Below are 72,089 nucleotides of genomic sequence, written 5' to 3' on the forward strand. Positions count from 1 at the left end.
TTTTTTATGTAGTGTCTAATAAATGATCTGTAGTGCTTATATTATTGACTCGTGTGTATGATCTGAAAGCATTGTTTGATTTTGAGTACAGGTTAAATGGTTTTGAAGCGATTGTTTGAGTTTTGTGAGTTTAGTTTGAAAATTTGGATTTGTGTTTTATGTTGTGAGAAAATGATGTCTTAGCAATTGTGAAAAACTGTAATCAAGGCTTATGACAACTGAGACTGATCACTGTCGGTTTCTTTGAACATTTATTTCTTCCCCTGAGCTTCTCAGATTCATTATCGGTTTGTAAAGCTTTTGAAATGGTAAATACTCAAGATACACATGTACACTTTATTGCCAAAAGTTTGGGACGTCTGCCTTTACATGCACATGAACTTTAATGACATCCTGGGGTCCACCCTTTACAGCGATAACAGCTTCAACTCTTCTGGGAAGCCGTTCCACAAGGTTTAGGAGTGTGTTTATGGGGATTTGACCATTCTTCTAGAAGGGCATTAGTGAGGTCAGGCACTGATGTTGGATGAGAAGGCCTGGCTTGAGTATCCGCTCTAATTCATCCCAAAGCTGTTCTATGGGGTTGAGGTCAGGACTCTGTGCAGGCCTGTCCAGTTCCTCCACACCAAACTCCTCATCCATGTGTTTATGGACCTGCTTTGTGCACTGGTGCACAGTCATGCTGGAACAGGAACATCCACAAACTGTTCCCACAAAGTTGGGAGCATGAAATTGTCCAAAATGTCTTGGTATGCTGAAGCATTAAGGGTTCCTTTCACTGGAACTACGGGGCCAACCCCTGAAAAACTACCCCACACCATAACCCCCCCTCCACCCAAACTTCACACTTGGCACAATGCAGTCAGGCAAGTACCGTTCTCCTGGCAAACGCCAAACCCAGACTCGTCCATCGTATTGCCGGACAGAGAAGCGTTATCAGGCAAACGTGTCACAAATGAAGCACTTTTATGAGAACCCAGCAAAAGATTTCTGTATATTATACCATGTAGGGATGCACCGATATTAAAATGTTGGCCTATACTAATTCTTTATATTTGAAAGCCAATAACCAATATATTGGCTGATAAATCCAAATCTTTATAAAATTTGAGAACCTGATTACAAAAACAAAAGTCTCACCATTCAAATCCATGTCCCACGCACACAATTATAATGCTCTTATTAAAATAAATTTTATGTAGCCTAGGCTATACCTAAAGTTCACACCTTGGTACAAAGTATCATTGCCCTTAAACCTAAATAAGATACAGTGAAAGTAAAATCTTTTTAAAAAGACAGACGTTTTAATCACAGAAATTGAGCCAATATGACAACTGACATGCTGCCAAAGCAAAACTTTTTGCATCATACATCAAACATGTACTGCATGACTAGTGCACCTTCAGCAATTATCTAGAGCTTTTCCAAGTTCCTTTGAAATAAGTCAATTTTCTTACTGCTATCCCCTATTATTTTGATAATGTATCAAAACATTCAGACAGAAAAAGATTACAATTTATTAACATAAACCAGCCAAGATAGAAAATCTGTACAACCTTTGGCTGCTTCTGATGGTCTTTAACAAGCTAAAGAGTTTAACAAGTAGGGAACTTAAGTGCTATTCGTGAACATTAGGACAAAATTAAAACATCAATCTTCCACAGTCACTCTGACTAATCAAACGTTTTCTTTCATCCTGAGAGTTAGTCAAGCATGTAGTGCTCCACTAAAGCACGGCAGGCCAGCTGAGCATCAGAACACCTCCAGGTCGTTTGTGTTGTAGACCACAGGGCCGTCCTCCGTGCCCAGCGCTGGCTCCTCCAGCGACCCCAACGCCTCTTCAGTGTCACTCGCAAAGGTTTCCCGCGAGACGTCGTCATCTTCCTGTAGATTGAGCGTGTTGATGGCTTGCTTCATCTTCTTTGCAACAATTTGCTTCCGTCGCTTCTTAGCAGCCTTTTTGCTGTTGTATTCTTTCTGGTTCTCCTCATAAAAGATCTCCTGTGTGAAGGGAACATGCAAACAAAACATTTCTGAAATTTGCATGTAAAGAGAGAATTAAATGTGTACATAAATGCTAGTGTCAGATTCAGACAGCAGGCTTGCAGGTCGACACACACGACAGCGGCTTCAAGCAGTCTCAGACCGGACGTTCAGCCAGAGCTGCCGAACGCCTGACTACACACAGAACACGGGAAATAGTCTGGAAACACAAAGATCTCCCAGACTGGTTTTCTTGTTTCCATATTTTTCCCATCAGGGTAGGAACCCTGGCTGTAGCATCTCAGCAGTGTGAAGCACACATGAACTGATCATCTCTTCCTCTTTACAGCACCAAATAAACATGAACAACAGCAGTAATGTTGAAAGATCCAGGACAACTTACTGAAAATCCATATCATGTCTCATGTAATCGCTCAATCAGTTTCAGATTTCAACCGTGGAAAGAATTGTAAACAAGATGTCACATGACGTTACATTTACCTCAGAAAAGACATTCAATGTCCATAGCTCAATAGTCAGCTATAAAACCTGAATCACAGGGCTCCAGGAAGTTCTACACATGCTGGCGCCAGCGTCTGATTTTTGTAGAGCTGCATTTATTTTAATTTTTTAAGTGTTTGTTTGCCCTTAAGTGACCTTTGCAAAAATAAAATAAAAATATAGACTTTCGCGTGCACACGAACAATGTTTTACATGCTCACGTGTTAATTTCCTGTTTAGGTATACTAGCCTATAACCCATTTAATTTGTGCGTCACTGCCATTTTACTATGAAGTAAACGAGAGTATGGAATGGATGCTCATGAATTAATAAAGCACATCCTCTGTAGCAGCCGTGAAACTGCAACATGAATTTAGGCTGGTGCAATACAGCTGTGTGTATAAGGCCGATAAAAAGTGCTAAAATGTTGGATTTTGTTAGAGCAGTTCGTCTAGTTACTATAAGGCTGAATCCAGCTACTGATTCCTTTCTCAGTTTTTAAAGCATGAGCCTCGCTTTATACAATGTGACGCTTTAAAGTCCTTTACGTCTGTGGCTCTGCTTGAAATAAGCACTGTTAGATTTGAATGAAGAAAATCAGCATTTCTCTGCCACCTGTAAGGATGAATTAAATCTGACGAAGTGGTTTAACAAAGGGTGTTTTGATTTGTGTAATATGAATTTTTAGTATGTTTTACTGTACCAATATTTTTTTCATTGCCATTAAAGTTTTATATGGGACATTATTAATATACTGCCCAAACGAAAGCCGAAATTGAGCACTTTCTGCTGCATCAGACTTTGTGGACCCTTGAACGTGGCAAAGAGTAAAGTGCACACAGCAGCATTGCACCATCTGCCTGTTTGATGACTTGACTTCAGAATGGCTCTCTGCTCTGAAGGAAATTTTCCTGCTCCGCTCACATGCTCTGACAGCACTAAAGCTCAAGCTCTGCCTGTGGCTCTGAGACTGCAGGCCTGGTGCAGCTGAGGCCTCTGCGGCTCGAGGACAAGCGATTGTGGTTGTGTAATTTTATATTTTAGAGTTGATGAAAACACAGCTGCTTGATATTTGTCCACCCAAACACTTGAGTGATGACTAACCTTCACCTGCCCGTCAGAGATGCTGGGTGTGTTCTTCAGCAAGTTCAGATACACTCCACCAGGTGTCCGTCTCCTACTGCCATCCTACAGGAAATACAACAAAACACTGAGTAATATTCATCCAATATCATTTTGATTAAATTCAACAGGATCAACATGTTTGAATCTATAGTGGCAAGAAAAAGTACATGTACGCTTGATAAATGCCGCGGCTGAAAACGAGCGTCATTAGAATAACACGCCCCTATATATTCAAGTCTCCGCTCCCCCCACGCCCTCATTTTACGCCATGGACACACGGAAGACGGCAAAGAAGAGAAACTTCTTTGAGAAAGAGAAACCAGGGAAATGGAAAGAAACAAAATTGATTTCTAGATTTTTTTTTTTATTAATGACGCTTATTGTTATTTAGAAGAATGTCGTTATTATTATTTGTATTATTATTATTATTATTATTATTATTTAAAAGAAGAAGAATGTCATTTTTATTATTTTGTCAGTCTGAATTATTTTTTGGTCATTGAAAGCCTTTCATTACTGAACCCAGTCCGTGCGCTCCTGCTGGGCCTAACCCTGGCCTAACCATCGTTTTAAAGAATAGTACAACGGCGAGCGCATCGAGTATAAACGCCTCGTCCGTTTGGGGAGGTGCGCGCGCAGTCTGCGGAGACTTGCGCTGCGGAGCCAGGCGAAAGTATTTAACAAGGCTTGAAACGTCAGGTAAAGCGCACAGGCTCGCAACTGAAGGAATACATATGCCTATAAATCAAATGCTTTGGTAAAGTCCAATGTTGCACAAAAATAAACACTGAAGTTTATAATTACTATGTTGTTGTTTTTTTACAGTGGGTCATAATATATCATATCTTTTAGTTTGTCAGTGCGTTTTGTGGTGTTAGGAATTGTTTTTCTGCGCATTTCCGCACTAACTCAAAACGTGCGTACACCACCTCCTGAGCTGGCGTAGGATTTGAGCGTGCCGTACGCCAACGTCCATATTGATAAATCTCAAAGTCACCGTGGTTTTGGGTGTACGCCAGGTGTACGCTGGAAATTTGGTGTACGCACTTTTGATAAATGAGGGCCAATGTGCTTAAGCTGATAACACACAAACAATTCTAATTTCTTGTGATTTTATTGAACACACCCATTAAACATTCAGTGCTGGAGGAAAAAGTGAGTGAACCCTTGGAGTTGATGCTGCTGGGACCTCCTGTGGTAGCAGTGACCTCCTGTGGTAGCAGTGACCTCCTGTGGTAGCAGTGACCTCCTGTGGTAGCAGTGACCTCCTGTGGTAGCAGTGACCTCCTGTGGTAGCAGTGACCTCCTGTGGTAGCAGTGACCTCCTGTGGTAGCAGTGACTTCAGGTAGCTCTGGATCAGACTCTGGAATTTTTGACCATTCCTCTTTACTGCTTCAGCTCAGACACGTTTGTAGGATGTCAGGTGTAAACCTCTCTCTCGAGGTCGTTCCACAGCATCTCTGTGTGGTTAAGGTCTGGGCTCAGACTGGGCCACTCCAAAGGAGCATTTTCTTTTTCTGAAGCCAGTCTGTGGTGGATTTACTTCGATGTTTAGGGCCATTGTCCTGCTGCATCACCCCACTTCTACTAAGCTTCAGCTGGCGTACAGCCACCCTGAAATTATTCTCTAAGGATATTTTGGTAAACTTGGGAATTCATTTCCCCCTCGATGATGGCAAGTGGTCCAGGCGAAGCAAGCCCGAATCATGATGTTCCCTCCACCATACTTCACCGTTGGGATGATGTTTTGATGCTGGTAAGCTGTGCCCTTTTTGCGCCATATTGAGTGCCGAGTTTTCTTCCTAAACGATTAAACTTTTGTTTCATCAGTCCATTAAACATTTCCCAGTAGCATTGTGGTTTGCCACGGTGCTCTTTGGCAAACTTCAGGGGAGCAGCGGCTTACTCCGTGGTGTTCTGCCATGGACACCCTGCCTGTTCAAAGACGTTTGCGTCCGGCAGACTCACGAACATGGGGGTTTGCGTCAGGCAGACTCACGAACATGGGGGTTTGCGTCCGGCAGACTCACGAACATGGGGGTTTGCGTCCGGCAGACTCACGAACATGGGTGCTGGCGTCAGGCAGACTCACGAACATGGGTGTTTGCGTCCGGCAGACTCACGAACATGGGTGCTGGCGTCCGGCAGACTCACGTACATGGGTGCTGGCGTCCGGCAGACTCACGTACATGGGGGTTTGCGTCCGGCAGACTCACGAACATGGGTGCTGGCGTCCGGCAGACTCACGTACATGGGGGTTTGCGTCCGGCAGACTCACGAACATGGGTGCTGGCGTCAGGCAGACTCACGTACATGGGGGTTTGCGTCCGGCAGACTCACGAACATGGGTGCTGGCGTCAGGCAGACTCACGAACATGGGTGTTTGCGTCCGGCAGACTCACGAACATGGGTGCTGGCGTCCGGCAGACTCACGTACATGGGGGTTTGCGTCCGGCAGACTCACGAACATGGGTGCTGGCATCAGGCAGACTCACGAACATGGGGGTTTGCGTCCGGCAGACTCACGAACATGGGTGCTGGCGTCAGGCAGACTCACGAACATGGGTGCTTGCGTCAGGCAGACTCACGAACATGGGGGTTTGCGTCCGGCAGACTCACGTACATGGGGGTTTGCGTCCGGCAGACTCACGAACATGGGTGTTTGCGTCCGGCAGACTCACGAACATGGGTGCTGGCGTCAAGCAGACACACGAACATGGGTGCTTGCGTCAGGCAGACTCACGAACATGGGTGCTGGCGTCAGGCAGACTCACGAACATGGGTGTTTGCGTCCGGCAGACTCACGAACATGGGTGCTGGCGTCAAGCAGACTCACGAACATGGGTGCTTGCGTCAGGCAGACTCACGAACATGGGTGCTGGCGTCAAGCAGACTCACGAACATGTGTGTTTGCGTCCGGCAGACTCACGAACATGGGTGCTGGCGTCAGGCAGATTCACGAACATGGGTGCTTGCGTCAGGCAGACTCACGAACATGGGGGTTTGCATCCGGCAGACTCACGAACATGGGTGCTGGCGTCAGGCAGACTCACGAACATGGGGGTTCGCGTCAGGCAGACTCACGAACATGGGGGTTCGCGTCAGGCAGACTCACGAACATGGGTGCTGGCGTCAGGCAGATTCACGAACATGGGTGCTTGCGTCAGGCAGACTCACGAACATGGGGGTTTGCGTCCGGCAGACTCACGAACATGGGGGTTTGCGTCCGGCAGACTCACGTACATGGGGGTTTGCGTCCGGCAGACTCACGAACATGGGTGCTGGCGTCAGGCAGACTCACGTACATGGGGGTTTGCGTCCGGCAGACTCACGTACATGGGGGTTTGCGTCCGGCAGACTCACGAACATGGGTGCTGGCGTCAGGCAGACTCACGAACATGGGTGTTTGCGTCCGGCAGACTCACGAACATGGGTGCTGGCGTCCGGCAGACTCACGTACATGGGGGTTTGCGTCCGGCAGACTCACGTACATGGGGGTTTGCGTCCGGCAGACTCACGAACATGGGTGCTGGCGTCAGGCAGACTCACGAACATGGGGGTTTGCGTCCGGCAGACTCACGAACATGGGTGCTGGCGTCAAGCAGACTCACGAACATGGGTGCTTGCGTCAGGCAGACTCACGAACATGGGGGTTTGCGTCCGGCAGACTCACGTACATGGGGGTTTGCGTCCGGCAGACTCACGAACATGGGTGCTGGCGTCAGGCAGACTCACGAACATGGGTGTTTGCGTCCGGCAGACTCACGAACATGGGTGCTGGCGTCAAGCAGACTCACGAACATGTGTGTTTGCGTCCAGCAGACTCACGAACATGGGTGCTTGCGTCAGGCAGACTCACGAACATGGGTGCTTGCGTCAGGCAGACTCACGAACATGGGGGTTTGCGTCAGGCAGACTCACGAACATGTGTGTTTGCGTCCGGCAGACTCACGAACATGGGTGCTGGCGTCAGGCAGACTCACGAACATGGGTGCTGGCGTCAGGCAGACTCACGAACATGGGTGCTGGCGTCAGGCAGACTCACGAACATGGGTGCTTGCGTCAGGCAGACTCACGAACATGGGTGCTGGCGTCAGGCAGACTCACGAACATGGGTGCTTGCGTCAGGCAGACTCACGAACATGGGTGCTTGCGTCAGGCAGACTCACGAACATGTGTGTTTGCGTCCGGCAGACTCACGAACATGGGTGCTGGCGTCAGGCAGATTCACGAACATGGGTGCTTGCGTCAGGCAGACTCACGAACATGTGTGTTTGCGTCCGGCAGACTCACGAACATGGGTGCTGGCGTCAGGCAGACTCACGAACATGGGGGTTTGCGTCCGGCAGACTCACGAACATGGGTGCTTGCGTCAGGCAGACTCACGAACATGTGTGTTTGCGTCCGGCAGACTCACGAACATGGGTGCTTGCGTCCGGCAGACTCACGAACATGGGTGCTTGCGTCAGGCAGACTCACGAACATGTGTGTTTGCGTCCGGCAGACTCACGAACATGGGTGCTTGCGTCAGGCAGACTCACGAACATGTGTGTTTGCGTCCGGCAGACTCACGAACATGGGTGCTGGCGTCAGGCAGACTCACGAACATGGGTGCTTGCGTCAGGCAGACTCACGAACATGTGTGTTTGCGTCCGGCAGACTCACGAACATGGGTGCTGGCGTCAGGCAGATTCACGAACATGGGTGCTTGCGTCAGGCAGACTCACGAACATGGGGGTTTGCATCCGGCAGACTCACGAACATGGGTGCTGGCGTCAGGCAGACTCACGAACATGGGGGTTCGCGTCAGGCAGACTCACGAACATGGGGGTTCGCGTCAGGCAGACTCACGAACATGGGTGCTGGCGTCAGGCAGATTCACGAACATGGGTGCTTGCGTCAGGCAGACTCACGAACATGGGGGTTTGCGTCCGGCAGACTCACGAACATGGGGGTTCGCGTCAGGCAGACTCACGAACATGTGTGTTTGCGTCCGGCAGACTCACGAACATGGGTGCTGGCGTCAGGCAGATTCACGAACATGGGTGCTTGCGTCAGGCAGACTCACGAACATGGGGGTTTGCGTCCGGCAGACTCACGAACATGGGTGCTTGCGTCAGGCAGACTCACGAACATGTGTGTTTGCATCCGGCAGACTCACGAACATGGGTGCTGGCGTCAGGCAGACTCACGAACATGGGTGCTTGCGTCAGGCAGACTCACGAACATGGGTGCTTGCGTCAGGCAGACTCACGAACATGGGGGTTTGCGTCCGGCAGACTCACGAACATGGGTGCTTGCGTCCGGCAGACTCACGAACATGGGTGCTTGCGTCAGGCAGACTCACGAACATGTGTGTTTGCGTCCGGCAGACTCACGAACATGGGTGCTTGCGTCAGGCAGACTCACGAACATGTGTGTTTGCGTCCGGCAGACTCACGAACATGGGTGCTGGCGTCAGGCAGACTCACGAACATGGGTGCTTGCGTCAGGCAGACTCACGAACATGTGTGTTTGCGTCCGGCAGACTCACGAACATGGGTGCTGGCGTCAGGCAGATTCACGAACATGGGTGCTTGCGTCAGGCAGACTCACGAACATGGGGGTTTGCATCCGGCAGACTCACGAACATGGGTGCTGGCGTCAGGCAGACTCACGAACATGGGGGTTCGCGTCAGGCAGACTCACGAACATGGGGGTTCGCGTCAGGCAGACTCACGAACATGGGTGCTGGCGTCAGGCAGATTCACGAACATGGGTGCTTGCGTCAGGCAGACTCACGAACATGGGGGTTTGCGTCCGGCAGACTCACGAACATGGGGGTTCGCGTCAGGCAGACTCACGAACATGTGTGTTTGCGTCCGGCAGACTCACGAACATGGGTGCTGGCGTCAGGCAGATTCACGAACATGGGTGCTTGCGTCAGGCAGACTCACGAACATGGGGGTTTGCGTCCGGCAGACTCACGAACATGGGTGCTTGCGTCAGGCAGACTCACGAACATGTGTGTTTGCATCCGGCAGACTCACGAACATGGGTGCTGGCGTCAGGCAGACTCACGAACATGGGTGCTTGCGTCAGGCAGACTCACGAACATGGGTGCTTGCGTCAGGCAGACTCACGAACATGGGGGTTTGCGTCCGGCAGACTCACGAACATGGGTGCTTGCGTCAGGCAGACTCACGAACATGTGTGTTTGCGTCCGGCAGACTCACGAACATGGGTGCTGGCGTCAGGCAGACTCACGAACATGGGTGCTTGCGTCAGGCAGACTCACGAACATGTGTGTTTGCGTCCGGCAGACTCACGAACATGTGTGTTTGCGTCCGGCAGACTCACGAACATGGGTGCTGGCGTCAGGCAGATTCACGAACATGGGTGCTTGCGTCAGGCAGACTCACGAACATGGGGGTTTGCATCCGGCACTCACGAACATGGGTGCTGGCGTCAGGCAGACTCACGAACATGGGGGTTCGCGTCAGGCAGACTCACGAACATGGGGGTTCGCGTCAGGCAGACTCACGAACATGGGGGTTCGCGTCAGGCAGACTCACGAACATGGGTGCTGGCGTCAGGCAGATTCACGAACATGGGTGCTTGCGTCAGGCAGACTCACGAACATGGGGGTTTGCGTCCGGCAGACTCACGAACATGGGGGTTCGCGTCAGGCAGACTCACGAACATGTGTGTTTGCGTCCGGCAGACTCACGAACATGGGTGCTGGCGTCAGGCAGATTCACGAACATGGGTGCTTGCCAGTGTTGTTTTTGGCAGCCCTTTTAGTTTTAGTCTTAGTCTTAGTCTTTTGGACGAAAATGCTTTTTAGTTTTAGTCACATTTTAGTCACTTATAAACTTGTTAGTTTTAGTCAAGTTTTAGTCGACGAAAACACAAAAAGGTTTTAGTCAAGTTTTAGTCGACGAAAACTCAAAAAAGTTTTAGTCAATTTTAGTAAAAAAAAAAAAAAGTAAGTTAGTCTTCAACAAATTAATTTAGGTTAAAAAGTATTGGAAATGGGCTTAGGTTTGACAGGTTGTAGCAAGTGTTGCAATTAATTTTTTTTTTTTTTTAAATAACCCCTGAAATTATGACTTCTGGTGAATATTGTGGAAACTAATTGATACATTTAGATAAATATATTTCATACCTTATAGCATATTATAATACAACTTATTAGGCCTATATATTTATAGAATAGCAAAGTAGTCAATATACAAGACTAAATTCATATACAATAGCCTATACAATATACAAGCCTAATCAATATACAAGACTGAACCACATAGATGTGAAATATAAAGGCTATCATGATCATTTTGCCAACAATGAACCATGGATTTGTTTAGTTTATAATACGTTTTATTTTTAACTTAAACAAATACAACATATAACATTCAAAACTCACCGGCTTAGACTGCATTTGAAGAAAAATAAACAACAGTTTTCTGTAGCCTTGTGTGCGAACTTAACTTATTCAATAGAATTATTAGATTATCTCCTGATGCGTGCTGCTTAATAGCACACACTCCGCCGTGACAAACGAAAAAAAAAAAAACCGCGACGGCATATGGTACAATTGGCCTTATATTCATTGTCCCTCACGCATTCCAGCCACGGGTATTTTAATCCCATTCAATTTTACGTTTCTGTGCTCTTTTCTTTTTCGCCGGCTGCTTATATAGTCATTTTTACATTTCCCGCTGTTGTCACTTGTTGTCATCGTTGCTACGATACGTGACTCACAATGACTGAAACGACCAATTAAAAGGGCATTCTCTGATGATGTTCCAAGATGTTAAAAACGCTATGCTGATGATCATAGACAAACAGGGGGAGAAATTAGTATCTACCGCACCGTCGGGTTTTTTTCTCATAGCCTACAAATGTCTTCGTTCATAGTCTGACATAAATTAGAAGGCGGCTATGTGTCTGTCCTGGATTTGCACTGAATTGATTCTCAAAAATACGGAACTGAACAAGACTTGTGTCAAATACGGGACGATTCCGTATTATACGGAACGGTTGGCAACCGTCAGACTTGTAATAATATTCGTTCCTTCTCGTCTCGTCAACGAAAACTCGAAAACGTCTCGTGATGTTTTAGTCACCTTAGAGCAATTTTTAGCCAGTCATCGTCGCGTTATCGTCATAAAAAAAAGGTGCGTCAACGAAATCATTTCGTTATCGTCATCGTTGACGAAAACAACACTGGTGCTTGCGTCAGGCAGACTCACGAACATGGGGGTTTGCGTCCGGCAGACTCACGAACATGGGTGCTTGCGTCAGGCAGACTCACGAACATGGGTGCTGGCGTCAGGCAGACTCACGAACATGGGTGCTTGCGTCAGGCAGACTCACGAACATGTGTGTTTGCATCCGGCAGACTCACGAACATGGGTGCTGGCGTCAGGCAGACTCACGAACATGGGTGCTTGCGTCAGGCAGACTCACGTACATGGGGGTTTGCATCCGGCAGACTCACGAACATGGGTGCTGGCGTCCGGCAGACTCACGAACATGTGTGTTTGCGTCCGGCAGACTCACGAACATGGGTGCTGGCGTCAGGCAGATTCACGAACATGGGTGCTTGCGTCAGGCAGACTCACGAACATGGGGGTTTGCATCCGGCAGATTCACGTACATGGGTGCTGGCGTCAGGCAGACTCACGAACATGGGGGTTCGCGTCAGGCAGACTCACGAACATGGGTGCTTTTCTTCAGAAAAGGAGTACATATTTTTATGCCGTAGTATAAGCAGGCGAATTGAAACGCAGCAATACTTTTCCTCCAGCACTGTGAATATTTAAATTTGGATAGTTTTCTTCTAGAAAGACAAAAAGTTCAGGTGGAGAAAAAAAAAAAAAACTTTCTTTATCTTGACATGTTTCGACTGCAACCTGCAGTCTTCCTCAGAAGCCTGTTTTTTTCTCCACCTGAACTTTTTGTCTTTCTAGAAGAAAACTATCCAAATTTAATAATTAAGAAGACAATATGAAAATTTTTGAACTGTGAATATTTAACCGGTGTGTTCAATAGAGACATGAGAAATTAGAATTGTTGTGTGTTATCAGCTTAAGCACAGTGGGCCTCATTTATCAATCTAACATGCAGAAATCATCTTTCGACAGGGTTCACGTGTGATTCATGAAACAATCGTATGCTTCCAATCCTATCATACGAATGATCAGACGTTGATAAATGTGGCGTCTGAAAACAATCATCATTTGAGTATCACGCCCCTAAAAATTCACGTTTAGATCCTCGTCCCTAGAGTTTACGACACGGAGAAACGAAACCCGGCCAAGAACAGTACGTAATCTCACGAAAGAGGAAATGATTTTACTTTAATATAATTGCTTGCAATTACAGGTGTTTTTTAATGTATATTAAATACCGGTAAATAAAATGAAACCTTTACAAACATTATAAATAGGGATGCACTTACCACTTTTTCCAGAATGAATCCGATACTTTCATTTTTGGTAGATGCCGATACCGAGTACAGATACCTATGTTTTCACTGCATTTGTAATTTTTAAATGTATTGGTAGAGAAACCAAAACAATATGAATCATATTAGTTGGCTTAACTTGTTCAGCAAATACATATTTCCTTCAGTTATCTTCATGCTAAATTAAGCCTGCTAAAATGTATTTTACGAGTTTGTTACTTTTACTGCTCGTTCTATTGCTCTATCATATTTGAGCTTTTCTTCATCAGCACAGCACATGTTCAGAGCAGCTCCAGCAGAGCTCAGAGCTGAGGATTGGGTCAGAGGTACAAATAGATACTAGTCAAATAATCAATTCTGATACTACAGCAAACCTACTAGCCTAATTAATGTGAATTTAAAACATTAAGGACAAGTAAACAGTCAGTAATAAAATTAGAACAAATTAACAAATTGGAAACGATGGCAAAAATAAATACAATAGAATAAAGAGACAAATGAAATAAACATGGATTTAAATTTTTTTTAGTCTAACAGTATTTAGGCAAGAAATACTACAGAAATGAAAGTAATCAAATATGAAATAATGCTGGATAGTCTTCATTGTAAAAATTTAATCCAGATTAAGGCTTACAATTAAAGTTACAAAAGTTATTCAGTCAAGAGCAGTGAGTGATTTTCTCTTTTGTTCTTTGATTAACATGATAGACAAACACTTTAAGACGAGCTTTTGCGCAGATCATCCAATATACTAGCTATGTATGCGGGGGGGGGGGGGGGGGGGGGGATCCCTTACATCGCAAAAAAGTTTACATGCTCACTTGAGGTGGTTTTTGACTTGTGAAAAAAAGAGTTCATGCAAATAATGGGAGATGGAAATGCATTTGCCGAATAAATTGACGTAGCGAACATTGAACCTACATGACTAATTAGCTTTTTCTGATGAGTTCTATTTACTGTTGGTTCTGGGTTACCAACACCACCGTCATACGCTCGAACAACTCGATGGAAATGCACCAAATTCACTTTTGCTTGTGCAACTAGAGCTGCACAATTCTGGATAAATTAAGAATTTTATTTATTTTTTATTTTTTAAAATAGAGATCCCAATTCTCACACGATTCTTGAGTAGACAACTAAACTATTTACTAGCAGTTCTGACTAAATATTTAATTAAATTATTATTTTAAAAATAGGTTTGAATGAATGATTCAGTGACTAACTCCAAGACTTGTTTCATTCCTGGACGAATCACCGTTTTTGATCGATTCTCTTGAACAAATAATTCAATTAATAGTCACTTGTTCACCTACTGGTGTAACAACGTCAATGATACGGTCTTTATTTGTTTTACTCTATTGGATGCTACCGTAGTCACCAGTGTTTATATGAGATGTGAATTATTACACAGAAATAAAGATGTGATTGAAAAGGTTGTTTGTGAAGCGGTTTCATTCCTAAACTGCTCTCTCTGGATCAGCAGCAGTGCAAACACACATCTGAGTGTTCGCTGTGATCGCAGCTACTCGTCAAAGGTTTAAGAGACATAGCAGAATCATTGTCATTTAGGAATAAGATTGTGTGTGTTTGAAACGAGATCGATAAATCGCTTAAGTGTGCAGCTCGATTGACAATTTGATTTTTTTTCTAAGGCATATTTACTGTATAAAAGCTACTTAAATGCTCTAATTGAACTAAGGCCTAATCCTGGCTTAATCTAAGCCCTGCCTGTGAAACCGGGAGTTAGTCAACTAAAACTTGACTAAACAAAAAACAGGATAGTTTGATTAAATATGATAAAAACTAAAAAGAACATTTTGACACAGGACTAACACCAAATAAATAAATAAATAAAAAATAGCTGACAAAATTAACAATAGTTCCAAACTCCGATCTTATGTAGTGAACTGGATGAACTTTGCGTGACAGTTTTGCACATACCACAGTGTAGAGACCTCCATTTTGTTCAATTGTTGCCGTCTCTGACAGAAGCTCGATGGCTTTCTTTTTCCCGATAACTCTCACCACACGCTCTATTAGATCCTTCTTTGGCTCCATGAGTCTTTAACAGAGAGCAAACAAAAGCATGATTATTTAAAAGGTTTACAGTTAAGTTATATGAAGATAATGACCAGGGACATTTTTCATCCAACTATCTTAAAATCTTGTAAAAATTATTGGTTTTATTATTAAAGGTTTATACACATGCACAGTTCCTTTGTTGAATATACACTACCGGTCAAAAGTTTTAGATCGGTAAGATTTTTAATGCTTTTAAAAGAAGTCTCTCCTGCTCACCAAGGCTGCATTTATTTGATTAAAAATACAAACAAAAACAGTCATAAATGTTATTACAATTTAAAACAGCTGTTTTCTATGTGAATATCTAGTAAAGTATAATTTATTCCTGTGATCAAAGCTGAATTTTCAGCACAGTGTCACATGATCCTTCAGAAATCATTCTAATATGATGATTTGATGCTCAAGAAACATTTATGATTATTATCAATGTTGAAAACAGTTTTGTACATTTTTATTTGACGATGCTATGATGAATAGAAAGTTCAAAAGAACAGCATTTATCTGAAATAGAAAGCTTTTGTAACATTAAACACTACCCTTCAAAAGTTTGGGGTCAGTAAGAATTTTTTTTTCGGGGGAGAAATAAAATAAATCAATACTTTTATTCTTTAAGGATGAGTTAAACTGATCAAAACTTACAGTAAAGACATTTATAAATGTTAGAAAATATTCTATTTTAAATAAATGCTGTTCTTTTGAACTTTCTATTCATCGAAGAATTAAAAAAAAAAAAGTAAAAAACTGTTTTCAACATTGATAATAATAATGAATGTTTCTTCAGCATCAAATCATATTATATTGATTTCTGAAGGATCATGTGACACTGAAGACTGGAGTAATGATGCTGAAAATTCAGCTTTGATCACAGGAATAAATTACATTTTACTATATATTAAAATAGAAAACAGTCATTTTAAATTGTCATATTTCACAATATTACTTTTTTTATTATTGTTTTTTTTTTTTTATCAAATAAATGCAGCCTTGGTGAGCAGGAGAGACTTCTTTTAAAAACATTAAAAATCTTACCGATCTAAAACTTTTGACCAGTAGTGTAAATATACAATTCTTTTTTAGGCATCACTTGATTCACAAAATTTGTGAAACTGAATTGACACAAATGACTCCTGTTTGAGGGCTGGGGTATTCACACAAATTTCACGATTCAATCTCAATTCACAAGCTTGTGATTCGATTCATTTCCATTCGATATTGATTAATTGGAGCATGTATCCGTACATGGAAAAATCTCTCAAGAAAACAAACTAACACTGATAGACGCCTGCTTTCAAACGCTCCCATGTGCATTTCAGTGCCGACTTGGTACTGAAGTCGGTACCTATGACATCACTACATCTGACTACATGTGTTCTGACCTGTGTGCGATTTCATCAATCACTTTGTCGTCAGGGTCATCCTCCACGATCTCATATCGCCCCTTGACGTCCATCTCAGCCCGTGGGCCCAGCCTCTCCTTGGCCGAACGCTTTCTCTTCAGACACTCCTCTCTCGGGGCTCCTCCTCTCTGCATGTACCCCTCCAGCTCCTCATCCAGCATGCTCTTCAATCCCTCCTCCTGCTCTCCACGCTCCTTCTCCATCATCTTGCGGGCCAGGATGTAGTTATAGGTCTCGCTCTGGCGACTGCTCATGCTGACGCCCGCCTCCATGCCCAGGATGCCCAGCTCCGCTGCGACCGCCTCCTGGCTCTGCTCCTGCACCACCGAGCCCCAGATGTTGTTGACCCTGCGAGCGGCGCTGGCCTGGACCGGAGCCGGGACACTCGAACACTTGAGCCGCTTCTGCCTCCAGCGCACGGCCTCGTCCTCAGAGTCGGAGCCGCTGTCGCTGGAGTCGGTGTTCTTGCAGTTGCGGTATCCCGTGACGGAGGTGGCGCTCCAAGACGGTCCTCTGCTCTGAAAAGAAGAGACCTGCAAATATAGTCAACATCAAAAAGAGCATGGAAAATGTATTGAATGGTGTCAGAAGGTTAGCTGATTGCATAATGAGAGGCTGCATGACATTAGCTTACACTGGATTCAGAAGCAAAGCAAGTTTGATAATAAAGACTAACATTTTCCTTTAGAACAACATGCACTGAGTAACCGATCACAATGAGACTAGGAACATGCATTACGGATGTGACTGGAGTCCATTTTGAATGGGTTATCATCTTATATAACACCGGCTCATAGCCATGTTCAACCCTTGAATAAGCAGCAGTTTACATCTGAAAGGAGTTTAGGATTAGATATATATATATAAAACATTGATATTGAGTGATCACCCGGATTTAGACTTATATTGTATTTATATAAAGCATTCACAGGAAAATGTGCTTCATTTTCCCCGGCATTGAAATCAGGTACGTATATAAATGGTCAGGAAACACGATTCCTGGCTGCATGTCAACATCCATGGATCACTGGAATCTTTGGTAAGTTGTAAGGAACACTGTATTAAGTCCAACCTTCAGTTGAACTTATAATCGTTTGTTTTACTCGTGTTTTCGCAGTTTCCACTATTAACTCCAGTCACGCAGCAGCTCTTCTGCCACTCAGTCCGGCTGAGGAGTGTTACTGCGGAAAAGTGTCAGTGCATTCCCTCTAAAGTTTTAGATGCAATGATTTTTCAGTATGAATCATACAGTCAATTTTTCAGTATGAAAAATCAATGCAAGAGAAAGCATGAAATAAGAACCAGCATTTAAAATGAACCTGGGTTAACATTTTCAAGCGTCAAGGTCCATTCAAGAAGCCTCCACACTAGCAGTCTATCACAGGGGTTACCAAACACATCCCTGGAGCCCAAAACACACATTCTGCAGGTCTCCTCAGCCAAACACACTGATTCAGAGCAGCAGCTCATTAGTAGAGACTCGAAGATCTGAAATGGGTGTCAAACTGTGCAGTGTTGGCTCCAGGAACGTGGTTGGAAAACCCTGGTCTAGCAAACTATTGAAGTAAAAATGCTTCGAACGTGAAATATCATGTCCAAAGCTGGAAAAGGGTGAGGGGAGAACAGAACTACCTACAACTGGCCTAGACAGCTTCATTTGACTGCACAACAGTGTTAATGATACGTTAGCGGACACTGGGAGCTGATGTTTAAACGGCTACAGATACATCACTGATTGGCACATAAATCTCAACATACAGTCAATCAGTCAGTCGATATGAACACAACAAGAGTGTGTTGTACAGAATGAACAGGCTTCACCTGCACTCGCTCCTCAGCAGCATCCCGCATATCAGACTCGTGATCAGACTCTAGCTCTCCATCCTCGAGATCCGCCATTCCGGCTCTGTCACCCGCCATTTCTCTCGGGGAAGTACCGAGCCCGTATTTACTGTAAGCGTCATCGACGCCGCGCGCTCTCATTGGCGAATTTTCCTGTGGGACGTTCTTCTGGTGATATTTTGGCGGTCGGCATTATAGAAGGTGCATTTCCGCCACCTACTGGACCAGAGTGTGAAACACACAGCGCTGTTTTTTACAATCATTTCTCAATTCTTAGGTTCATTTTTCAAAACTCTTCACACACGGAGCACGACAGCAGTCTATGTGGGCTAAACTGTGGATCATTTATCATTGTTTTGGCACAAAATGACTACATCTTTCAAATTACATAAATTATTTTCTCACTTCGACACAGCAACCGCCAAAACTCAATGAACCTACAGGCCAATTTGCGCATGCTTACATAGTAGGCTTTTTTATACTGTTTAAAAAACTGTTAAACTTAAATCCAAAACAATAACACAATACAAGACTGAATAAGACTTGCTACGTTTCTACAGTAATAGTGTAAAGAAATGTATTCTGAATACAAAAAATCAAATACGATCAAAGCAAGTTAGATGAAACTGAACACTGAAGTCTTTCAATTTCATTACCATCCATTCAAAAGGGGAAACTTACGAATACTTGTGTGCTGTAATGTAAACATGGACCATGTAATATACTGCAGTGAATTATAAACAGTAGAGAGTGTCATTCTTGTTTTGTAAAGAAATTTTACAAAATAAAACATTGTTTATTGCTAACTGATGTTAGTGTTTTTTAGGTCTGTAATATTTTCCTGAACAACCCCCCAATATATATAGTTTGATTATTATGGACATAGAAGTGAAAAAATACCTATTTTAATATAGAAGTTGAATAAATAAAAAGGTTTGGAATGTTTTAAGCGCTTTTTATACATTTTGCCTAGGCAGCTCTCTCTCTTTAATTGCATTAATAACTGCCTTAATAACTGCATTAGTCTCCGTTAACTCTAAAATTACGTTTTGATTAGATGTGTGAGAAAGTAGTCCTACACACAAGAGCGTTTTAAGGTCAAAAACCTGACAAATGTTTTGAGGTGTGGTAACCGTAGTAGCCTATAAGCGGAATAATTGACTCCGGCCGCTTCAATTATTATAAAAAATAATACACACCTGAGGTGTAACAGCCACTCTGCTTCACTTCCGCATTACCACCTCAGGTGGGCATTATTTTTCTAATAATTCAATGGCCTGTCTTCAATTATTTCTTAGATAATTCGTTAGAAAAAACGAAAGTCACTAAAACTGAACAATGAAATACAGCTTATTGTGATTTTCTTTTAAAGTTATGAACAAAGAAACATTTTACAACTGTCACTGTCTTATATGAGAGAAAGAGTTTAATTAGCTTTATGCACAATGTTCGAATTAATTTTTAATTTGACTAAAATGCATTGTTCAATGCAAGGTCTGCGACTGTCTTGACCGGTGACATGATCAGGGATCAGTTGGGCACATTCAGAAAAATAAATGGATGTTTATGGTCCTCTGCTGGATGTATGTGGTTATAGGATTTGTTTTCTAAAGCTGTAATTCCTACATGTTTTTGTCTGACCAACAGATGGCAGCAGGACCTAAAACTAACTTTTTCAGGTCCAGAAATTGAATAAAGTTATGTAAAATAACACTGCCTAGTCTTCGCTGTATAAATTATCAGGTATATTAGGCTGCTGTCACTTTAAGACCAAATCCACGGTCCAATATGCTGATTAATTCTGTACACATGCATTTTCTTTCACAACTCTTTACATTCATTTAAGACAACTGACTATGTTTACTACGATACTCGCTGAGACAGGCATCTTTTTCCATAATTTTCAAGTGCAAGAAGATGTGAAAGAGCTCACTTTAGTATTTGCGCTGTCTGAGGCTTTCTGGGCGCACACTTCTTGGGATGTTTAAACTTCCCACACAGAACACGAGTAATGAATTGAGTTCCCTTTCGCATCTTCTTGCGCTTGAATATTTAAATTGTCAGTGCTTAAACTTTCGTGATGATGCAGTACTGGCCCGTCAACTGTCCCGAGCATTTCTCATCTTCATGTTCTCACACAGTCATGGCACGAAAATACCATTAAAACTTAATTTTATTACATTACTGGCAATTTAGTGTTAGTGATTAATTTACAGCAAAACAAAAGATAAAATCTATGATTTCATGTCCGAAAACATTATTTTGGTCTTACATTATATAATAAACTCAGATGAGCTCAGCACTGATTCGTTGTCCAACTTGTCCCTCGGTTTATTTTTGTGAATTGGAATGTGTGCAAAGGATTGTAGGTGATTTAAGGCAGCGAAGGATACATGTGTTACGTTTGTGTAAGAAAAATATTCATATTTAACACGTTACAAAGTAAAATTTTAGCCTCCGGCCGGCCAAATGGCCATACGTAGTCTCTACTTATGCCTGAAGCGCAACTTATGCAACTTGTGATGTCAAAAGTAGCAAAGCGCATCATGGCGTAGCATAAATATCAGCAGTAGCCTACGTCGCACTACTCGCATAAGTGACTTAAGTCGAATCCGTATGTTTGTTTGGCCGGAAGCTAGTTATTTTACTTTATAAAGTTTTAAATATGGGTATTTTTCTAACACAAACTCATCGCTTTACTTTCAAAAGGCCTTTATTAACCCCCTGGAGTCGTATGGATTACTTTTATGTTGGATAGATGCACCTTTATGGACTTCAGAACAGAAACAGCCATTCTAAAGCTTGGAAAAGCCAGGACATTTTTTATTATATCTCTGATTGAATTCGTCTGGAAGAAGTAGGCCTATGTCATAAACACCTAGGATGACTTGAGGGTGAGTAAATCATAGGGTAATTTTCATTTTAAAGTGAACTATCCCTTTAACCAGATGAAGTGGGTGAGTCGCGACTGACCAATCAGAAGTGCCGAACACACGTGATCGCGGGTGCGCATGAGCGTTGGTTCCGCTGCCGCTCGCCGTCAGTAGTTAATGATGCAGCGCGTGCTGACGTTGAGACTCGCGCCGCTCCGCGTCCTGAGGAGGAAACCGTCGCTGAGTGTCAGACCCGCGGCCAGCATGTCCAGCATGCTCATCACACAGCCCCAGTACAGCTGGCTGAAGGAGCTGGGCCTCGACGAGGACAACGCCGGCGTGTATAACGGCGCGTGGGGGGGACAGGGAGAGGTAAGAGGAGCTCGCGAGCGTCACGCGCTCTAAATATAGTAAAGCCGAAGCGGTCTCATTCTTTCATGCTGGAATGTAATGTACTATAACATTCACTTGAGATTATTGTGTGATGTTTGAATGATCTGCTCTGGTCAAGTTTGTGAACCTGCTTCCTCATGAATGAGTTTTGTACAGTTAAGCGACTCTAAGGTTCAGAAGTGAAAAGAGTCAATCTGTTATTTGTAACTGAAATTAAACATCAACTCATCTGGCAAAACATTTACAGTCTTTGGGGAATAAAGGCTGATGGTTGAATTATGTGTGACATAACGTTAATTGTCACACATCTGTTCACATTTTTACTGTAGTTCTTTCCCTCTACTTTCCTACACAATTGACTAATTGTTTAAGAAATGGATAAAAGTGGCAAGTGCATATCAGTAGTCTTCATGACTGTATGACGCAAGCGTAGAGGTTGACTAAATGCCACATATAAAATTGCAAAACAAAGTATTACAAAAGAAAATAAAGTATTGATATATATAGATAGATAGATATAGATATAGATGTTTACTTTATTTTCTTTTGTATAATATTTATATATATATATATATATATATATATGAAGACTTCAGATGCAAAAGCCTCTAAGTGCCATCTGAAATTTTCATCTAAAATGAGCATTTTTATCAAGCTCGTATGTTTAGGTTCAATAATTTAACTTTAATGTCAATGAATAGGTCATTTTCATTGCCATTAAAGTGAAATAACTGAACATAAACATACAAGCTTGATAAAAATGATCATTTTAGAAGAAAATTTCAGATGGCACTTAGAGGCTTTTGCATCTGAAGTCTTCATATATATATATATATATATATATATATATATATATATATATATATATATATATATATATATATATATATATTTATTTATTAATCCCCCCATATAAAACTGTTATTTAAAATAACACTGTAGTTAAAGGAGAACTCCGGTCAATTTTAACATTGAGCTCATTTTTTATACATTTGGAGTGCTGTCAGTACAGAGAACAACGACAAAAATCGGTGCTGCCTACACTTGTTATCCTCGTTTTAAAATTTGCACCCTGTTGACTTCAATGGGGCAAGTTTTAAACCTGCTTTTAGCCTCTTAACATCCTTGATGTGTCATTACAAGTGCACAGGTCATGTGAGTGATTCCTTCTGAGTGAACGCGGGTGAATCTGAAGTCATAAATTTTACATTTAAATAAAGGTCTGGTCCTAGAGCATAAACCCAAAGTGGAACGAACTTTCTATCTCATACACACACACACACAAACACACACACGTATGTCACTGCAACAGAGAGCATTTTTATAGAAATTGGCAAATAAATCAACTAAACTGGCATAAATCTGAAAAATGTCACATATGCAACATGGAACAAGCTTGCCCCACACCACACACACACACACACACACACACACACACACACACACACACACATTACAGTCATGTCATAGTGGTGACTTGTAATGTTACTGCAAATGTATGTATAATAATTTGCAAAAGCAAGATAATTCAAAATATATCAGAAAACAACAACAAATTATAACTCTGACAAAACTACATATTTCTTATGTATTTCAAAATGTTTAAATAAATATTCACAAAATATATATCATAAAGTTGTGAGGAGAAGTTTAAGTATCAAGAAAAATGAAGTGAAAATGAATGAGTCTCTATGGCCCTCTATTGGATATATGTGGTCATTGCAATTTCTTTCTTTAATTATAATTTCTAAAGTTTTTCCACAAACCAGCAGATGTCAGTATTCTATCCCTAACACATAGAGCAATGTCCAAAAACTATTTAGATTTAATTAAGATCATCATTTAAGTGATTTTTTTTCTTTAAAAAATCTTTTTTCATGAGCCAATTTATGGCCTAGTTATGTAATTGTGCAATAAATAGGTAAAAAAAACTTCAAAATTTCCACAAAAACACAGCATGAATGTATAGTTGAGAAGTAAATAAAAAAAAATGAAAAAAGTAAATCCATTTAAAAAATGTATATTTCCTTATGCAATCGCTCTTTAAAAGTTTGGGGTCAAAATGACCTTTTTTAACAGCGATTAAGGGTTAAAAGCGAGGTGGAAAAGAGGGGAAAGCTCCCGACGTCCCCCCAGTGATACCGGCATCATTGGTGTTGTCCTACGTCGATTAAAGTCACATCCCTAGTCTTTGGGATTCTGCTGGGTTAGTTTGAGCGAGTCATTGCTGTCTGATTCGCTTTCAGTTCCTACAAGTCATGCTTGCATTTGACTGTTTTTCTTAGCCTACCCAGTTGAACTCACTAAATGCGGCGCTGCTGCGTTGTTAATTCAAAGCATTGCAGAAATAAAGATCAATGCGGAGACGATGTTGGTTACGTTATCCTTTGTCAGTTGTTGCATTTTACTGTAAGAAGCGTTATTTTGATGTTCTTTGTACAGGATGCTGTTTAATGAGCTATGTTTCATACAGGTGATCACTTCATACTGTCCAGCCAACAATCAGCCCATTGCCAGAGTGCGTCAGGTAACGTCAACAGCTTTTTTTTTTCATAAAACAATGCATTCTGCTGAATAAACGCATATTAAGAAGCATGATTCGTTCCCTGAATGAATTTTGTCTTTATACAGGCAACCGTAGCAGAATATGAGGAAACTGTACGGAAAGCACAAGACGCGTGGAAAGTGTGGGCAGATGTAAGCTTTCGTATTATCAAGTATTGAGTAAGGCTGGGTAATACAAGCTAGGTGATGATATGGTAAACATCATAATGCGCACAATTGACATATGCCAGTAACTTCATTACAGGATTTCCATATATAATGTGTAACTTTCCCAAACCAGTGTCTACAAACATTTAACTTCTGTTGGGGAAATAGTAGAGCAAAGCCTAACCCTCTGATGCTCCTCATTTAGGCTCACACTCACACTCCTTGCGTAAAAACACCTGGGCCCGTATTCATAAAGATTCTAAGAATCCTCTAAGAAAACTCTTAATTTAGCTTAAAAACTTTTACGTAGGAGTCTTAGCTTAAAAGCGATTCGGGACCGATCTGAGAGCAACTCTGAGTAAGGAAAAGACAAAAACTTTCATCTTAGTGTACCTTTTTTTTTCTTTAGATTTTCTTTTTTTTCTTTTTTTTACTTTACTGTACTATATTTCTTTACTGAAGAAATCTCCACCGCCTCTAAGACGCAAAAGTGATGCCGATTTGTGAACGAACTGATTCTTTCCAATGAACCGGTTAAATTGGTTCACAAAGCGCAATGGCCTCTACGATCAACTTAGCTCAGTGCTTGGTTTGTGTATACATGAGTTGTTTAATTCTTGATAAAAGTGGTCCACAGATATATATTAAACAGGTATAAACCACTGAACCCTTGTCCACACGTGTCATTCAGGTTCCTGCTCCAAAGAGAGGTGAAATCGTTCGACAGATTGGAGACGCTTTAAGAAGGAAGATCAAAGCTCTCGGCAGCTTGGTAAGATTGCACTGAAATGACTGTAAAGATCCTCATAGATGAGTGACTGAGCGCTGTGACCTGAGTGTTGTGTGTGTGCAGGTGTCTCTGGAGATGGGCAAGATCTATGTGGAGGGTGTTGGTGAGGTGCAGGAGTATGTGGATGTGTGTGACTATGCTGTAGGACTGTCCCGCATGATCGGCGGACCCATTTTACCCTCTGAAAGTGAGTTCGCTTCACTTCATACATGCATATAAACAGGGCTGTGGTTGTATTTAAATAAATTGAGACACTGAGTGTTTTTTCACTTGTGTTTTGAGGGCCGGGCCACGCACTGATCGAGCAGTGGAATCCTGTTGGCTTGGTAGGAATCATCACTGCCTTTAACTTTCCTGTGGCCGTGTATGGCTGGAACAACGCCATCGCTCTCATCTGTGGAAATGTCTGTCTTTGGTAAGACTCGCTTTCCTCCTCGGGTGTCAGCTGGATGCAGGATGATGAGTAATAGCAGTTAATGACTTATAATTCTTTTCACAGGAAAGGAGCTCCGACGACACCCCTCACAAGTGTTGCCGTTACCAAGTACGTCATTTACATGTATTTGTCTCTCTCCCACCCCCATTCTTATTTCACATTTATTTCCGAGTGAAATGGCTTATCAAGTAAGAAAAAAGGCAGGACTTGATTTGATGTATTGGTAAGGATTGACTGTGAGAAGGGTTTCCTTCTGAAGTGAAGGCGGATCTGGCTGAACTGCAGCCTTGCAGACGTCAGCATATCACATGAAGAGCAAGCTGAGGCATTTTGAATATAGATTGCAAGGTCAAAAATGTTTTGAATTGTTCGTAATAAAAACAATTAAGTGCATTGACCATAACTAGTAAATTTTGCTTTCTTGCTGCCCCTCAAAGAGAAGCTGTTTAATCAGTGCGCTTAAAGATGATGTAAGATTTTTTTTTTTTTTAAATCTCTTAACCTTGATTGTTCATTGACTGCTATTAGTATGCCGTTTATGGGTTTAAAAACTCACGGTTCGGATCATATTACGGTGTTTGAGTTTTCAATTAAAAAAAAACTTTTCTTTCCATTTATTACTTAAAGAACACTTTAAGTACTTTTTCGATACCACACAAAAAACACTTGCCTAACTACTAAGCTGCTGTCACTTTTACTGCACAAATCCAAAATAATGATACACGTCAAATTTCTTTCTCAACTGTTTACGTTCACTTAAGACATAACTGACTGTTTACGAGAATACTTGCCGAAAGGGGGTATTTTGAGATTATTTTGTGTAGGTGTCCGTTCAAAACTCTTTGTATGCACGCTCTGAGTGTGTGCGCACAGAAAACAGTGCGCGAGTACAGAATCGAGTTCTTTCACCTCTTCTTGCACTTGAATGGTTTAAAATCGCTTGAATCTTTAATTTGGCAAGACTTAGAAACACATGCAAATGATAAACTTTCACTCTATGATGGTTAAACTTTGCAGCTAGTCTGGGCAAAACATCATTGCTTGGTCAGTTTGATAAAGTTTTTACCATGCTGTAGAGAAATGACACAGTTATAACATCACATCTAAAATGTAAGAGGTCTTAAATAAAAAGTTACTACTGTGAAACGTAAAGTTGTGCTTGTGAAGGTGGTTCAGGTCGATCAGCATGTTCTTCTTGACTGTTATTGCCGGTCTTGGGCTTGAAATATGGCGGAGTTGATATCATAGATAGTTAGCATAGTTTCAGTAGTATTTAAAGCGCCTCAGACCCACCCCAGATTTAAAGACCCACCAGTCATTGTAAGGGCTTCTACATCTCCGAAACACGCTCTTAAGTTGTAGACCAATCATAGCAGACTGATTCCAGCTGACCAATCAGAGCAAACTTGGCTTTTCGGAAGGCGGGTTCCGAAAAGAAACCGAAACTAAAAAAGAGCATTCAGAAAGAGGGTAAAAAACAGGTGCTGCAACAATCTAAATGATTAGAAAAATTAGTTAATTATCTATGTAAACCATTAAATTATGTACAAATATTTTAGTTGACCCCCTAATCAAAATTATGAACCTGTCTCATATAGCCCTCATATAGCTCTGAGCATTATAGGGGCACTTCAAAATAGGCAGAAACTGCTATAAATTCAATATTGTATGGTACATTTAAAAAAACACTGATATCAGAGAATGTTTCGTGTATCTCTGATGTTGATAAGTTACGGTTTCGAGTTTCAGTTCTTGAGTTTGTAGTGTTTTTTTTTATTTTTTTTTTTTTTTTTTTTTTTTTTTTATATCTGGACCCTGATTTTGATTTTCTTTCTTTTTTTCACGTTCTTGTGTAGGATTGTAGCTGAGGTGTTGGAGCACAATCATCTTCCTGGTGCGATCTGCTCTATGACGTGCGGTGGAGCTGACATCGGGTATGTGACACATACATGAAATTGAAATCAAGCACATTTATACTCTTATTAGTTTAGCCCTTCAGTCACATAAGATCACTGGATATATCATGAACATTTTGACTGTTATTCTGATACCATACTCTTACTGTACAGAGAAAAAGCATTTAGTTGTGTGTGTGGGTTGGTGGAAGACCCAACTTTATGCATGTTTTGTAAGATTCCCCTTTCTGTTAAACATATTTTATTAGATTGTCCTGGACTTAATAAAAGTAGTATGCTCTTTTATGAAGTTACCTCACTTAAGGACTTAGTTAGTAAGATTATGCCTGAAAAGGTTTTGGATTTTTGTTTTATCATATGTTAATTTAAAAAATCTTGTATCTTGACTTGCTGTTTTTGTTTGTTTGGTTTTTATTGTATTTATATGATATTTGTATTTTTGTAATATAATTTCTGCCAAGAAAATAGCTTTGAATGCTGACATGGCACTAAATAAAACAATCTGAATGTGTGTGTGTGTGTGTGTGTACACAGCACGGCCATGGCAAAAGATGAGCGAGTGGGTCTACTGTCCTTCACTGGCAGCACTCATGTGGGCAAACAGGTGGCCATGATGGTACAAGAGCGGTTCGGTGGGTTTTATTCTTTATATCACATATCAAATCATACAACATTATACACTCACATGGAACAGGACCGGCAAAGAACCTCTGGTCGCCTGAAGCACAGCTGCACCATATGCTATTGCTCCAAGACATGCATTTAGCTTTAATTACTGTAATAAAGGATTACGTTTTGTGCTGACAAACAAACAATGTTCTGTGCTGCTAATTTGGAGTGATGATCATTGCGGGGCATCTGTTAGAAAGCACGAATCTGTTGTTCTTAGGGGTGTAACGATTCATCAACTACATCGATGTATCGATTTATATTCCTACGATCCAACTACATCGATCTGTGCTCGGCAAGTTGGTCTTCCGGACGACATATATCGATCTAACATCGTTTTAAAAGGTAATGAATCGATTGTATCGATACTAGGAAATAACGCATTGGATTTAAGCACGTCAGACTTTATATGGATGTTTTTTCTTAGCACTTTTAATGATAAAGGCATTAAACGTTACTCGATTCAGTCTGCCTATCTGTGACGTCGTCGCCAATCGCCATGCGTGACGCGACAGCAGCATCGCAAAGACAACAAGCAGCGCAAAGTCTCTCACCTCAGAAAAACGGACTTTCCTGTCCTCTCAGCCGCTTTACTGCAGTAGCGCGCACTCTTCAATTGCACGCGCAAATGCGGCAGAGCGCGCTGTATCACTTCACTAAAGTGCAAAAGACATACAAGAATGCAACGTCGTAAATTAGTAAGTTAAGAAATAAAAGTAAAATACCAATAAATGACGTTATTGGTTAACCTCGAAGTGCCTACTGTTTATCAGTATTTGTCATATTTTTACAAAAACATTTTTTGTATGTTAAGTAAAGGGGGACAGAACTTGTGTGTCAACAATTTTTGTGTAAACAAATGTATTATAATAGGCCTATATAATTCCTAAAAAGGTGGGTCGCGGCTTGATGACCATGGGGAAATGTGGGTCCCATGGCCAAACTATTCAGAACATCATTCAGTGTTGTGATAATCGTAATTAATAATCACAATTACAATTTCAAGGGAATAATCGACAATTATAATTTTTGTCATAATCGTTCAGTCCTACTTTATTCAAATAAAATGTGAATGCATTTGACATTAATTGTTGTTTACTTGTTTGTTTATATCCATAATTAATTGATACCTGGTTCCCTTACAAGAATTTTTGGCTAAAAAATCACTGAATCGATTTCAGGTCACTGAATCGTTTCGGATCGTATCGTTCTAAATGAACCAATATCGTCTTTGAATCGTATCGACAACCACGAATCGCGATACGAATCGAAGCGTTGTTAAAACGAATCGTTACACCCTTAGTTGTTCTCCATCTACATTCTCTTTTATTCCAACTGGCTATGGCAAGCCGTTTTAACTTTTATTCATTTCCGGGATATGAATCCTTGATATCAACAATTAAATTTTCACTAGTTAAAATGATAGTTATTGATATCAGGGATTAGATTTCTACTAGTAACAGTGGCTATTTTTTATATCAGAAATTACATTTCCACTAGTAACAATGCTACTTCTTGATATCCACAATTAAATTTTCACTAGTTAAAATGCTAATTCTTGATATCAACAATTTAATTTTAACTAGTAAAAACTATAATTCTTGATATTAACAATTTATATCCTGGGAATGGCAATAGGCAAGCCGTTTTGACTTTTAATCATTCGCAGGATATGAATTCTTGATATCAACAACTACATTTTCACTAGTTAAAATGATAGTTACTGATATCAGGAATTAGATTTCTACTAGTAACAATGGCAATTTTTGATATCAGGAATTACATTTCCACTAGTAACAATGCTAATTCTTGATATCCGCATTTACATTTTCGCTAGTTAAAATGATAATTCTTGATATCAACAATTGAATTTCAACTAGTAAAAACTATAATTCTTGATATATGTAATTGTATTTTCACTAGTGAAATGTCACCATAGGCTGCCATTCAAAATCCATTGTTGATATCAAGAATTGATTTCTTACTAGTTGAAATTCCAGTTTCACATAACAGAAATACAATTCTTACTAGTAAAAACCTTTATTTTTGATGTCAAGAATTCAGTTGTCACTAGTTGAAATGTCTATTCTTGATATCAAAAACTGAATTGCTACTAGTAACAATGTTAATTTTTGATATCAATAATTCCATTTTCACTAGTGACAATGTTCATTTCTGATATCATGAATGTGATTGTTACTAGTAAGAAAGACATTTTAGATATCTGAAATTATATTGATATCAGAAATACATTTTCAGATATCAAAATTGAAAAATGTTACTGGTAGCAATTAAATTGTTGATATCTAGAATAGACATTTCAACTAGTGACAAATGAATTATTGATATCAGTAATTTGCATTTTTACTAGTAACAATGTAATTATTGATATCAAAAATTATATTTCTACTCTAAAAAATCTCACCTAATGCTGTAAACATACAGAGCCATGTCAGCTGGTATTATTATTATTAAAGGTTAAAAATAACATCTCAAAATAAATGCATTTTTTTATAATAACAACGTTATAATATTTTAATGATATAGGTAAAAATATAATAAATATGTAGTATAGCTTGAACTCTGTCAGATCTGTCACGTCACAATTACAAGCTCCAAAACGGTGTTTATTGTTTGAATTTCGTAATTAAATTGACAGAATCTGAGAGCTGAGAATTTGTTTCATATCAATAGTAACCTTCTGTGTCTAGTCTGTCGGTGTCAGTGTCCTCTTTGCTTTGCGATTTTTCTCTGCGTAAGGAAATGAATGTGTGGTGTGAGAGCGTGTGAAAAGTGACAATTGCGTGAGTCTCACGGTGAATGAGTGAGAGTTGGCGGCCCTGCGGATTCAGTGTGTAAATATTTCAGCGGGTGTGCTTGTGCTGCCGCGGTCTTGTTCATGTTGCTTGTGTATCTCAATGGCAAATGCTGAGCCCGTTCGGAACTACGGGAGCCCAGAGGGCAGCGCCGGCGGATGTTAAAGAGAAAACCGATATTCAAACAAGTTGACGTAAACCGCACATTCGAGTTAATCGATAAAATCGATTTATCGCCCAGCCCTACGTCAGTGAGCATGCAGCATGATTGGCTGTGGTGAGGCATCAAGGAAAAACACTGGTTTACACCGGTTACGCCCAGAGATGAGACAATATTGAAGTTGTAAAATAAACAAGTGTTTAGTAGCATGTTAGTTTTTTGCTGTGTTACTGGTGTTGAAAACTTTTTCTTCGTCGAAGCAAGAAACCAGGAGACGTTGGGGATCACGTTCAAACAAAGTTATTCTTTATTGAGGACTTTGCGTTGACGCGGCTGCAGTTCTTCCCAAATCAGTCTGGCTAACATACTTTACATGGTTTCTTTATAGGCCTTTCAGTGGGCTGTCCTTAAAGGTGCTAAACATACACACAGCCTTAGAGGTAACCACTAAATCTAATCATCTAAAGACAATAGAGGCAATTGCCCCCAATTGAGACAATGGTACCCCCCCCCCCCCCCCCCCCCCCCAAATGGTATACACAACAAATGGTCACGAGAACTAAGACTAGGTAACATTCACACACAGTTCAACTCTTAGGCAACTTGTCATTGAATAATTCAAGAGATTTGTTCATAAATGCTGATTCCATCCAGTTATGCAACAAGTGAAGTATTTATGAATCATTAATTTAAACTATTTTTAAAAATCATTCAAATTAAACATTTAAAACAGACTGCAGCAATTAGGTTTTTGTCAGAACTTCTAGTACTTCTATTGAACTGGCGGCCCGCCCATCACCTCCTTCTGGCCCGACGGCACCACCCTCCTCCTCCTCTTCTCCTGGCGGTGCGGCTAGTCTAGTGTGATGCACGCTCCGACTGACCTGAGAAACGTTTTACGTGCGGATATTTCAGCAGTTATTATGTGTGTCCCGTATTTCTGTCAACTGAACCAGCGATACCAATCATTTGGGAATTAATAATTATTTTGGTTCGACTCTTTCTAAACGCGCTTGCATAACTATTCGGGTTCACTCTGTCAGTATCATCTGAAGCGGTTTCTCGCTTAACAAATCGCGCTGTTTTCAGTTGTTTCACTAGTTGTTTCAGCACGGAGTTGAGTTTTCCCGGTCCCGGTCCCGGTCAGTAATATTAAACAGCGTTGCGACAACCAGTGGGAAGCGCTTCAATTCGACAGACACCTCTCTGCTACAAACCACAAATCACTCTGATTTAACTAGTATTAAATCGGCTCAAACAGCCTCAACACCCTTACAAACGTTTACCATGAATGTACTGTAGTAATTTACCATGGTTTGAGCAGAAATATGTCATATTATATTGAATACTATGTTATAGTCATTTATATAGCATTAGGTGCGTATAGTTTTTGACCTGTGTTTAGGCATTTGTAATGCAGTGGGAGTGAGTAGCCTGTGGTTATCAAGTCTCACTATCAGATTATTTTCTTTTAAGCATAATTATAAATAAAGTAATTCTTATTTCTTACCAATAGCTCTGAGCTTGTGTAATTTATTTATTTGTTCCAAGGAAAATAGTTGTACACAGCTGTAAATTATCAAGTTTTTCTTTATTATGGTCTTATAAATCTGCAAACTGTTGGGTACCACATTTCCAAGTAAATACAATACTTTTTTTAGGTTTACTTTAGCTTATTTATTGAAACTGTTATGTTTCAATAACAGTTTCAATAAATTGTTCAACTTTTCGATTTGATAATCCGGCCCTCGAGTGTAGCTAGTTGAATAGCCCTGTTCTAGAAAGTTGCATGTTATTTTGTTTAGTTGGTTGTTCAGAATTGTGTGAGAATCGTGATATATATCTGAAACCAAACAAAAAAATGTAACCAAAAAAATTTATCCAGAATCGTGCAGCTCTGGGAAAACCCTAAGACATTGGTTTGGTTCCTGACTTGACTCATGGTTTTAAGAGTATATATATATATAAAAAATTTTTTTTTTTTTTACAGGTCGTCAGCTACTGGAGCTGGGAGGAAATAACGCTATCATAGGTTTGTTGCATTTAATTAATTGAAAAGGGTCTTTTTGTTGGAATAAGTTGTATAAAGGTCCTTTCACACCAACGACGATAACTATAACGATAATGATAAAGTTCTAAAAAAAAAATCATAAATATAAAGAAATAGCAGTTCACACACCACAGCTGTAAGGATATCGTTTGAATCACTTTCAGAAACATGTTTTCCAACTGATGAACAATAAAAAAAATATCGACAGCCAATCAGAATCTATTCCGCTTTAAAGAGCTTGAGCATTTAAAACGGCAGACGACAAAACTGCAGTGCACACTTATAATAAACAGTGTTATCATTTGTTGGTGTGGACGCTAATACAGTTATAGTTATGGTTATCTTTATAATTATTGCTCTTGGTGTGAACGGGCCTTTAGTCTTTTGAGTAGTTATAACTGAATAAACTGTAGGGCTGCAACAACTAGTCGATATAATCGATAATGAAAATAATTGACAACAAATTTTATTAGTCACAGCGGAACCCTGTCAGTGATGTGACTTTACAGTAATGAACAACGCCTTTCTATTAAAAGAACATGCTTGAAAAACTCTGAAGGTCACAGAGTAAACGAGCTGCTGCAGAGCTGCATGACCCATGTCCAAAGCAGGACAGAAAACATGATTAAACTCTTTAAAGATGCTTGTGAGCCGTTTTAGTTCTTATTGTTGGATATTAAATTTAGCTTGTAAATTGACAATTACTTGAAATCTTACTGATATAGCAAGTAATGATACATGAGAACAGTAACTGTAATGGGGAAGTGTGAATATTCAGAAGTGAATGAGTGTTCAATCTACCTCTTACGGCAAACCATTTGTTTGTACTTTATCATTGATAATTTATTGATTTATATTGTCCTGCTGCTTTAAAACTTTGGAAGCTTTTTAAACCATTTGCCGTGTTTCATAGCCTACATTCATACATTTGAATCCGTTTTCAAAGGCTCCACCTCCAGTTTGCACATTGTTTGGAGGATAAGCATTGGACTGGACTTGTAATTTGAAAGTAATTTATTTCTGAAAGAAATAATTGGCACATTTATCAGCTATCAAAAATGATCGTTAGTTGCAGCCCTAATAAAATGGCCTGTAGGTAGTTACTCTAAGGTAGGGTGACCACCGTGTTCTGCAAGATGTAAGCAATGTCCCACCATCCCACAATAAAAAATACAGTAGTCAACATTTGAAGTGGATCAAACCCTTTCATCAAAGTTTTACATACATTTTTAACAATACCCATTCTTGTTTTAGGACAACTTTTTTTTTATTTATTTTTTTTTTTATCCACTTTAAAAAACTGTGATTGCCATTTAAAAATACATTTGTGCAGTTGACGTGTTCTAGCTGGAAAATGAACTGCAATAATGAACTTCAATGAAATGCATCTGTTAGAGAGGGTTATTTCCACTGATGACGACTGTGTGGATGAAGTCCAGGAACCAGTGTGGACCTCATCAACAGTGAACTTAATACAGCTACACTAGCCAGGACTTCCACACTGTAAAAAAAAGTCATAATGTACTGTATAAATATGAAGGAATTTTCCATATTGTTTATTTTTTTCATTTCATTTCATTGTATTTATTTATATAGCACAAATAAACACAACAGAATTTGACCACTGTGCTTTACAAGGTAAAAGTCCAGGAAACAAAATAAACCATTAACACATAATGTAATAGAACCATAATTGAGATTTAGTGAAATGCCCGGTCAAAAAGATAAAACTTTAGCTTAAATTTAAACTCATGTAAAGAGGACAGGGATCCCAAGGATAAGGGGAGGCAATTCCACAGCCTAGGGCGGACCACTGCGAAAGCACGATCCCCTCTCGACTTTAATCGTGAATGTGTCTGGGACAGATTATAACTGCTTGTGGACCGTAGACGCCTACCAGGCACGTTCAAAGTTCAAGAGAGGTAAGAGGGTGCAAGACCATTTAAGGATTTGAAAACAAAAAATTTAAATCAACTCTATGACGCACCGGCAACCAGTTAAGAGACATTAAAATAGGAGTGATATGTTATGTAAAAGACTTTACTCTAGATAAAAGCTTCAGGTGAAAAAAGAATCGAGTTAACTACTGTGTTTATGTGTTTATCCAACTCAAGGGAGGAATCCAAAGGAACTCCCAGACTTTTAACTATGGGTTTGATGTAGGAGTACAGGTTTGCAACATTAAGTGTTTTTTCCATTTCCTACAGAGGGCCCGAACACAATATTCTCAGTTTTGCTCGCATTTAAATGTAAAAAATTTGAGGACATCCAGGATTTTATGTTGTTTAAGCAAGCAAATAGGGTTTCTAGGCCTTTTGTGTCTGTCCGCTTGAAAGGCAGATAGATTTGAGTATCATCTGCATACAAGTGAAAAGACACTCCGTGCCTCCTAAAAATGGATCCTAGCGGTAACATGTGTAGTGAAAACAGAGTAGGGGCCAAAATGGAGCCTTGTGGAAGGCCACAGGTAAGAGGAGCTACGGACGAGGCAGAGCCTCCAGTGCCAACTGAAAAGGTTCTGTTTGTAAGATAAGACTTAAACCAGCTGAGAGCACTTCCTCAGATGCCCACAAACTTTTCAAGGTGTGACAACAGTGTCAAACGCTGCACTCAGATCTAAAAGCATTAAAATTACAGAGTCCCTGGAATCGAAAGATAACAAAATACCATTCAAAACTCTTAATAAAGCAGATAAAGTACTGTGGTTAATCCTAAAACCAGACTGGAATTTTTCAAGGAAACTCCATTTGGCTCCATGGAAACTCCTTTTTACAGGTGTTTTACCTGTATTTTGAATTATGTATTGCATTGTGTTCTGTTTTACGATTAACGGAAATTTACGTAAAATTACTGGATAATGTCCTGGAAGAAAATTACCAGTACGTTTTCCGATTTAAATCTGTTTACAGTGTAGACAGTGGATAAAAGCGTTTTAGTGGATAAGCTGCTAGATCAAACAAATTCAAGAAATTTATTTTATTATAAAATGTGATTTTTACTTCCTAGTCTGTTATTCAGTTTATTGTATTTAGCAGGCTGAATAAGTCCTGTGAGGTAAATTACATCGCATCACTCGAACCTGAGCAAATGGAGCGCCAGTCATAGAGCTGATCGGTTAACAAAGCTTATTAGCTGTATAAAGCATATTATCATCCAACGTCAGTTATGTCACATCAAACTTTCCAAATAATATAAATGAATGTTTACATATTCTAACAGTGGAGAATCAATCTCTCTCTCCCCGTACCCCGCAGTGCCCCACAAACAGGTGGTCACCCTAGTCTGAATCACATCACACTTATTCATTCAAGGAAGTCCATAAAGTCATTGCATAGTGTTTTTGTTGCAGTGTTTGAGGACGCTGATCTTAATCTGGTTGTGCCATCTGCTGTCTTTGCCTCTGTGGGAACGGCTGGCCAGCGGTGCACTACTACCAGAAGACTGGTTGGTATAGTGTACTAAAGAGAAGCACTAGTTTAACCATGGTTTCTCTCTTCTTTTTTATTAACTAGTTTCTAATTTTTTTCCAACCCTTCGTCTGATTGTTTTTCGATCTGCTGTCCTGCTGAATTAGATGCTGCATGAAAGTGTACATGACGAGGTTGTGGCGAGAATCGCTAAAGCCTACAAGCAGATCCGCATCGGTGACCCCTGGGACCGTAAGTTCAGCAGAGAATAATGGGCCTCATTCACAAGGATTGTGTGGATTATTCTTAGTTCACAGGAGAACTTTTCACCCAAAATGTCCACCTAATTTACATGTGCGTACATGCAGGAATTTGTTCTTAACCTCGTTCTGATTTTAATAAATCTATAATAAATAATTTGGAGTATTCTAAATGAGTGACTCCATGCTCTGGGTTAGTTCTTTGCATAAAACTACCTCCACATAAGGCCTTTCTGCACAACCTTTCCTTTACAGCCTTTCACACACACATTTGTCCTGAGCGCATGTGCAGCAAGATCCTCCAACGACAAATGTGCAATCCTCATTTTCAGTATTCAAATACAGTTTTATTGAAAAATGCCCCTACCTAGTGTGCACGTGTAGTATAGTGCATGAGACCCAGTGTGTTACATGTCTGTTTGAAACACAAACATGCATTGATTCTTCTTTATTTGGTAACAGCAAACACTCTTTACGGACCTCTGCACACCAAACAGGCTGTTCAACAGTATCTGGCGGCCATAGAGCAGGCGAAGCAGCAGGGCGGCGCTCTGGTGTGCGGGGGAAAGGTAACGGTTCATTCAGTGCCAACAGTAGCAGTATGATTGTCATTATTACAGCAGAAACAGGGTGTCTTCTGACAGTTACTGTTAATGTTGATATGATGATTCCTTCTAGGTCAGTATTTCTCAATCAGGATGCCCTTTTTAGCCCTTTAAGTCAAACGCCATTTACAACAAAAAAAGGTAAAACAATGATTTTGAAGTTGGAGGAGTAATTGAGATTTTTCGCCCTACCCTGCATTTCTGAACTGAACACGCTTGACCTTTCAACCTGATTACACAGTGTGCATTTGAGGTTAAAAAGTATACAAATAAATAAAACAAAAATACAATTATACATAAATTAGGAAATAAAAATATGAATACTCTTATTTATTTCACATTTACATTTCTTTGTATATTTATTTATTTATTATGTCAGCTTGGAATTCCGTAGTCTAGCTGCTGCGTTTTGAGCCAACTGGAGCGTACTTTTAGAGCCACGGGACATTCCCCCAGTAGCACAATACAAAAGACTGGAGGTGATGAGCATATGAATTAGTTTTTAAGCATCAGAAACAGACAGCTTGTGTTAGCAGTGTTTCTAAGGTGAAAATGCAATGTGACGATCAAAAGATGGGTAACATCCATAAGCACTGTTCTAGCATGATCTACCGCTCACCAATGGGATACTCATCTGTTTCATGTTGCTGCTTTGAAAATTGTACATTTTGTCTCTTGTATTTAAAGCATGTTTGTGACGTTAAAGCTTTTGCACCTTTTAACTTCATGACCTGGATGATGCATTGAACTTGAGCACTGAAATCTGATTGGCAGATTATGGATCGCCCAGGTAACTATGTGGAACCCACTATTATCACCGGACTGCGACACGACGCTCCCATAGTTCACACAGAGACCTTCGTGCCTATCCTTTACGTGCTTAAATTCAAGGTGGGATATTTATTTTATTCTATTTTGCATACTTTATAATATTATATGAATAATATTTTTCTTGTAACATATTTTACTCTGGTTTTAGACAGAGGACGAGGCATTTGCCTGGAATAATGAAGTGAAACAAGGGCTCTCTAGCAGTATCTTCACTAAAGACATGGGCAGAGTGTTCCGCTGGTTAGGGTATGTGTGCAATGTAGCTTTTTGTTTACAAGTTCCTTGACAAAAGCTGCTTTTCCACTGTGCGGGCCAGTGTGAGCCAGGGCTAACAAACTTGCCGAGCCGCAACACTCCTCCATAGAGCAATGTCACACGACCACACCATTTCACCAGCTGACTGAAAACTAGCTAGATCGCAAAATGAGCATGACAGAAGCAGACGTTTGTTTTTACTTAAGACTCCAGCATAGTAGGGAAATCCCTATGAAAAAATTCTCTATGAATTTTTTTTTTTTCACAAATTGTGTTGTGTATTTTCTGGTTATCAATTGAAGACATAAAACACATTTTTCTTTTAATCATATGAAATTCAACTTTTTTTTGTCAAAATGATGATAGTTTTTCTTATATGAAACAGTAAAATGCTCAGAGTGGCTCTGGAGATGAAGTTCATGCGTTTATGTTCTCATATAGTGAGACGGCAAAGGCTGAAAACACTGAGTGCCGTGTGTGTGTGTTTTAAACGAAACCTCTGCGCCATTCATTCACTCAGAGAACATGCAGGACTCTTATCGAAATAGTCTTTTTGTGGTTTAATATTAACAGACACTAGTCTATATCTCGATTTAAGTGTACTGACCTGCTTTTATTTATTCATAAAAAATGACAAATTCCATTATGACTGGATTCTGTGATTCCGTCCACTTTTTCTGCTTTGCGTAAATCATACAGCCCTAGCACAGATAAACTGAATATTATGGAAGTGTCTTTATATTGTAAGTTGATGAATGTGTAAGAGTTGTTTGTCTAACTCTATAGGCCCAAAGGCTCTGACTGTGGCATTGTGAACGTCAACATTCCAACCAGCGGCGCTGAGATCGGAGGAGCGTTTGGTGCGTATCAGTACATCAGTACCACACCATTCTGTGCATCGCAGCATGAACATTGACCATGGGATCGGGATGCAATAAGGGATCAGCCTTACTGCACTCGGCCATGCTGAAAGTACCGTAGACGTTTGGAAACTCCACCACCAATTGAAGAAATGCAAAATGTGATAAATATTTGTATCAATAGTTTGCATGAAAATAACATTAAGCTCAAGTCATTACTTTTTCTTTTCTTATTCCTTCCCCAACGATAACCCATTGGTCAGAGTCAGGCAAATCCTACAAATTTGACACTTGACAGAACCAGGAATGATGAAGCCAGTGTGTGATCTTATTGTGGTGTGTGTGTGTGTGTGCAGGAGGTGAGAAACACACGGGAGGTGGGCGTGAGTCGGGCAGTGACTCCTGGAAGCAGTACATGAGGAGATCCACATGGTGAGTGTCAGTCTTCAACACAACCTCAGGAAGTTTGCCAGCATGCTTGAAATTAAATCTAGCGTTTATCATGTAAATTGGATTCAATAACTTTTCCTGCTGACATTTCAAATTGGTCCCTGAGACTGTCCTCCTCCTCTTGCAGCACTATCAACTACAGCAAGGACCTGCCACTGGCCCAGGGGATCAAGTTTGAGTGAACCGTGATGTTGCCTAGTTAGCAGTGGGAAATAGCATTTATGGTAGTTTTATGTATATCTGTTTGTACTGCCACATAAAATAATCCAAAACAGCTCATCAGTCACTGACGTGCATTTTGTAGCGCTTATCCATGCTGCCCTTAAAGACTGAACACTGTTTATTACCAATAAACCATGAGTCTATAAAACCTAAACTCTCTTAAAGTGCTTTTGGGAAATGCTGCCCTGGACATGTTGAAAACTTTTAAGAAGTGGTATTGAGGACTGGAAAGGATGATTATTGGCCATTCAAATAACAAAAACCTCACGATGCTAAGATTGTAAAATGTCTTTTATGCGAAGAACCATCGAGGAAAGGGTGAGATTTCATCCGGTCTGCATGAGAATTAGAGCAGCGTTGTGTGCGTGACGAGGAAAACTAATGCCATGCTTCCTAAGAATATCAGCCAAAGAAATCCAATGCAAGCTAGTTTGAAAATTTTAGTGATGAAAGTCATTCCACACGCTTTTGTCGTCATATGTGCTTCATTTGTCTTTTCTCTCACCAACTTTTAGCTTTAACTAAGAGCAATGTGTGAGGGACGGAAACAATCTGACAGAAGCTGGTGGAGCCCAGAGGACATCTTTACCCATGACCAAGAATAGAGGTTCCTGGACATTTAGAAAAAGGAAAGACTCTCACAGTTTGTTCTCTTTGCAAACTATACGATAGTGTGTTTCATCTGTGCATGGAACCTGTTGTCGTCATCATTTCTTGTCTACCTTTTTCTTAAAGAAAAAAACACTTGAGTGGTTCTGAACTGCCATGAATGGAGGGAGTAAAAAGATCTTTTGAATTGCAATGAAAAAATTAATGTCCAGTGTTTTTATAATAATTATAATAATAATTCGTTACATTTATATAGCGCTTTTTCTGAGACCTCAAAGCGCTTTACATAGATGGGGGAATCTCCTCAACCACCACCAATGTGCAGCATCCACTTGGATGATGCGACGGCAGCCATATTGCGCCAGAACGCTCACCACACACCAGCTTACTGGTGGAGAGGAGACAGTGATGAAGCCAATCAGTGTATGGGGATGATTAGGAGGCCATGATGGACAGAGGCCAAGGGGCAAATTTGGCCAGGATGCCGGGGTGTAACCCCTACTCTTTTTCGAAGGACATCCTGGGATTTTTAATGACCACAGAGAGTCAGGACCTCGGTTTAACGTCTCATCCGAAGGACGGGATTCATTATTAAGAGGTCCATTAGAGGCTTCTGGTCAATGTGAAAAAAGTAAGTTACACATTTTTGAACTATTGGATACTGGCCAAATACATAGGCTAATATTTCTAGAAATAGTTTATAAAACTGTTTGTTTTTGTTTTTTAAATATATTCCATACTGCTATAGCTAATAATAAATGGGGTTTTTGTTTCTTCTGATATTTTTTTGAAGGGGCGAGTGAAAGAATTTTACGTGCCTGACTGCACAAGTTGCCTGATTAAAACAGGTATCACTAGAAGAATTACTCTGATTTTATTACATCTGATGTGATGGTGATTTAGATTGATGGTGGATAATCATACATAATGTAGTGATGGTAGTAACCATAGATATATACAGGGTAGTAACAAGGTTGAGTTGTTGAGATTCGCATAGTCTCTCGTGGAGAAATCGAAACAAATGAGAGCAGCACACAAATAAACTGTTAAGTCACTGGGTAAACCTTCGAAATATTTTTAACATATTTAAGTTAAGCAATACGACATGAATACCATCGCGATTGAAAATGTGACACTGATTTCATACAGTTCAATAAACAGTTGCAATTAAGTCACTTTCATTCTAGACGCAATGTTGACTGTTTTTGTTCCGTTTCAGCAGCGAAAATGGTTCAAAATAAAGATCGCAGTAGAAGCGCAGCGCATCTCACAGGAACGAGATAGGTATGACTGCAGAACCGCAGAACCATATGTCATAGCAGTGTGAGGACGACAGCGCCAGCCTGATGCCGGAATCGCATACCATACATATCCACCTTACCCGTTTACCTACCCATCTCCACCCCCTACCCCCTAACCCCTGATCCCTAAACCCACCCATCTCCACCCCCTACCCCCTACCCCCTGATCCCTAAACCCACCCATCTCCACCCCCTACCCCCTACCCCCTGATCCCTAAACCCACCCATCTCCACCCCCTACCCCCTAACCCCTGATCCCTAAACCCACCCATCTCCACCCCCTACCCCCTAACCCCTGATCCCTAAACCCACCCATCTCCACCCCCTACCCCCTAACCCCTGATCCCTAAACCCACCCATCTCCACCCCCTACCCCCTAACCCCTGATCCCTAAACCCACCCATCTCCACCCCCTACCCCCTGATCCCTGATCCCTAAACCCACCCATCTCCACCCCCTACCCCCTAACCCCTGATCCCTAAACCCACCCATCTCCACCCCCTACCCCCTGATCCCTAAACCCACCCATCTCCACCCCTTAAATGCTTTTACCCCGCCCACTTCCGGCATCAGACTAGGTTTGTTTGAGATGCGCCCTTTTTTTTTTTTTACAGTCTATGGATGCGCCTTGCCTCGCCTGAAATGTATGCGAGAGTAGGCGGCTGCAGTGAGGGGAGGAGTGAAAAAAGCGCAGGCAAGACGGACAGTTCTCTCTTCTCACCTGTGAGATCAAAGATGGATATCGCGGGATTCACGGGATTCACGCTCGTGCACAGTGTTGCTAATAACTGGATGTAATTTAAGTTCTGTTGCTTTTATATGAAAATAATTATAATGAACAAGACACCCATTTAATTACATACCAAATATGTGTTTATAAGTCATTTTTACTTTAATTAAAGACATGTTTTATATACACTGCTCAAAAAAATAAAGGGAACACTTTTTAATCAGAGAATAGCATCAAGTCAGTTAAACTCCCGGGATATTGATCTAGTCAGTTAAGTGACAGAGAGGGTTGGTAATAAATTTCAGCTGCTTTAGTGTTAATGAAATTAACAGCAGGTGCACTAGATGGGCAACAGTGAGACAACCCCCAAAACAGGAATGGTTTTACAGGTGGAGGCCACTGACATTTTTTCCCTACTCATCTTTTCGGACTGTTTTTCACCAGTTTTGCATTTGGCTAGGGTCAGTGTCACTACTGGTTGCATGAGGCGATACCTGGACCCTACAGAGGTTGAGCAGGCAGTCCAGCTCCTTCAGGATGGCTCATCAATACGTGCCATTGCCAGAAGGTTTGCTGTGTCTCCCAGCACAGTCTCAAGAGCATGGAGGAGATTCCAGGAAGACAGACAGCTACTCTAGGAGAGCTGGACAGGGCCGTAGAAGGTCCTTAACCCATCAGCAGGACCGGTATCTGCTCCTTTGGGCGAGGAGGAACATGATGAGCACTGCCAGAGCCCTACAAAATGACCTCCAGCAGGCCACTGGTGTGAATGTCTCTGACCAAACAATCAGAAACAGACTTCATGAGGGTGGCCTGAGGGCCCGACGTCCTCTAGTGGGCCCTGTGCTCACTGCCCAGCACCAGGGAGCTCGATTGGCATTTCCCATTGAACACCAGAATTGGCAGGTCCGCCACTGGTGCCCTGTTGGTTTATCATCTAAATGAGGAAAATAATCCCTTCAATGTTGTTTACAGAAGACAATAAGGAACATAATATGCATATCTTTTTATTTTATTTTATAATATGCATTTCTGCCTAGACTATCTGCACTTACATGAAGAAAGAACTACAAACAAGTCTGGGGAAACGTTATAGAGTATTTCAAACTGACAATGGAATGTCTTGAAAGAAGCATGTGTGCACACAGAAGTGACATGAGACCAGCGGTGGACAGTTGAGTATCTTTATTTAAGAGTAAAAATAATCTCACACACACACTCTCACACTCACGCACACACACACACTTTCTCTGTCTCTCTCACACACTCTCACTCTCTAACCAAATGTATATGGGTGACTGTGCACCCCAACTCCAGCATTTACTCTCAGGTTGAGGGTGTCTTTGCAAATAATCATGAAGGTTTCCATGTCCTGGATGTTTTCAAAAATGAACGTGAAAGGCTCCATGGCATCGCTCCACTTAATCGACTCCATCAGTACCCTCAGCGCTTTCATTTGGTCATCATGATCCATCAACATGTATGATGGTTCTTGCACCTGGCCAGTGAAAAGCCCAAGACTGTTTCTCACGATGTATTCTGCCTGGTACATATGTTTCAGTGTGAGGGGCAGCTCCTCCACTTCTACCTGTTCCTCCTATGATAAAGTAAAATACCGTAAATTAAGACTACACTACAACATAAGATGTTTTGGGTCTTTCAAAAGGGGCCTAAAGACATCTTTTCAGCATAAATTAAATAGTTATTATGAGTTATGGTTTGTATATTATTGTATTTTCATTAGGCTATTAATTGCGAACCTTTGTATTGTTTTTATTTGTAAGCCACTTTGGACAAAAGCATCTGCTAACTCATATAAACCATAACATGCACAAAGTAAATGCAGGTAGGTCTCACAAAATTAGAATATTGTGGAAGTTTGTCAATTGCAATAATTCAAATGTAAAACGTGAAACTCATACATTTTATAGATTCATTAGACACTATGCAAAATATTTCTATAATGTGTGTTAATTTTGATTACTACGGCTTATATCTAAAGAAAACCCAAAATTCAGTATCAAACAGTGGACAGTATATGAGTTCATCATTTGTGCTCTACATTGTGTGAATAATCAGAAAATAAAAACTGCATGTAGGAGTGAAGAGGTTTGCTCCAGTCATGTAAACATCTTACTGCAATTATTTATTTATTTATTTATTTATTTATTTATTTGACAGGGACAGTGTACATTAATTAGCATTGCTGCAAATGCACCAGAATTAGCCAAAAGGCTATTTTTCATCCGTTGTCCCTGTACAGATCTTAAAATTGTCTACCTAAAAAAAACACAATAAAAAGATTACAGTGAACAATACAAATATAAAAAGCAGTAAAATAGATATAACTCCTCACATCCTGTTGATAAATACAAGTTTACCAAAATACAGACTTTATGTTAATAAAAAAAAAAGAATTAATATTATACACATTAACACCACAGAGACACAAGTGGCAACAGGTTGGGTTGAGTGAAGATACATATTCTTATTAGTGCTGACATGTCTGATGTGATATGAGCCAGTTTTTTAGATGTTTTTTAAACAGAGTGTATGTGGTGAATTCTCTGATGTTCTGAGGGACAGAGTTACACTCCTGTGCTGCTGTGACTGAAAAGGCACTCTGACTAAAAGCACTTTTCCGTAGAGGAACAACAGTCTCCTCGGGCCGACCCTCGTGTTACTCTCTGTGTGGTGTTTCTGATGTTTACAAACTGACTGAGTGGAGGAGATGACAGACCATGGATGATTTTGTAAAACAGACAGAGGTTTGAATACTTAATGACATTTTCCCAACTTAAGAACTTATGCTTTTGTAAAATGGCACAATGATGATACCTAAATGGTTTTTTATCCACAATTTTGATTGTCTGTTTATAAAGTGACTCTAAAAAATGTTGTGTTGTTTTATTTGCCTGTGACCAGGTTGTAAGACAGTAAGTGATATGAGACAGTACCATACTGTACATGAACATTTAGCTCATTAACTCCTTACTCTGATCATTGGAAATAATCGCATTATTGGTGTACATGTAAACGGCTGTGAATACTTTCCGGATGCACTGTAATAATGTTTGTGCGCTATTTTTTTACCCTGTGTGCACTAAATGTATCCTGTCCCAAATGTTTTCTTATATACCTTAAAATGTACACCACTTGACCCATGGTGAAACTCTGTTTTGTCTCACTATACACAGTGTACTGTATAAGGTTGAAATGACAATAAACCCACTTGACTTAAACTGTTTGTTACGATCTTCTATTTTTGAATAGATCATGTGACGTAATATGTTGTATAAATCTATATAATGTATCAGTTTCAAGTTTTACATTTAATTCAGTAATTCAGACACTTTTCCACAATATTAAAAACTTTTGAGACCTACATGTATAGAATGCATACGTGAAAATGGTTGTCTGGTTAGTTTGGCCATACCTTGACTATTTGGGGTCGAGAAATCCTCTAAATAGGTGGTAGGGTGCCTGCCATCAGCTGTTCTGCCTCCTCTGTCCAGAAGGCAAAGCGCTGCCCGAAGTTCTGCCCATGCCTATTCAAAAGTATGGTACTTTTAATGTAGCATAATTGTAAAGACCAATGTTTCACTGCTTGAAATGTGTCCTACCTTGCGATCGAGAATTTCTCCAGAATCTGGAGACACCACCACTTCCGAATAGATGGTATGTCAGTCTGTAATACACATGTAATATTGGAGTCTTGCATTGTTTGTTTTTTAACATTCTTGGATACATAAATTCCATGACATCCAAAAAGTGATCCATGGCACCAGTACAGATGCAGAGGGCATACTGATAAAGAGAAAAATAATGATTACGGAGATTTGGGACAAACAGGAAAAATTGAGTAGAAATTGTATAAGTTTACCATAAGCATGAATATCCCACAGCTCTGTCCATCTGACTGAACTGGAAATGGCTGAAAAGTAATATACAGTTACTCAGATGTGATGTTGACAACCATATATAGTGTCCGCTGAGCAAAATGAAATGGCAAAATTACATAGTTAGCAAAGTTACATTAAAATCTTTGCCTGAAGCCAGAGAACAAGGCTTTTACTCAATCCTAAAGCCAGAGAACAAGGCTTTTACTCAAACCTGAAGCCAGAGAACAAGGCTTTTACTCAATCCTAAAGCCAGAGAACAAGGCTTTTACTCAATCCTAAAGCCAGAGAACAAGGCTTTTACTCAATCCTAAAGCCATAGAACAAGGTTTTTTACTCAATCCTAAAGCCAGAGAACAAGGCTTTTACTCAATCCTAAAGCCAGAGAACAAGGCTTTTACTCAAACCTGAAGCCAGAGAACAAGGCTTTTACTCAATCCTAAAGCCAGAGAACAAGGCTTTTACTCAAACCTGAAGCCAGAGAACAAGGCTTTTACTCAATCCTAAAGCCAGAGAACAAGGCTTTTACTCAATCCTAAAGCCAGAGAACAAGGCTTTTACTCAAACCTGAAGCCAGAGAACAAGGCTTTTACGCAATCCTAAAGCCAGAGAACAAGGCTTTTACTCAAACCTGAAGCCAGAGAACAAGGCTTTTACTCAATCCTAAAGCCAGAGAACAAGGCTTTTACTCAAACCTGAAGCCAGAGAACAAGGCTTTTACTCAATCCTAAAGCCAGAGAACAAGGCTTTTACTCAATCCTAAAGCCAGAGAACAAGGCTTTTACTCAATCCTAAAGCCAGAGAACAAGGCTTTTACTCAATCCTAAAGCCATAGAACAAGGTTTTTTCCTCAATCCTAAAGCCAGAGAACAAGGCTTTTACTCAATCCTAAAGCCAGAGAACAAGGCTTTTACTCAAACCTGAAGCCAGAGAACAAGGCTTTTACTCAATCCTAAAGCCAGAGAACAAGGCTTTTACTCAAACCTGAAGCCAGAGAACAAGGCTTTTACTCAATCCTAAAGCCAGAGAACAAGGCTTTTACTCAATCCTAAAGCCAGAGAACAAGGCTTTTACTCAATCCTAAAGCCAGAGAACAAGGCTTTTACTCAAACCTGAAGCCAGAGAACAAGGCTTTTACTCAATCCTAAAGCCAGAGAACAAGGCTTTTACTCAAACCTGAAGCCAGAGAACAAGGCTTTTACTCAATCCTAAAGCCAGAGAACAAGGCTTTTACTCAAACCTGAAGCCAGAGAACAAGGCTTTTACTCAATCCTAAAGCCAGAGAACAAGGCTTTTACTCAATCCTAAAGCCAGAGAACAAGGCTTTTACTCAATCCTAAAGCCAGAGAACAAGGCTTTTACTCAAACCTGAAGCCAGAGAACAAGGCTTTTACGCAATCCTAAAGCCAGAGAACAAGGCTTTTACGCAATCCTAAAGCCAGAGAACAAGGCTTTTACTCAATCCTAAAGCCAGAGAACAAGGCTTTTACTCAATCCTAAAGCCAGAGAACAAGGCTTTTACGCAATCCTAAAGCCAGAGAACAAGGCTTTTACTCAAACCTGAAGCCAGAGAACAAGGCTTTTACTCAATCCTAAAGCCAGAGAACAAGGCTTTTACTCAAACCTGAAGCCAGAGAACAAGGCTTTTACTCAAACCTGAAGCCAGAGAACAAGGCTTTTACTCAATCCTAAAGCCAGAGAACAAGGCTTTTACTCAATCCTAAAGCCAGAGAACAAGGCTTTTACTCAAACCTGAAGCCAGAGAACAAGGCTTTTACTCAATCCTGAAGCCAGAGAACAAGGCTTTTACTCAATCCTGAAGCCAGAGAACAAGGCTTTTACTCAAACCTGAAGCCAGAGAACAAGGCTTTTACTCAAACCTGAAGCCAGAGAACAAGGCTTTTACTCAATCCTAAAGCCAGAGAACAAGGCTTTTACTCAAACCTGAAGCCAGAGAACAAGGCTTTTACTCAATCCTAAAGCCAGAGAACAAGGCTTTTACTCAAACCTAAAGCCAGAGAACAAGGCTTTTACTCAATCCTAAAGCCAGAGAACAAGGCTTTTACTCAAACCTGAAGCCAGAGAACAAGGCTTTTACTCAATCCTAAAGCCAGAGAACAAGGCTTTTACTCAATCCTGAAGCCAGAGAACAAGGCTTTTACTCAAACCTGAAGCCAGAGAACAAGGCTTTTCCTCAATCCTAAAGCCAGAGAACAAGGCTTTTACTCAAACCTGAAGCCAGAGAACAAGGCTTTTACTCAATCCTGAAGCCAGAGAACAAGGCTTTTACTCAATCCTGAAGCCAGAGAACAAGGCTTTTACTCAAACCTGAAGCCAGAGAACAAGGCTTTTACTCAAACCTGAAGCCAGAGAACAAGGCTTTTACTCAATCCTGAAGCCAGAGAACAAGGCTTTTACTCAAACCTGAAGCCAGAGAACAAGGCTTTTACTCAATCCTGAAGCCAGAGAACAAGGCTTTTACTCAAACCTGAAGCCAGAGAACAAGGCTTTTACTCAATCCTAAAGCCAGAGAACAAGGCTTTTACTCAAACCTGAAGCCAGAGAACAAGGCTTTTACTCAATCCTAAAGCCAGAGAACAAGGCTTTTACTCAAACCTGAAGCCAGAGAACAAGGCTTTTACTCAAACCTGAAGCCAGAGAACAAGGCTTTTACTCAATCCTAAAGCCAGAGAACAAGGCTTTTACTCAAACCTAAAGCCAGAGAACAAGGCTTTTACTCAAAAGTAAAAACTTTTACACAGTGTCATCAGATTGAAGATTTTCAGAGTGCTGTTCAGTCTTAACTGGATAAAAAATAAAAATAAAAATTGTAGAAAACACCCCCTATCATGTATTAACTTTAATTCTCATAGTAGCATGTAACTACATGCACTTTCTGTCCTCTGTGTTAGCCTTAATCGGTCACAGGTCAAACCTTGCTAATGTCCTCTGCTTATGCGTTTCAAACCTAAATATGGTTCGGTATTTCTCATCTCCAAACCCATTTGGACATAATGAGTCCATAACACATAATGAGTCCATAACCATAGATATATACAGGGTAGTAACAAGGTTGAGTTGTTGAGATTCGCATAGTCTCTCGTGGAGAAATCGAAACAAATGAGAGCAGCACACACAAATAAACTGTTAAGTCACTGGGTAAACCTTCGAAATATTTTTAACATATTTAAGTTAAGCAATACGACATGAATACCATCGCGATTGAAAATGTGACACTGATTTCATACAGTTCAATAAACAGTTGCAATTAAGTCACTTTCATTCTAGACGCAATGTTGACTGTTTTTGTTCCGTTTCAGGAGCGAAAATGGTTCAAAATAAAGATCGCAGTAGAAGCGCAGCGCATCTCACAGGAACGAGATAGGTATGACTGCAGAACCGCAGAACCATATGTCATAGCAGTGTGAGGACGACAGCGCCAGCCTGATGCCGGAATCGCATACCATACATATCCACCTTACCCGTTTACCTACCCATCTCCACCCCCTACCCCCTAACCCCTGATCCCTAAACCCACCCATCTCCACCCCTTAAATGCTTTTACCCCGCCCACTTCCGGCATCAGACTAGGTTTGTTTGAGATGCGCCCTTTTTTTTTTACAGTCTATGGATGCGCCTTGCCTCGCCTGAAATGTATGCGAGAGTAGGCGGCTGCAGTGAGGGGAGGAGTGAAAAAAGCGCAGGCAAGACGGACAGTTCTCTCTTCTCACCTGTGAGATCAAAGATGGATATCGCGGGATTCACGGGATTCACGCTCGTGCACAGTGTTGCTAATAACTGGATGTAATTTAAGTTCTGTTGCTTTTATATGAAAATAATTATAATGAACAAGACACCCATTTAATTACATACCAAATATGTGTTTATAAGTCATTTTTACTTTAATTAAAGACATGTTTTATATATATTTTTATAAATAGGCCTATGACAACAATCAAATAACCCATAGATCACACTGTCAAGAGAGTTTGGGAATACTAACACATAATTTATACACATAAAAACATGAGATAAGAGTTTTAAAATCAAAATTTTTAAAAGAGAACAATTCATCACGGTTGTTTAAACCAATGAGCAATAGGCTGTGTCGTCAGCAAGTCGTTTCCCATCATGCTTTTGATCAGCGGCAGCGCAGTCGGTGGAGAGCAAAGTGCGCTCGACTGCAGCCGACACGTCCGCCTTGCGATCGCGAGAGTTTTTTGACATACGAAGTTCGGATGTTTTATCATCCTGACAAAACTAAATAACTTGACCTTTCCATATATACTCGTTGACTCTTTCTGATGTTACGTCAGCCATACAGAAGTCCATATTTGACCCAAGGAACATATTTCTGGCCAACGAGTCCTCGATTTTGGGCTTTCTATACATACTCATAGACTCCTTCTGATGCTTCATAAGCCATATAGGTGTCCATATCTGACCTTTTGAACTTATTTCTGGTCAAAATGTCCTCAAAATGTTTCAATCTATATAAAATTATAGAGTGCTTCTGATGATAAATCAGCTATACAGAGGTCCCCTTTTGACATACTGAATATATTTATGGCCAAAGAGTCCTCGATCTTGGACTTTCTATACATACTCATAGACTCCTTCTAATGCTACATAAGCCATATAGATATCCATATCTGACCTTTTGAACTTATTTCTGATCAAAGGGTCCTCAAAAGGTTTTAAACTATATAAAGTTATTGACTCTTTCTGATGATAATTCAGCTATTCAGAGGTCCCCTTTTGACCTAGTGAACATATTTCTGGCCAAAGAGTCCTAAAAGATTAACATATACATTCAGATTGATATCTTCGGATGTTTTATCGTCCTGACAAAACTAAATATTTGACATACTGAATTTTTTTCTGGCCAAGGAGTACTCGAAACTTGACCTTTCCATATATACTCGTTGACTTCTTTCATGTTTCTGGCCAAAGAGTCTTCGATCTTGGGCTTTCTATACATACTCATAGACTCCTTCTGATGCTTCATAAGCCATATAGATCTCCATATCTGACCTTTTGAACTTATTTCTGGTCAAAGTGTCCTCAAAATTTTTCAAACTATATAAAATTATAGAGTGCTTCTGATGATAAATCAACTATACAGAGGTCCCCTTTTGACATACTGAACATGTTTCTGGCCATAGAGTCCACGATTTTGGGTTCCCCTTCGAGGGAACTCGCACTGCGTCGTCGTCGTGACGACACTATGGGAACGCCCCCAGCGTAACGCATCTGAAGCATGAATGAAATCTGTCCAATCCTGATTGGTGCTGCGTCATGACGTAGTAGATGACGGCATGCCCGGAAGCTACAAAGGGACGCCGGCTCAAACACACGTTAGCTTTTTGCTCTTCAGCTTAAGCGCTCTGTGTTTCTGTGAGTCATATTTGGTGTTGTTTGTCCAAGTTTCACAAGCATTATTAGCATGGCAAGCGAGCAGTTTAAAAGGTGTGTGCACCCGTGTCCACGTTACATTTCGGGCACGGACACACACCAGATGTGTGTGCATTGTCTCGGCGCGCAGCACGCTAGAGCGGCTCTCGAGGGAGCCGCTTGTAGCGAGTGTGAGAAGCTGCCGCTGAGGGTATTGCGCTCGCGGCTCGCTATATTTGATCAGCTCGGCCAAGCTCGCGAGCCTCGCGGTTCTGGGCCCGCCGTTGCCGAGGCAGCGCGGCGCCGCAGATCGTGGGGTTCGCAGATGGATCTTTCAGCGGGACATGGGACTGATTCGTCATCTTCCCAGTCCTCGTCTGAAGATCCTGACGCTCTCCCGCCTCGTGTGGAAGCCCGCGATGCGGCTTCTTCCCGCGAGGTGGAGGCACCGATGCTTCAGCTATCTGGCTCTGAGGGGTCAGATGCTGTGAGTATCGAGGCGGGTGTTATGGAGCCCCATCCATCGCTTCATACACCCGCTCAAGAAGAGCTGGTGGAGGTCTTGACCCGCGCTGTGGCCAAATTAAATATTAATTGGCCACAAGAAGAACCTGTAGTCCAGCCTTCTAGTAAACTGGATGAGAGGTTCTTTAAGCGCCGGGCTCAGCCTCCACGCGTTGAGCCTCCTTCCGTTTTTTCCTGACTTGCACAATGAGTTGTGCAAGTCGTGGGAAAAACCTTATTCAGCCAGGCTCTCCAACCCCCCAGTGCTTGATTTCGCTAATGTTCTGGGGACGGCTGAGCATGGCTATGGGAAGATCCCTCGGGTAGAGGAAGCTCTCGCGAGCTATCTTTCTCCCGAGGCCGCATCTTCCCTCAAGGCCCCGGTATTGCCCACCAAGCCATGCCGAGAAACATCTTCTCTGGTGGGCAGAGCTTTTATGGCGGCCGGGCGGGCTGGTAGCTGCCTGCATACCATGGCGGTATTGCAGGCCTATCAGGCTGATCTCCTTAAAGAGCTAGACGAAGGCGAGGGTCCTTCTCCTGATGATATTTTGGAGCTGAGGAAGGCTACTGACTTATCTCTCCGCATTACCAAAGAGACGGCCCGTGCAATCGGCCGCTCTATGGCTGGTCTGGTATGCGTAGAGAGACATCTCTGGCTAAATTTATCAGGGATGAAGGAGAGGGAGAAGCATTTTCTTCTCGACTCTCCGATTTCGCCTTCTGGCCTCTTCGGCGGCGCGGTTAATTCCGTAGTTGAGAGGTTTCAGGAGGTGAAAAAGCAGTCAGCTGCCTTCCATCAGTATCTCCCTCGCCGCCCTGGCTCCTCGGGGAAGACTGCTGCAAAAGGGCAGTCTCAGCCGTCTACCAGCTCCATGCACCGTCAGGTGCAGAAAGAGAGTGTCGCCGCCCGCGCCCCTCCTGAGGGAGCCTGGCAAAGGAGGCGACGCTCTCGAGGTAAGCCCTCCCAGCCTAAGGTCGATCTGAGGACCGTCCTTCAGGCGAGGAAGGCTTCCTCTAAGCGGTCCTAGGCGTGGCCGGACCACTGAGAGCTGTCCCCCCCGGGGTGGAGCGATTGAGGTCGCCTCCGTCCCGGAGCTCTCGGGGAATCAGTGCTGTGCTCCCGCCGTCCAGTACGCTTCGGGCCACACTGATTTCCCGTACACGCACGCCGCTCCAGCCGCCTCAAATAAGACCTGCGGCTGGGCAGCGAACGCGTACGCACACCGAAAATCATTCTCGACTGCTCCCTGCCGGTCAGCCGCTTCAGGGGGTCGGGAACGAGGCTCGGTTGACACCCGAGGCCAGCCTCGAGAGGCTGGTTCCCTTAGTAGATTATCTCGGCGCATGGTCATGCCTTCCGAATATATCTGCTTGGGCCCTGCGTACTGTAGAGCTGGGTTACAGACTGCAGTTCAGCTCCCCTCCCCCGAAGTTCAACGGGGTGGTCTGGACTGTGGTCGGCCCAGAGCAGGTTCGGGTTATGGAACAGGAAGTTCAATCCCTGTTGGTCAAGGAGGCCATAGAACGTGTTCCTCTGCCAGACAGGGAGTCCGGGTTCTACAGCCGGTACTTCATAGTTCCCAAGAAGGATGGGGGGTTGCGTCCAATAATAGATCTCAGGCACTTGAATCGTTCTCTGAGGAGATTCAGGTTCAAGATGCTTACAATTCCAGCCATCGTGAGTCAGATCCAGTTCGAGGACTGGTTCGTCACGATAGATCTAAAGGACGCATACTTCCATATCTCCATCCTTCCATGTCACAGGAAGTTCCTGAGGTTCGCTTTCGGGGGCGAAGCGTACCAATATCGGGTTCTTCCCTTTGGCCTAGCTCTTTCCCCTCGCACCTTCACCAAGTGCATGGATGCAGCACTGGCTCCGCTGAGACTCCAGGGCATTCGTGTACTCAATTACATCGACGACTGGCTAATATTAGCCAAGTCGTACGATGTGGCAGTTCGACATCGAGATGTCGTTCTCGCTCATACCAGGTGCTTGGGGCTGAGACTCAACACGAAGAAGAGCGTGTTGACGCCCTCCCAGAGGACTACGTTCCTGGGAGTGGTATGGGACTCCACGACGATGCGGGCACAAATGTCTCCTGCTCGGGTGGGTTCCATACAGGCGTTGGTCTCCAGAGTGAAGCTAGGCCACAACCTCACTGTGAAGCAGTTTCAAATACTGCTGGGGCACATGGCAGCAGCGTCGAGCGTCATACCTTTTGGCCTGCTACACATGAGACCCCTACAGTGGTGGTTGAGAGCCAAGGGGTTTTCCCCGAGGGGAAATCCGTTCCGTATGATCAGAGTAACGCGCAGATGCCTTCGTTCTCTCGTCATATGGAGGAAACCTTGGTTCCTGTCCCAGGGACCAGTGCTGGGAGCATCATGTTGCCGGAAAACCGTTTCAACAGACGCTTCCCTCACTGGTTGGGGCGCGGTCATGGACGGCCACTTTGCGAGAGGTCTGTGGGAGACCCGGCATTCTTCCTGGCACATCAATTGCCTGGAAATGCTGGCGGTCTACAAAGCTCTGAGGAGCTTTTTCCCAGACCTCCGCGGCCACCATGTCCTGATACGCTCGGACAACACTTCGGTTGTCGCGTATCTGAATCACCAGGGGGGTCTGAGGTCGCGCCCTCTATGCAGACTGGCACACCAGATCCTCCTGTGGTCCCAGGGGAAACTGTCGTCTCTCAGAGCGATGTACGTCCCCGGGGACCAAAATCAGGGAGCAGACATCCTGTCGAGGCAGGGGCTGAGGCCCGGGGAGTGGCGACTCCACCCAGAGGTGGTAAAAGCCATATGCGTGAGATTTGGCCCGGTGGAAGTGGATCTCTTTGCGTCTCAAGAGACGTCCCACTGTCCACTGTGGTTCTCTCTCAGGCATCCAGCTCCGCTGGGGCTGGATGCCATGATGCAGACGTGGCCGAGGCTGCGTCTGTACGCATTTCCCCCGATCGCTCTGCTCCCGGGAGTCTTGGAGCGGGTTCGCCAAGAGGGGATCAGTCTACTCTTAGTAGCACCCCGCTGGCCGACCCGAGTTTGGTTCTCGGACATTATAGCTCTGCTAGACGGCCCCCCGTGGCAGGTCCCTCTGAGGAGGGATCTGCTGTCTCAGGCAGGGGGCACAATATTTCACCCCCGGCCAGAGCTGTGGAACCTTTGGGTCTGGCCCCTGAGGGGGCTCGGTACCTAGAGGCTGGCCTGTCAGCAGATGTTGTCGAGACCTTACTCAGCTCCAGGGCTCCCTCTACCAGGAGACTGTACAGCCTGAAGTGGAATGTGTTTTCCACTTGGTGTAGAGAGCGTGAGGTGGACCCAGTTAACTGCCCAGTGGCTTCAGTGCTGGAGTTCCTCCAAGATCGTTTCTCTGCCGGTCTTACCCCGTCCACACTTAAGGTGTATGTGGCTGCCATTGCGGCTTTCCACTCGCCTCTAGGTGATGGGCCTTTGGGGAAGCACCACCTGGTTGTACGTTTCCTCCGTGGGGCTCGGAGGATGAGGCCTGCGGCTCGCTCCAGAGTTCCAACCTGGGACCTGGCGGTGGTACTTGAAGGGTTGGCTGAGGCCCCCTTCGAGCCACTGGAGTCGGCTGAGGCAAAGAACCTGACCCTTAAGGTGGCTTTGCTCCTTGCTATCACTTCTCTGAGGAGAGTGGGGGATCTCCAGGCCTTGGCGATATCGCCAACTTGCCTGGAGTTTGCCCCTGGCGGAGTTAAGGCCATCTTACATCCTAGACCGGGCTATGTGCCCAAGGTGCCATCTAATGTGGCACGGTCAGTGGTTCTTCAGGCCTTCCATCCTCCACCTCACGTGACGGCGGAAGAGGGGAGACTCCACCGGCTCTGCCCAGTCAGAGCCCTGAGAGTGTACCTTGAGAGGTCCTCTCAGTGGAGGAAGTCAGACCAGTTGTTGGTGTGCTTTGGTTCACCCAAGAAAGGGCTGCCTGCATCCAAGCAGACAATCAGTAATTGGATTGTTCAGGCTATAGCCACGGCTTATCAGGTGCGCAATCTGCCTTCACCTATAGCTGTGAGGGCTCATTCTACCAGGGGCTTGGCCTCCTCGGTAGCCCTCCTTTCTGGAGCCTCACTTCAAGATATTTGCGAAGCGGCTGGGTGGGCCACTCCGCACACCTTCATAAGATTTTATAGTCTGCAACTCCCTGTGACGCCTGGCGCCAGAGTGCTCGCGTCCTAAGTGTGCCTGGTCTCCAGCTTCACACTAGGGTGGCGTGCTTACGGTGTGGCATAGTGGGCATTGCGTTCCCATAGTGTCGTCACGACGACGACGCAGTGCGAGTTCCCTCGAAGGGGAACGTCTCGGGTTACGACTGTAACCCTTGTTCCCCGAGAAGGGAACGAGACACTGCGTCTCGCCGCCACACCTATCACGTTCAGAGCGCTTGCTTCATCGCAAAGTAGCTAACGTGTGTTTGAGCCGGCGTCCCTTTGTAGCTTCCGGGCATGCCGTCATCTACTACGTCATGACGCAGCACCAATCAGGATTGGACAGATTTCATTCATGCTTCAGATGCGTTACGCTGGGGGCGTTCCCATAGTGTCGTCACGACGACGACGCAGTGTCTCGTTCCCTTCTCGGGGAACAAGGGTTACAGTCGTAACCCGAGACGTTTTCTATACATACTCATAGACTCCTGATGCTTCATAAGCCATATAGATGTCCATATCTGACCTTATGAACTTATTTCTGGTCAAAGTGTCCTCAAAATTGTTCAAACTATATGAAATTATAGAGTGCGTCTGATGATAAATCAGCTATACAGAGGACCCCTTTTGACATAGGCCTACTGAATATATTTATGGCCATAGAGTCCTCGATCTTGGACTTTCTATACATACTCATAGACTCCTTCTAATGCTACATAAGCCATATAGATATCCATATCTGACCTTTTGAACTTATTTCTGATCAAAGGGTCCTCAAAAGTTTTTAAACTATATAAAGTTATTGACTCTTTCTGATGATAATTCAGCTATTCAGAGGTCCCCTTTTGACCTAGTGAACATATTTCTGGCCAAAGAGTCCTAAAAGATTAACATATACATTCAGATTGATATCTTCGGATGTTTTATCGTCCTGACAAAACTAAATATTTGACATACTGAATTTTTTTCTGGCCAAGGAGTACTCGAAACTTGACCTTTCCATATATACTCATTGACTCTTTCTGATATTACGTCAGCCATACAGAAGTCCATATTTGACCCAAGGAATATGTTCCCTTTCGAAAGCTACAATCGATGCTGCGCTGCTCAGCGCATTGGGAACGTCTTTAATCGTGACCAGCTGTGAATATTGTGTGTAACACGTCAATAGAATTGACCCGGAGGTAATATAGCCTCGGTCGGTGACGTCATCGGCGCGCTCCCGCGACACGAGGCTGTAAATAGATGAGCCACAGGTGCATCATCAGGTCTTTTGTCTTCAGACCATTACTGTGCAGTGTGTGCGTCAAAACTCTCTCTCTACCTTCGTTCTGATACAGATCTGTTGCTAGGAGTTAGTTTACTACAGGCAGTGTGCAGAATTTTTCATCTTTCTCATTTCCAAAATCTTTTTCTCTCTCGTTACATCATAGAGTTTAAAAAGTAAAAAAAGAGGTGAAATGAGTCAACAAGGCAATAAGTGCTGTGTTCCTCCATGCTCCCGTCCCATGTCTGAGCTGAATACACACGATTATTGCTTTGTTTGTTTGGGGGAAGAGCACGCGGTACTGGCTATAGAGAAGGGCGGGTGCGCGCATTGTGATCAGCTCACAGTTAAGATGCTTCGCTCCCGTCTGAACTATTTCCAGTCCGCACCCGCATTACCATCGTGGGGCTCTCGCATGGATCTGCATGACGAGCAAGAGACGGGTCTTTCCCTTTCGCTTGCTACGTCACCAGATCCTAACATCCCTTCTCGTGATCCCGAAGCGCGCTCCGGTGCTTCTTCGGCTCGCGAGGGGGATGATATATCTCTTGGTTCGTCAGATCATAACGAGCAGCCAGCCTCTGAGCATTCCTCTCGCGAAAAGAAATCTGTCGAGGAATTGCTAGAGGTGGTGACTCGCGCGGTGGCCAGGTTACAGCTTGACTGGCCACGTGACCAAGAGACCCCCAAACCCAGTAAGCTTGAGGATAGGTTTCTGTCCGGTGGCAGGGGGGAGAGAACATTACATCAGTCTCTCCCCTTTTTCGAGGACCTCCATGACGAGCTGTCTAAATCATGGAGTAAACCCTATACTTCTCGCGTTTTTGTGCCCTCGACGTCGACTTTATCGACTATCGTGGGTGCGAAAGCGCGGGGGTATACGGAGATGCCTCGGGTTGAAGAGACGCTCGCGAGCTATCTCTCACCCGAATCGGCATCTTCGATTAAGAAGCCTACCCTCCCCACTAAGCCCTGTCGTATTACATCATCTTTAGTGGGAAAAGCTTATCAAGCTGCAGGTCAGGCTGGTGCTGCGCTGCACACTATGGCAGTGTTACAGGCGTACCAGGCTGACCTGTTGAAGGACTTGAGTGCGGGCAGTACGATCGACGAGGAATCCTTCAAAAGTCAGGGAGGTGAAGAAACAGAGTGTGGCGAGTCGTGCTCCCCCTCAGAGAGACTGGAGACAGACTCGCCAGACTCAGCAGCCTCCCAAGCCAGACCTCAGGACTATTATTAACAGAAGGAAGAAGTCCTGATGGTCTGGCGCCCAATCTAGTGGGGGTAGTCCCCCGCGGGATGGGGCGCGTTCAAGATCTATTCGTCCCTTCCCGCTACCCTCACAAAACCACTCCATCCCCGCCACCTCTCGTGCCTCGGGGGGCAGTGGTTTCCAGCGAAATGTTAGATGTTCCGTCGTTTCCGGCTGTCATTCCGGACACGGAACATCTAACATCCCCTCAAAAGGAAGTATTAAAATTAATACCACTCTCAGAAAGTCTGGCAGCGTGGAAACTTCTGCCAGGTGTTTCTGCGTGGGTATTAAGCACAGTACAGTTAGGATACAGAATCCAATTTATTCGTCGTCCTCCGCGTTTCAACGGCGTGATTTTCACTACCGTGAAACCAGAGCAGATGCACGTACTGTCGCAAGAGCTGCAAACTCTTCTGAGCAAAGAGGCCATAGAACATGTTCCTCTTCCAAAGAGGGAGTCAGGTTATTACAGCAGATACTTTCTAGTACCCAAAAAGGATGGGGGTTTGCATCCAATCTTAGATCTTCGAGGCTTAAACCGCACAGTCAAAGCACTCAAGTTCAAGATGTTAACTGTCAAGACGGTCGTGTCGCAAATTCAACATCGCGATTGGTTCGTCACGATCGATCTGAAGGACGCATATTTTCACATAGAAATATTGCCACAACACAGGAAATTCCTGAGGTTCGCTTTCGGGGGCGAAGCGTACCAATTTAGGGTTCTTCCATTCGGTCTAGCACTGTCACCCCGCACATACACAAAATGCATGGATGCAGCACTGGCTCCAATGCGACTCCAGGGCATTCGCATTTTGAATTACATAGACGATTGGTTAATTCTAGCACAATCACGAGAGATGGCGCTCCAACACAGAGACATCGTGTTAGCTCATCTAGTTTCTCTAGGGCTGAAACTCAACACCAAGAAAAGTGTTCTTTCTCCTGCTCAGAGAATGAATTATCTCGGGATCGTTTGGGATTCGGTTACGATGCGGGCACAAATGTCTCCCGCTCGAATCGAGACCATTCGGCAGACCATGACCAAAGTCAAGCTAGGCCAAGTTTGTACTGTTCGTCAGTATCAAAGAATGTTGGGTCTCATGGCATCAGCCTCCACGGTGATTCCTCTGGGGCTGTTGCACATGAGACCGTTTCAGTTGTGGCTAAAAGCCAGAGGGTTTCATCCAAGAGCCAATCCTCAAAGGCAAATAAAAGTGACGCGCCGCGGGCTTCGTACACTATCTCTGTGGCTCAGACCCCGGTTCCTCGCCTTGGGTCCCACTTTAGGGGCGCCGTGTCGTCGCAAACTGCTAACGACGGACGCCTCCCTGACGGGCTGGGGAGCGGTCTTGGATGGCCGTCCAGCTCAAGGGGAATGGGAGGGTCATCAGCTCGATTGGCACATCAATTGCCTAGAGCTGATGGCCATATTTCTGGCTCTGAAATATTTTCTCCATCAGTTGAGGGGCTGTCATGTCCTAGTGCGGGTGGACAACACAGCAGCAGTCTCGTATATAAATCACCAGGGGGGTCTGCGCTCGCGCAATTTGAACAGAGTAGCGAGGCAGATTTTTCTCTGGGCCCAGGGCAAGTTCCTGTCACTCAGGGCAGTTTACATCCCAGGGCATTTGAATGTGGGAGCAGATCTATTGTCCAGACAAACACTACCGACGGGGGAATGGAAACTCCACCCGGAGGGAGTGAAACAGATATGGACCAGATTTTACGAAGCGGAGGTGGACCTCTTCGCCTCCCAGCAGACAGCGCAATGTCCCCTCTACTTCTCTCTGAGTCAGGATGCGATGGCGCACTCATGGCCCAAGATGCGCCTGTATGCGTTTCCTCCAGTTTCTCTGCTCCCGGGAGTTCTAGCCAGGGTTCGCCAACTTGCCTCTTACTGATAGCGCCGCGTTGGCCGAACAGAGTATTGTTCTCGGAGATAATATCTCTCCTCGACGGCTCGCCGTGGGCGATTCCGGAGAGGAGGGACCTTCTGTCTCAGGCGGAGGGCACGATATTCCATCCCAGGCCAGACCTGTGGAATCTTCACGTTTGGCCCCTGATGGGAACCAATTAAGAGACACTGGGCTTTCGCCGGATGTTATTGAGACCATTCTGAGTGCTAGGGCTTCCTCCACTAGAAGAAGTTATGCCATTAAGTGGGGTGTTTTTGAAAGATGGTGCGTTGAACACAATGTAGATCCAGTTAACTGCCAGATTGCTTCAGTGCTGGATTTCATGCAAGAGAAATTATCAACAGGCACATGTCCTGCCACTCTTAAGGTTTACGTGGCCGCTCTTTCGGCTTGCCACGCCTTAGTTGACGGGGCGCCACTTGGGAGACACCCTCTGCTCTCACGCTTCCTTCGGGGAGCCAGGCGACTGAGGCCTCCAGTAAGAACCAAGATCCCTTCATGGGACTTATCTATAGTTCTCGAGGGTCTGGTTGACCCCCCCTTTGAACCTATAGAATCAGCGTCTGATAAACTTCTGACTCTAAAAATGTTTTTTCTAATGGCAATAACTTCCTTGAAAAGAGTTGGGGATATGCAGGCTCTGTCTATTTCGCCATCCTGCTTAGACTTTGCCCCAGGAATGGTGAAAGTGATTTTGCATTCACATCCTGATTACCTGCCTAAGGTTCCATTTTCGGCTGTACATCCGGTCATTTTAGAGGCCTTCTGTCCTCCACCGTTCACAACGCCGGAGCAGGAGAAATCTCATAGACTGTGTCCAGTCCGTGCTCTTCAGGCTTACGTCCACCGCACTAGCCAGTGGCGTAAGTCGGATCAACTGTTCGTCTGTTATGGGGGCAGCAACAGAGGAGGAGCTGCTACCAAGCAGACTATGTCTCATTGGGTCAGGGATGCTATCGCTCTTGCTTATGAGGCGCTCGGCCAAGCTTCGCCTATAGGCCTTAGGGCTCACTCTACCAGGGGGGTCGCCTCTTCTAGTGCTCTGGCAAGGGGGGCCCCTTTGCAACATGTTTGTGATGCGGCAGGTTGGTCCTCTCCGCACACATTCATAAGATTTTATAGTTTGGATGTTCATTCCACTCCGGGCTCTCATGTCCTTGAGTCAACATCGCAAGCTAATGTCTAGGCCTTCTTACGTTCTTGTGAAACACACCTGCACAACCGTGGGAGTCCAGACATGTGCAAGCACGGCGGCGTGGGTATTCTCGTTCCCAATGCGCTGAGCAGCGCAGCATCGATTGTAGCTTTCGAAAGGGAACGTCTCCGGTTACTTAATTGTAACCTTGTTCCCTGAGAAAGCGGAACGAGATGCTGCGCTACTTTGCCGTGCTGAAGATGTCCCGGGACTGCTCTTCAGACAAAATATCCTGATGATGCACCTGTGGCTCATCTATTTATAGCCTCGTGTCGCGGGAGCGCGCCGATGACGTCACCGACCGAGGCTATATTACCTCCGGGTCAATTCTATCGACGTGTTACACACAATATTCACAGCTGGTCACGATTAAAGACGTTCCCAATGGGCTGAGCAGCGCAGCATCTCGTTCCGCTTTCTCAGGGAACAAGGTTACAATTAAGTAACCGGAGACGCTTTCTATACATACTCATAGACTCCTTCTGATGCTTCATAAGCCATATAGATGTCCATATCTGACCTTTTGAACTTATTTGTGGTCAAAGTGTCCTAAATATTTTTCAAACTATAGAAAGTTATAGACTCCTTTTGATGATAAATCAGCTATACAGAGGTCCCCTTTTGACCTCCTGAACATATTTCTGCCCAAAGAGTCCTCGATCTTGCGTTTTCTATACATACTCCTTCTGATGCTTCATAAGCCATATAGATGTCCATATCTGACTTTTTGAACTTATTTGTGGTCAAAGTGTCCTAAAAATTTTTCAAACTATAGAAAGTTATAGACTCCTTTTGATGATAAATCAGCTATACAGAGGGCCCTTTTTGACCTCCAGAACATATTTCTGGCCAAAGAGTCCTCGATCTTGGGTTTTCTATACATACTCATAGACTGCTTCTGATGCTGCATAAGCCATATAGATGTCCATATCTGACCTTTTGAACGTATTTGTGGTCAAAGTGTCCTACACATTTTTCAAACAATATAAAGTGATAGACTCCTTATGATGATAAATCAGCTATACAGAGGGCCCCTGTTGACCTACTGAACATATTTCTGGCCAAAGAGTCCTCGATCTTGGGCTTTCTATACATACTCATAGACTCCTTCCGATGCTGCGTAAGCCATATAGATGTCCATATCTGACCTTTTGAACTTTTTTGTGGTCAAAGTGTCCTACATTTTTTTTAAACTATAGAAAGTTATAGACTCCTTTTGATGATAAATCAGCTATACAGAGGGCCCCTTTTGACCTACTGAACATATTTCTGGCCAAAGAGTCCTCGATCTTGGGCTTTCTATACATACTCCTTCTGATGCTTCATAAGCCATATAGATGTCCATATCTGACCTTTTGAACTTATTTGTGGTCAAAGTGAAAACATTTTCAAACTATAGAAAGTTATAGACTCCTTTTGATGATAAATCAACTATACAGAGGTCCCTTTTTGACCTACTGAACATATTTCTGGCCAAAGAGTCCTCGATCTTATGCTTTCTATACATACTCATAGACTCCTTCTGATGCTTCATAGGCCATATAGATGTCCATATCTGACATTTTGAACTTATTTGTGGTCAAAGTGTCCAAAAATGTTTCAAACTATATAAAGTGATAGACTCCTTTTGATGATAAATCAGCTATACAGAGGTCCCTTTTTGACCTACTGAACATATTTCTGGCCAAAGAGTCCTCGATCTTGCGTTTTCTATACATACTCATAGTCTCCTTCTGATGCTTCATAAGCCATATAGATGTCCATATCTGACATTTTGAACTTATTTGTGGTCAAAGTGTCCTAAAACGTTTTCAAACTATAGAAAGTTATAGACTCCTTTTGATGATAAATCAGCTATACAGAGGTCCCTTTTTGACCTACTGAACATATTTCTGGCCAAAGAGTCCTCGATCTTATGCTTTCTATACATACTCATAGACTCCTTCTGATGCTTCATAGGCCATATAGATGTCCATATCTGACATTTTGAACTTATTTGTGGTCAAAGTGTCCTAAAACGTTTTCAAACTATATAAAGTGATAGACTCCTTTTGATGATAAATCAGCTATACAGAGGTCCCTGATTGACCTCCAGAACATATTTCTGGCCAAAGAGTCCTCGATCTTGCGTTTTCTATACATACTACTTTTGATGCTTCATAAGCCATATAGATGTCCATATCTGACATTTTGAACTTATTTGTGGTCAAAGTGTCCTAAAATTTTTCAAACTATAGAAAGTTATAGACTCCTTTTGATGATAAATCAGCTATTCAGAGGTCCCTGATTGACCTCCAGAACATATTTCTGGCCAAAGAGTCCTCGATCTTGCGTTTTCTATACATACTCATAGACTCCTTCTGATGTTTCATAAGCCATATAGATGTCCATATCTGACTTTTTGAACTTATATGTGGTCAAAGTGTCCTCAAAATTTTTCAAACTATAGAAAGTTATAGACTCCTTTTGATAATAAATCAGCTATACAGAGGTCCCCTTTTGACCTCCAGAACATATTTCTGGCCAAAGAGTCCTCAATCTTGGGCTTTCTATACATACTCCTTCTGATGCTTCATAAGCCATATAGATGTCCATATCTGACCGTTTGAACTTATTTGTGGTCAAAGTGTCCTAAAAAATTTTCTAACCATAGAAAGTGATAGACTCCTTTTGATGATAAATCAGCTATACAGAGGTCCCTGATTGACCTTCAGAACATATTTCTGGCCAAAGAGTCCTCAATCTTGGGCTTTCTATACATACTCCTTCTGATGCTTCATAAGCCATATAGATGTCCATATCTGACCGTTTGAACTTATTTGTGGTCAAAATGTCCTAAAAATTTTCAAACTATATAAAGTTATAGACTCCATTTTTGATGATAAATCAGCTATACAGAGGTCCCCTTCTGACCTCCTGAACATATTTCTGGCCAAAGAGTCCTCAATCTTGGGCTTTCTATACATACTCATAGACTCCTTCTGAAGCTTCATAAGCCATATAGATGTCCATATCTGACATTTTGAACTTACTTGTGGTCAAAGTGTCCTACAAAATTTTCAAACTATATAAAGTTATAGACTCCTTTTGATGATTAATCAACTATTCAGAGGTCCCTTTTTGACCTACTGAACATATTTCTGGCCAAAGAGTCCTCGATCTTGCGTTTTCTATACATACTCCTTCTGATGCTTCATAAGCCATATAGATGTCCATATCTGACTTTTTGAACTTATTTGTGGTCAAAGTGTCCACAAAATGTTTCAAACTATATAAAGTTATAGACTCCTTTTGATGATAAATCAGCTATACAGAGGGCCCCTTTTGACCTCCTGAACATATTTCTGGCCAAAGAGTCCTCGATCTTGCGTTTTCTATACATACTCCTTCTGATGCTTCATAAGCCATATAGATGTCCATATCTGACTTTTTGAACTTATTTGTGGTCAAAGTGTCCACAAAATGTTTCAAACTATATAAAGTTATAGACTCCTTTTGATGATAAATCAGCTATTCAGAGGGCCCCTTTTGACCTCCTGAACATATTTCTGGCCAAAGAGTCCTCGATCTTGCGGTTTCTATACATACTCCTTCTGATGCTTCATAAGCCATATAGATGTCCATATCTGACTTTTTGAATTTATTTGTGGTCAAAGTGTCCTCAAAATTTTTCAAATTATAGAAAGTTATAGACTCCTTTTGATGATAAATCAGCTATACAGAGGTCCCCTTTTGACCTCCAGAACATATTTCTGGCCAAAGAGTCCTCAATCTTGCGTTTTCTATACATACTCATAGACTCCTTCTGATGTTTCATAAGCCATATAGATGTCCATATCTGACATTTTGAACTTATTTGTGGTCAAAGTGTCCTAAATCTTTTTCAAACTATAGAAAGTTATAGACTCCTTTTGATGATAAATCAGCTATACAGAGGTCCCCGTTTGACCTACTGAACATATTTCTGGCCAAAGAGTCCTCGATCTTGCGTTTTCTATACATTCTCCTTCTGATGCTTCATAAGCCATATAGATGTCCATATCTGACATTTTGAACTTATTTGTGGTCAAAGTGTCCTCAATTTTTTCAAACTATAGAAAGTTATAGACTCCTTTTGATGATAAATCAGCTATACAGAGGTCCCCGTTTGACCTACTGAACATATTTCTGGCCAAAGAGTCCTAGATCTTGGGCTTTCTATACATACTCATAGACTCCTTCTGATGCTACATAAGCCATATAGATGTCCATATCTGACCTTTTGAACTTATTTGTGGTCAAAGTGAAAACATTTTCAAACTATAGAAAGTTATAGACTCATTTTGATGATAAATCAGCTATACAGAGGTCCCTTTTTGACCTACTGAACATATTTCTGGCCAAAGAGTCCTCGATCTTATGCTTTCTATACATACTCAAAGACTCCTTCTGATGCTTCATAGGCCATATAGATGTCCATATTTGACATTTTGAACTTATTTGTGGTCAAAGTGTCCAAAATTTTTTCAAACTATATAAAGTGATAGACTCCTTTTGATGATAAATCAGCTATACAGAGGTCCCTTTTTGACCTACTGAACATATTTCTGGCCAAAGAGTCCTCGATCTTGCGTTTACTATACATACTCATAGTCTCCTTCTGATGCTTCATAAGCCATATAGATGTCCATATCTGACATTTTGAACTTATTTGTGGTTAAAGTGTCCTAAAAAAAATTAAAACTATATAAAGTTATAGACTCCTTTTGATGATAAATCAGCTATACAGAGGTCCCCTTTTGACCTCCTGAACATATTTCTGGGCAAAGAGTCCTAGATCTTGGGCTTTCTATACATACTCATAGACTTCTTCTGATGCTTCATAAGCCATATAGATGTCCATATCTGACATTTTGAACATATTTGTGGTCAAAGTGTCCTAAAATTTTTCAAACTATAGAAAGTTATAGACTCCTTTTGATGATAAATCAGCTATACAGAGGTCCCTGATTGACCTCCAGAACATATTTCTGGCCAAAGAGTCCTCGATCTTGTGCTTTCTATACATACTCATAGACTCCTTCTGATGCTTCATAAGCCATATAGATGTCCATATCTGACCTTTTGTACTTATATGTGGTCAAAATGTCCTAAAAATTTTCAAACTATATAAAGTTATAGACTCCATTTTTGATGATAAATCAGCTATACAGAGGTCCCCTTCTGACCTCCTGAACATATTTCTGGCCAAAGAGTCCTCAATCTTGGGCTTTCTATACATACTCATAGACTCCTTCTGATGCTTCATAAGCCATATAGATGTCCATATCTGACATTTTGAACTTACTTGTGGTCAAAGTGTCCTACAAAATTTTCAAACTATATAAAGTTATAGACTCCTTTTGATGATAAATCAGCTATACAGAGGTCCCCTTTTGACCTCCTGAACATATTTCTGGCCAAAGAGTGCTCGATCTTGCGTTTTCTATACATACTCCTTCTGATGCTTCATAAGCCATATAGATGTCCATATCTGACTTTTTGAATTTATTTGTGGTCAAAGTGTCCTCAAAATTTTTCAAATTATAGAAAGTTATAGACTTCTTTTGATGATAAATCAGCTATTCAGAGGGCCCCTTTTGACCTCCAGAACATATTTCTGGCCAAAGAGTCCTCAATCTTGCGTTTTCTATACATACTCATAGACTCCTTCTGATGTTTCATAAGCCATATAGATGTCCATATCTGACATTTTGAACTTATTTGTGGTCAAAGTGTCCTAAATTTATTTCAAACTATAGAAAGTTATAGACTCCTTTTGATGATAAATCAGCTATACAAAGGTCCCCTTTTGACCTCCAGAACATATTTCTGGCCAAAGAGTCCTCAATCTTGCATTTTCTATACATACTCATAGTCTCCTTCTGATGTTTCATAAGCCATATAGATGTCCATATCTGACATTTTGAACTTATTTGTGGTCAAAGTGTCCTCAAAATTTTTCAAACTATAGAAAGTTATAGACTCCTTTTGATGATAAATCAGCTATTCAGAGGTCCCCTTTTTTGACCTCCAGAACATATTTCTGGCCAAAGAGTCCTCGATCTTGCGTTTTCTATACATACTCCTTCTGATGCTTCATAAGCCATATAGATGTCCATATCTGACATTTTGAACTTATTTGTGGTCAAAGTGTCCTCAAAATGTTTCAAACTATATAAAGTTATAGACTCCTTTTGATGATAAATCAGCTATTCAGAGGTCCCCTTTTTTGACCTCCAGAACATATTTCTGGCCAAAGAGTCCTCGATCTTGCGTTTTCTATACATACTCCTTCTGATGCTTCATAAGCCATATAGATGTCCATATCTGACATTTTGAACTTATTTGTGGTCAAAGTGTCCTCAAAATGTTTCAAACTATAGAAAGTTATAGACTCCTTTTGATGATAAATCAGCTATTCAGAGGTCCCCTTTTGACCTCCTGAACATATTTCTGGCCAAAGAGTCCTCGATCTTGCGTTTTCTATACATACTCCTTCTGATGCTTCATAAGCCATATAGATGTCCATATCTGACTTTTTGAACTTATTTGTGGTCAAAGTGTCCTCAAAATTTTACAAACTATAGAAAGTTATAGACTCCTTTTGATGATAAATCAGCTATACAGAGGTCCCTGATTGACCTCCAGAACATATTTCTGGCCAAAGAGTCCTCAATCTTGGGCTTTCTATACATACTCCTTCTGATGCTTCATAAGCCATATAGATGTCCATATCTGACCGTTTGAACTTATTTGTGGTCAAAGTTTCCTAAAAAATTTTCAAACCATAGAAAGTGATAGACTCCTTTTGATGATAAATCAGCTATACAGAGGGCCCCGTTTGACCTCCAGAACATATTTCTGGAGGTCAAACATATTTCTGGCCAAAGAGTCCTCGATCTTGTGCTTTCTATACATACTCATAGACTCCTTCTGATGCTTCATAAGCCATATAGCCATATAGCCATAAGCCATATAGCCATATAGCCATAAGCCATATAGATGTCCATATCTGACCTTTTGTACTTATATGTGGTCAAAATGTCCTAAAAATTTTCAAACTATATAAAGTTATAGACTCCATTTTTGATGATAAATCAACTATTCAGAGGTCCCTTTTTGACCTACTGAACATATTTCTGGCCAAAGAGTCCTCAATCTTGGGCTTTCTATACATACTCATAGACTCCTTCTGATGCTTCATAAGCCATATAGATGTCCATATCTGACATTTTGAACTTACTTGTGGTCAAAGTGTCCTACAAAATTTTCAAACTATATAAAGTTATAGACTCCTTTAGATGATTAATCAACTATTCAGAGGTCCCTTTTTGACCTACTGAACATATTTCTGGCCAAAGAGTCCTCGATCTTGCGTTTTCTATACATACTCCTTCTGATGCTTCATAAGCCATATAGATGTCCATATCTGACTTTTTGAACTTATTTGTGGTCAAAGTGTCCACAAAATGTTTCAAACTATATAAAGTTATAGACTCCTTTTGATGATAAATCAGCTATACAGAGGGCCCCTTTTGACCTCCTGAACATATTTCTGGCCAAAGAGTCCTCGATCTTGCGTTTTCTATACATACTCCTTCTGATGCTTCATAAGCCATATAGATGTCCATATCTGACTTTTTGAATTTATTTTTGGTCAAAGTGTCCTCAAAATTTTTCAAATTATAGAAAGTTATAGACTCCTTTTGATGATAAATCAGCTATACAGAGGTCCCCTTTTGACCTCCTGAACATATTTCTGGCCAAAGAGTCCTCGATCTTGCGTTTTCTATACATACTCCTTCTGATGCTTCATAAGCCATATAGATGTCCATATCTGACTTTTTGAATTTATTTGTGGTCAAAGTGTCCTCAAAATTTTTCAAATTATAGAAAGTTATAGACTCCTTTTGATGATAAATCAGCTATTCAGAGGGCCCCTTTTGACCTCCAGAACATATTTCTGGCCAAAGAGTCCTCAATCTTGCGTTTTCTATACATACTCATAGACTCCTTCTGATGTTTCATAAGCCATATAGATGTCCATATCTGACATTTTGAACTTATTTGTCGTCAAAGTGTCCTCAAAATTTTTCAAACTATAGAAAGTTATAGACTCCTTTTGATGATAAATCAGCTATTCAGAGGTCCCCTTTTTTGACCTCCTGAACATATTTCTGGCCAAAGAGTCCTCGATCTTGCGTTTTCTATACATACTCCTTCTGATGCTTCATAAGCCATATAGATGTCCATATCTGACATTTTTAACTTATTTGTGGTCAAAGTGTCCTCAAAATGTTTCAAACTATAGAAAGTTATAGACTCCTTTTGATGATAAATCAGCTATTCAGAGGTCCCCTTTTGACCTCCTGAACATATTTCTGGCCAAAGAGTCCTCGATCTTGCGTTTTCTATACATACTCCTTCTGATGTTTCATATGCCATATAGATGTCCATATCTGACATTTTGAACTTATTTGTGGTCAAAGTGTCCTAAATTTTTTTCAAACTATAGAAAGTTATAGACTCCTTTTGATGATAAATCAGCTATACAAAGGTCCCCTTTTGACCTCCAGAACATATTTCTGGCCAAAGAGTCCTCAATCTTGCGTTTTCTATACATACTCATAGTCTCCTTCTGATGTTTCATAAGCCATATAGATATCCATATCTGACATTTTGAACGTATTTGTGGTCAAAGTGTCCTAAATTTTTTTCAAACTATAGAAAGTTATAGACTCCTTTTGATGATAAATCAGCTATACAGAGGGCCCCTTTTGACCTCCTGAACATATTTCTGGCCAAAGAGTCCTCGATCTTGCGTTTTCTATACATACTCCTTCTGATGCTTCATAAGCCATATAGATGTCCATATCTGACTTTTTGAACTTATTTGTGGTCAAAGTGTCCTCAAAATTTTTCAAACTATAGAAAGTTATAGACTCCTTTTGATGATAAATCAGCTATTCAGAGGGCCCCTTTTGACCTCCAGAACATATTTCTGGCCAAAGAGTCCTCAATCTTGCGTTTTCTATTGTTACGTCTTCCCCCTTAATCTAGGGGTAAATAGGGAACGACGAACAAATAAAAAGTGTAGAGACTTTGAGAATCTCCACTTTTTATTTGTTCGTCGTTCCCTATTTACCCCTAGATTAAGGGGGAAGACGTAACAATTGGGGGCTCGTCCGGGATGTATTCCTGTACAATTAATGCCCATCGCATCAAACGCTGGTTGGCATTACACATACGGGAAAGAAACGTCAGAGGGTTATGGTCAGTGAATACAATAATGGGCACACTACTACCTCCCAAATAAACCTCAAAGTGCTGAAGCGCCAGAACTAAAGCAAGAGCTTCCTTCTCAATTGTGCTGTAGTTACTTTGGCACCTTGAAAACTTTTGGGAAAAATAGCATACAGGATGATCAATATTCATATGGTCCTCCTGTAACAATACTGCTCCTGCCCCAGATGAACTTGCATCCACATGCAGCTTAAATGGACGGTAGAAATCCGGAGCCTTAAGAACGGGTGCGATACACAAAAGATCTTTAGCAGACAAAAAAGCATGCTCGCACTCATTAGACCATACAAATGTTCTCTTATCACTGAGTAGATCAGTAAGTGGGGTCACAACACTGGAGAAATTTTGACAAAAACTTCTATAATACCCACACATTCCAAGGAAACGTCTTAGCTCAAGTTTATTAGATGGAGATGGAAAAGCTGTTATCGCAGAA

At 42.0% G+C, this 72,089-nt stretch overlaps 2 protein-coding genes across 2 annotated transcripts; one reads left to right on the top strand and one right to left on the bottom strand.

Annotated features, from left to right (window-relative positions):
• Positions 1–1,284: 1,284 nt before the first annotated feature.
• On the bottom strand, positions 1,285–18,499 carry phax (phosphorylated adaptor for RNA export). Its single transcript, XM_084399956.1, has 5 exons — positions 18,362–18,499; positions 16,520–17,073; positions 15,003–15,123; positions 3,589–3,672; positions 1,285–2,001 (listed from the first exon to the last, which is right to left on the bottom strand). Exons 1-5 carry the CDS (start codon positions 18,458–18,460, stop codon positions 1,753–1,755), a joined length of 1,107 nt encoding a protein of 368 aa, XP_084256082.1. The 5' UTR covers positions 18,461–18,499; the 3' UTR covers positions 1,285–1,752.
• Positions 18,500–21,369: 2,870 nt separating this feature from the next.
• On the top strand, positions 21,370–40,241 carry aldh7a1 (aldehyde dehydrogenase 7 family, member A1). The gene is made up of 18 exons (XM_084401083.1): positions 21,370–21,627; positions 24,122–24,175; positions 24,280–24,345; positions 25,052–25,132; positions 25,214–25,337; positions 25,433–25,565; positions 25,650–25,694; positions 27,443–27,520; positions 28,037–28,134; positions 33,138–33,179; positions 36,547–36,641; positions 36,772–36,856; positions 37,327–37,433; positions 38,244–38,360; positions 38,449–38,546; positions 39,342–39,415; positions 39,772–39,847; positions 39,993–40,241. The coding sequence occupies exons 1-18, from the start codon at positions 21,433–21,435 to the stop codon at positions 40,045–40,047; spliced, it is 1,623 nt and encodes a 540-aa protein (XP_084257209.1). The 5' UTR covers positions 21,370–21,432; the 3' UTR covers positions 40,048–40,241.
• The last annotated feature ends 31,848 nt before the right edge of the window (positions 40,242–72,089 follow it).

This window comes from Rutilus rutilus (genome assembly GCF_951802725.1).
Source record: "Rutilus rutilus genome assembly, chromosome: 25".
Taxonomy (NCBI): domain Eukaryota; kingdom Metazoa; phylum Chordata; class Actinopteri; order Cypriniformes; family Leuciscidae; genus Rutilus; species Rutilus rutilus.

Bases quoted from the DNA above. Each gene is read 5' to 3' on its own strand.
- phax (XM_084399956.1), bottom strand. From the start codon at position 18,460: ATGGCGGGTGACAGAGCCGGAATGGCGGATCTCGAGGATGGAGAGCTA. The intron at 15,124-16,519 runs GTCAGAACACAT...TCTCTGTTAAAG, and splicing joins ATTGATGAAATCGCACACAG to ACTCATGGAGCCAAAGAAGG. The intron at 3,673-15,002 runs GTATGTGCAAAA...TATTTCCTGTAG, and splicing joins ATGGAGGTCTCTACACTGTG to GATGGCAGTAGGAGACGGAC.
- aldh7a1 (XM_084401083.1), top strand. From the start codon at position 21,433: ATGATGCAGCGCGTGCTGACGTTGAGACTCGCGCCGCTCCGCGTCCTG. The intron at 25,338-25,432 runs GTGAGTTCGCTT...TTGTGTTTTGAG, and splicing joins ACCCATTTTACCCTCTGAAA to GGCCGGGCCACGCACTGATC. The intron at 36,857-37,326 runs GTAAGTTCAGCA...ATTTGGTAACAG, and splicing joins CATCGGTGACCCCTGGGACC to CAAACACTCTTTACGGACCT.